The sequence below is a fragment of the Nicotiana tabacum genome, chromosome 22 (assembly GCF_000715075.1).
Source record: "Nicotiana tabacum cultivar K326 chromosome 22, ASM71507v2, whole genome shotgun sequence".
NCBI lineage: Eukaryota > Viridiplantae > Streptophyta > Magnoliopsida > Solanales > Solanaceae > Nicotiana > Nicotiana tabacum.
In genome coordinates, this window is record NC_134101.1 from 66,369,685 (window position 1) to 66,441,773 (window position 72,089).

At 38.6% G+C, this 72,089-nt stretch overlaps 2 protein-coding genes across 3 annotated transcripts; one reads left to right on the forward strand and one right to left on the reverse strand.

The window, feature by feature from the left end:
• Nucleotides 1-34,552: 34,552 nt before the first annotated feature.
• On the reverse strand, nt 34,553-41,633 carry LOC107777969 (uncharacterized). 2 transcript variants are annotated; one of them, XM_016598174.2, is made up of 7 exons: nt 41,398-41,633; nt 40,067-40,526; nt 38,489-38,661; nt 37,903-38,007; nt 36,065-36,321; nt 35,279-35,499; nt 34,553-35,142 (listed from the first exon to the last, which is right to left on the reverse strand). In XM_016598174.2, exons 2-7 carry the CDS (start codon nt 40,415-40,417, stop codon nt 34,777-34,779), a joined length of 1,473 nt encoding a protein of 490 aa, XP_016453660.1. In that variant the 5' UTR covers nt 40,418-40,526; nt 41,398-41,633; the 3' UTR covers nt 34,553-34,776. The 2 variants fall into 2 exon arrangements, with proteins under 2 accessions (XP_016453660.1, XP_075100551.1); XM_075244450.1 differs by lacking the exon at nt 41,398-41,633 and having other exon boundaries at nt 40,067-40,544.
• Nucleotides 41,634-42,552: 919 nt separating this feature from the next.
• On the forward strand, nt 42,553-43,397 carry LOC107777798 (uncharacterized). The gene is made up of 3 exons (XM_016597972.2): nt 42,553-42,726; nt 42,854-43,016; nt 43,150-43,397. The coding sequence occupies exons 1-3, from the start codon at nt 42,602-42,604 to the stop codon at nt 43,276-43,278; spliced, it is 417 nt and encodes a 138-aa protein (XP_016453458.1). The 5' UTR covers nt 42,553-42,601; the 3' UTR covers nt 43,279-43,397.
• Nucleotides 43,398-72,089: the final 28,692 nt, after the last annotated feature.

The window sequence follows — 72,089 nt, forward strand, 5'->3', positions numbered from 1 at the left end:
CAAACTTGGTGCTAAATTGGGAGAAATGCCATTTCATGGTCGAGGAAGGAATTGTCCTTGGCCAAAAGATCTCAAAGAAAGGCATAGAAGTCGACAAGGCAAAGATTGAGGTGATTTCTAAATTTCTACCTCCGACTTCAGTGAAAAGCGTGCGGAGTTTCTTGGGTCACGCGGGGTTATATCGGCGCTTCATAAAGGATTTTTCTAAAGTGGTGAACCCATTGTGAAATCACTTAGAGAAGGATGCTAAATTTCACTTCAATTATGATTGCATGAGAGCCTTTGAATTGCTAAAGTTCAAGTTGACAACCACTCCCATTATCACCACTCTTAATTAGAGTATTCCTAGCGATGTAGCGGTTGAGATTATTTTGGGGCACCATATCAATAAGATTTTTCATCCGGTCTACTATACTAGTAAGACCATGAATAGTGCCCAAGTCAACTACACCGTTACGGAGAAAGAGCTCCTTTCCTTTGTGTTTGCAACTGAGAAGTTCCGCCCGTACTTGATGGGTGCAAAGGTTTTGTTCATACGGATCGTGCGGAACTTCTCTATCTTATGAGCAAGATAGATTCAAAAGCTAGGTTGGTGCGATGGGTGCTATTGTTTCAAGAGTTCGATATTGACATCCAAGATCGAAAAGAGAGTGAAAATCAAGTGGCGGACCACTTGTCTCGTTTGGAGGAGCAGTGTCACGCCCCAAACTCGGGGAGCGCGACCGGCGCTCAACTGAGTGAACCCGACCGAGCAAGCCTATTAGATTTCCTTCTGCCTAAACTCATCCATGAATAAGGATAATACATATTTTCATTAATTAGACAATAGGGAGATCATGTACATAATACTAAATCATTTCATTAGTTACCTCATTTAATAATTCTCAAAACACACACACCCCCCCCCCCCCTTCACGGTTCAAAGTGGAACGAGTGATTTAATCATAACCCAACTTGTTTAACATTCCCAACACCCATATACAACCCACACTTAGTCTACAGAGCCTCTAAAAATACCAAAAAGTACAATAATAGTGCCGGTAACAAGGCTCCGGCTATACCTTAAAACACGATAACTCATACGAAACAAAAAATGCATAACCCCGGAATGAGATGGGGCTCACCAAGTCAGCTGGGAAGAATGAGCACTACTATCATTGGTCAGTATCCTCCGCCGTTGAACCACCTGCATCCATTAAAGATGCAGCGCCCCCGACAAAAAGGACGTTAGTATATGTCGAATAGTACTAGTATGAAAACCAAACACCAATTTAAGAACTCGAAAATACAGTATGAATATGATGAATCAAGGCGACAATAGAATAGCATAAATAGTCATTTAAACCAAAGCAAGCTTATCAAGAGCTGTCATTAACATTTATAGAATTCAAGATGAGATCTTCTATAACCATTTTCACACAAAGCGGCCCCGCCGCCTCACCCCAATGTATGCGGGTAGAGGTGTAAACACAATACCAAAACTCTACTCAAGTGGCCCTGCCGCCTCACCCCAATGTATGCGGGTGGAGGTGTAAACACAATACCTATTTTCACACAAAGCAGCCCCGCCCCTCACCCCAATATATGCGGGTGGAAATGTATCAACGATACCAATACCTACACAAAGCGGCCATGCCGCCTCACCCTAATATATATATGTGGGTGGTGGTGCAACAATAATACCAAAATCATACACAAAGCGGCCCTGCTGCCTCACCCCAATATATGCGGGTGGAGGTGTAACCCCAATCACAATCTCTATACAATTTGGCATAATAGTTTTCCACATCAATCAGGACTTGGAATCATAACACGTAGATACACAATCCATAGTTTAGATCACATCCTCAATTTATAATACAATATCATGAGAGCATTTGAAATACAAATTAAACATATATCTTTGTCACAAAACTTATCCGGAATACTCAGCTTGTAATAAATATCTTGGAACTTACAATGATATTGGGGTTCTAATTTTTAAAGGAAAGTTAGCCAACATACCTCAATGGAGCTTCCTTAAACTCTAAAATGTTCCAAAATTCTTAGCAACTTCAATCTATTTTAGAAATATGACAAATTGAATCAAAATTAGGAAGATGAACATGGTTTTAGCTCATTTGAGCATTTTATCAAACACTAGGTATGCATTAAGGTTTCAAGGTCCTTTTATGGAGGATTCCATCATCCCATAACTCATTCTTTACTATTTTTAGCTCAACAATTTTCATACACCCTTTCATAACACACGCATGTAAAATAAACAACTCTTATGCCCAAATATTATCTTGCTAATTACCCATTTCTAGACAAAATTCAAAATTGAGGGTTGGGGTGTAGAATCTTACCTCTTGGATGAAGACCTAGTGAGTTTTCCTTCTTAATCTTTCAAAATTTGAGCAAGAATTAAAGAACAATTATTGAGGAACACCTTCTCACTCTAGGACATTCTCTCTCACTCTAAAACATCAGATTTTAGCTCAAAAATAGCCCAAAACGTGTATTTAATGAAGTAGGATCGGGTTATAAAAACCCAAAAATGGAGCTCCGGAACAAGGTCTGCGATCACATAATCGATATGCGAACAACATATCGGCCGCATAATTGGTGTCCAAAACTGGCAAAAATCTGCCTGGGTCTGCGGTCACTATGCGGCCCGCAGACCTATTCTGCGATCGCATAATGAACCGCAGAACAGTTCTGCAGTCGCATAGTTGACCGCAGAATAGCATCCAAAACTGCCCCTCCTCTGCGGCCATTAAGAGGTCCGCAGAGTGATTCTGCGGTCGCATAATTGATCGCAAAAATGCATTTCACAGCCAAAAATTTTCCTTTATCCCTCAGTGTATTGTTCAACCCAAAAGGTTCGAGCGAAACACGTAAGAACTAATTTGGCACCATGAAACATTATTTTTCCTTTGTGAAATTTTACGGGAACTTACAAGCAGGGGAGTCCGCATAATGGCCTTGAGATCAATGACTCCTTCCCCGATGAGCAACTCTTGGCTATTTTAATGAAGGAGGTGTCGTGGTTTGCGGATCTAGCAAACTTCCTTGTGTGTGAAATCATCCCGGATGAGTTCTTTTCAAATCAAAGGAAGAAGCTCAAATGAGATTGTCAAGATTATTATTGGGATGAGCCATACCTTTTCCGGATCTGCACGGATGAGGTAATTAGAAGATGTGTACTGGAAGAAGAGCAAAGTGAAATTCTTGGGGCTTGCCATTCTTCGCCTTATGGTGGTCATCATGGCAGAGCAAGAACGGCGGCCAAAGTGCTAACTTGCAGTTTCTATGGGCCCACTCTTTATAAATATGCAAGTGATGTGGTGAAAAGATGTGATGAATGTCAACGGGTTGATGGAATCTCGAAGAAGAATGAAATGCCTCTCAATATCAATTTGGAGATTGATATCTTTGATGTGTGGGGTATTGAATTCATTGGTCCTTTTATGAATTCTTGTGAAAACACCTACATCTTGGTAGCGGTTGATTATGTGTCTAAATGGGTTGAGGCTATTGCTTTACCCAACAATGAAGCGAGAAGTGTGGTGGTGTTATTGAAGAAGAATGTTTTCAAAAGGTTTAGTACTCCGCAGGCTATCATAAGCGATAAGGGGTCGCATTTTTGCAATAAGGTTTTTGACACTTTGCTTAGCAAATATTGTATCACTCATAAAGTTATGACTCCCTATCACCCACAAGCTAGAGGTCAAGTGGAAGTCTCCAACCGGAAGATAAAGAGTATCTTGTCCAAAACAGTGAATGCTAACCAAACGGATTGGTCAAAGAAGCTTGATAATGCATTATGGGCTTATCAGACTACTTTTAAGACACCTATCGGAATGTATCCTTACCGGATGGTATTCGTAAAATCTTGTCATCTTCCGGTGGAACTTGAGCACAAAGCTGAATGGGCTTTAAAGAAATTGAATCTTGATTGGGATGCAATTGCTAACTTGAGGGTTGCACATTTGAATGAATTGGACGAGTTCCGGTACCATGCCTATACAAGTTCATCCTTGTACAAAGAGAAGATGAAGTACCTTCATAAAAAATACATTTGGAACAAAGAGTTCAAGGTGGGCGATCTTGTTTTGTTGTTAAACTCACGGTTGAGGATGTTTCCCGGAAAGCTGAAATCTAAATGGAATGGTCGCTTTGAAATTGTGGGTGTGACGCCTTTTGGTGCATTGGACTTGAAGAATAAAAATAATGAGGTATTCCGAGTCAATGGTCACCGGGTGAAGCACTATTTGGGAAAGGTTGGTGATGGCCACGTTGTGGCAGTAATTCATTTCAAATGATGGTAATCTGCGTTGTGCCGTGAGGATAAATCAGGCGCTTCTTGGGAGGCAACCCATGTTTCTTTTTCTTTTTCTTTTCTTCTTTTGTAGTTAGGTGTTGTTTTCATGCTAACTGGATTTGAAGTGTCTCGCAGAGATGAGTGTGCTTTACAGGAATTGTACCCAAAAATCTGGTTAAGTGTGGAAAGAATTGTGGACCGCAATTATATTGTGCGGACCGCACAATTATAGTTGCTACAACAAAAGGTGCTCTGCAGCCGCACAATTACATTGCCGACCGCACAAGTTGAAGGTGGAAAATGTCAACTCTCTGTAGTTGGCCCATCAGAGAAATGGCCGATCTGCGGCCGCGACAAGAATTTTGCGGTCCGCAACAAATTCTGCGGACCGCAACAACGCAAGGGAAACTGGGCCCTCAGGTAACAGAGTGCGGACCACAATTGGAATTTTGCGACCGCACTCAAGTCCCCTTTACTTGCTAGAAACCGTTCAGTATAAATAGAGGAGCTAGGGCACTGTTCCCCCTTTTCCCTCTCTGAGCTCACAAAGTGCACCAATTTGAAATTTCTTATTAAATTAGCTTCTCACAAGCCTAATAATTGTTGATCACTCATATCTTACATTCATTCATATTTGGTATGTTTCATCATCTTAATTAAGTTCTTTTAATTTTTAGATTTTTAGTGAAATTTTGGACCATTTGTCTTGTTGAATCTATTTGAACAACCATGTGGGGTAAACATGTAGTGGGTAGATTGGAAAATGCTCTAAGGGGATTGGGTAAATAGATTTTCATGCTTAGATGTTGTTTCCATGTCAAAATTATGTAAAAATTGCAAGCCCTAGGTAAACAATTGATCGTCGGTTCGTAATTATTGGAATCTGCGGCCGCACAAAAAATTATATGGTCCGCAGAAGTTAAGGTCTAGGGCACTATAGTAAGGCATGGTTCTGCGGATGCAGAACAACCTAAACTCTGTGATCAGAGAGTTGTCATTTTTGTGACTCTCAAGTGCAATCGCAAGACTATTTATGCGGATTGCAGAAAACTAGTTTCGGCCGCAAAACATCCAACTCTCTGTCATCAGAGAGTTGGCATATTGGTGATTTCTGAATTGCGATCGCAATTAGAAATGTGCAGACCATAATCCAATTCTGCAGCCGTAAAGGAAAATTATGCGGTCCGCAATGCCCATTCTGCGGCCTCAATGACAATTATTTGGACCGCAATTCCCTAACCCTGCAAGCATGTCTCTACTGTGTTTTTCACTGTAATCTCTGGTGTGTCCTTGAATTCATTCTGTGTCTGAACTTGAATTGAAACTAACAATCGCCTTTACTTGATACAGAACATGATTCGATCTAAAGGACGAGGCGACACTTCAAAAGGAATGGGTGACCTTTCTCGGGGACGAGGGAAGAGACCCTTACCCAATGCCCAACAGCCTAAAAGCAGAATATAGTTAGCAGTCGGTAGAGGGAGAGGTGCATACCTCTCGGAGACCAGTTCTTATGTCTCATCTAGGGACGTCTCAGAGGGCGACTCAGCCTCATTACATGAGCAGCTGGCCATACAATCAAGGCCGCCAGGGAGATATCAGCTCAGGGATGAGCCATCATCATCACATAGCACCTCCGAGAGTTCGGAGAGTGCCAGTCAGGCTTCTGAGCCTTCTACTACACCTGTACCCCAGGCACCAGAGACATCAGTTCAGAACATTCCAGATGATGGACGAGGGGGAGATGCTACAGTTGTCGGCCTTGAGCGGTCAAAGAAGAAAGAGGTGTGGGAGGACCGGTTTGTCAGTTTGGCTACCTTTTCTAACTTCCGTGAGTGGTTGCCAGTGAGGTCGCTCACTCTTGAGCGACAGTTCCAGTTGAGAGATCTAGAAAATTACAACCCTGCAGTTTTGAGGCAGTTTCGAAAGCGCAAGGGGTGGATGTGGTTCACCCAGAGCGTAGTGGATGTGAAGGAATACCTTGTCCGGGAGTTCTACGCCAATGTGGCACATATCAAGAAAGGGACAAAGGTGACTAAAGTAAGGAACCTCAAGGTGCGTTTTGACCAGTACACATTAAACACCTATTTGGGGTTTGAGGATGTCGATCCCACAGAGTACTTAGAAAAATTTGCACTTGGGGATGCAGCTCGCCTGTGGCTAGCTGAGATTCTAGCAGCTCCTGGGACACCACCACCATGGATCACGGCAGGGGTGTTTATTCATAGAAACACTCTGAGTTTTGAGGCAAAGGGGTGGCAAACCTTTGTATGCAACCGACTAGACCCATGCCGGAATGAGACATATCTTCTGCTCCCGCGAGCAGTTCTAGTGGCTTCCATCATGGTCGGGTACCCTATCAATGTGGGTGCCGTGATGTCGGCCAGCATATCCGTGGTCGCCAGGCAAGCCGACACATCCTACCCATACCCCAACACTATTATAGAGTATCTTATGGATGTGAGGGTGGAGCCGAGAGATTTTGATACAAAGGTGCGGGCGAAGAAGCCCTTATCATGGTACTCGTTGATGGATGCAGACAACCCTAAGAAAAAGGTTCTACCTCACTATTACAGGTGGTGCATGTCAACTCTATCATGCTTACAGTTCTTCGGGTACTATAAAAACGATTAAGGAATTCCTTCTCAAGTTGCTCCCAAATATCAATGGACTCAGGCTCCAAGTCAATATACCAGTCAAATGCGATCCGTGTCAGCGAATGAACAAACTGCTTTACCAAAAGGTCACCATGCATTCCAGCATTGCTACAAGTCTCGACAAAGTGGGCAATATGTTGCCTTGGGTTTCCTTTGCCATCAAATTGATGCAGCTTTGGTGGTTGATAATTGGTTGGCATAGTTAGACAATCAATCCTCTTAGTATAAGGCTTAGAGTAGTATAATTAACTTTGTGATGGTCCACCATATTGAGCTCTTATGGTGTTTGTTATCATGTTTGCAATTGTTGGACAAATAACGCTGCAAACCGAAGTGGATTGATGTTCCCTCTAAATGCTAAACTTGGCCAGGGATTCCTCAATAGCCGTTTTTTGCGAGGTGAATATAGGTGAACGAGGAGGGACGTGGCTTGACTCTCCAGGTGCATAGGCCTCAAGTTTGTTCACGAGTTGAGCGATTTGAAGGTCTTTGTCTTCAATAGATTTCTTCAAGACTTCTATAGTTTGTTCCATCATTGCAAACTTTTCATCCATGTTAGTTTCGTCGGTTATCAAGGCGTTGACTTTCGTTGAAACTGGAGAATCTACTTAATCCTCAAATCCACCAAGGTTTGGGGCTGTTTGAGAAAGTTCGTCAAATAGCGAGAATGGGGTATTGCCCCCAGAGATTGCGGTTGTGGGCATCATATGAGATCTGCTCTTCTTTGCCATCTCCAAGGAGGCGAAGTATTCGGATCCATCTAAGCCACTAGCATTGAACTTGCTTCGAGTGATTAGGCCTACATGACTGAGCTCAGTGGATGCGACAGCAGTAGTATCTTTGAATGAAACATCACACTTGCGGAAGGCTATTGTAGCAGTAGATCTGAAGTTCGTAGTTTTCAACTTGCAAGAAGGAGAGATGAAGGGCAGAAAGGGTCCCACCAGGCATGCCAAAATTTGTTAGCAACAAATTTTCGTAGTCCAGAAAATAAACTGCAACAAAAATAATATGAAGAAAAAGAGATTTTATTGATAAATATTTGTGAGTACAATTCTATGTATCCCTTGATTCTCCTCTCTAAAATTCTCCATGATTCGAGGGCTTGAGAAGCGTCTTTCTCGAATGTAGGACGATGCAGACCTTCTTGCGATGTGTTTAATCGCCAAGAACGTTGAGTAGCACTTTGTTGTTTCGGGTTGATCTCTGGGAAAAAACTCCGTTGATCACTCATTTGTTGAAGAACTATGCACTTGATGATTGATCTCTCTGTTTGTGGATGCCTTCACCAAATACGGAATGCACTTCTCCAACTCTGGATGTCCCCTAGAGAGTTATGTAACCCCTCTATTTATAGTTATAGAGGATGAACAGTCCAGCTACATATAAACTCTCTTGCTTGATTCGGATTGGACCATGTCATTTTAGCCACTTGGCGACCTGTGGTTGGTTCTTGCTTTTTTTTACTTGGATTGCCACATCATTTAACACGTGGCATCACCTTATTGGCCTAGATTTTGACTGGATATCCATGTCACTTGACACATGGTATGAGTGTGGGCCTTAAGATGAAATGGACCTTGGGCTTAAAAATATTAAAATGGACTTATTTAATTTGTAAAGTCCAAATTAATTATTCAATCCAAAGTAGTTTAGAATTTAATCCAAATTTTGTATAGACTAAATTCAATAATTTTTACATGTCTACACAAGCAAAAACTTAAGTTTGGGGGAGTTGATAAGTGGGGACTTTGAATACTTATTAGTACCTTTTAGCTTTTATTTTAGTCTAAAAGCATTGAATGGTGTTCCCGAAACTGATGAAATGTGCAAAATTGCAAGAATGTTGGAAGTTGGACTCCCGAGACGAAATCCGACTCAAAAAGGAGTAATCTAAACACAAGGCAATAAAAGGCATAGAAACTCACAAAGTGCGGACCGCATAATTCCATATGCGACGCAAACATTGAAGAAAATCCCAACAGGTTTTCTAGAAAACTGTGGACCGCACAGGAATTGTGCAGTCGCAAATGATGAGCTGGAGATCAACTTCAGAGGGAGTGTAAATTTTTAAAGTCCAAGTCCCTCAAAATTGCGGACCGCACAAGAATTGTGCGGCCTCATAAGAAGTACATTGCGGTCGCAGAAGTAAAGAGGACCGCAGAAACATTGCCTCGTGGCCGCAATTGAGAATTATGCGGCCGCAAAATCCCAGCTCCTGCAAGATGAAGAATTCGCACATGGAATTGTGCGGCCGCAGAACCTTCCAAAGGGTATTTTTTTCCGAAATTTTCAGCCTTGTATAAATAGACAAGTTTCACAAAATTAGGTTAACTTTTGACATCAGCAAGTCCTGTAGCCGTTTTTCTTTGCCTCTTTTGGAAGTTTTCTATATTTTGGAGTATTTTACTATAGAATTTATCATTTTAACTTTACAATATGAGTTTAATTAGTATTTCTTCTTCTATTTCTTCAATTTTAAGCATGAGTAGCAAGATTTTTACTAGGGTTGTGACTCAACCCTAGTGTGTAAACCTTATGAGTATCTAATTTAGTACTTGTTTATAATTTAGTGTTTATTATTTGGCCTTGTTTATGCTTTAATTTGTGGAATTAATGGTTGCAAATATTAGTTCATGCCTAATTGACTTAGTCTCTACTTGATAAAGAGAGACTTAGTCTAGGAAAATGTGGCTAACAAGAAATTGGGTCAATCGAGAGATTGATTAACCCAATTAAAGGGCTCAACCTAGAGATAGTAATAACTAAACTTGAGCTCTTATCAACCTTGGACTTGAGAAAGCCAAATTGGGCAAAATAATTCCTTGACCGAGAGGTATTGAGTGGGTAATTGAGAGTTCATAGCTATAATACACTCCGATCAACAAAACAATCATTAAGGTGTATATCCCATTAGGAGAACACCTAGGCGATGGTCATAGTCCTAGACCTTTTTATAAACTTGAAAAATAACAAAAATAATTATCCTAGTCTTATTCCTTTACTTTACAATCTTTAGTTTTAAAAAAGAAATAGAAACAACACCAATTTGTGGAAGTGCAAATTAAGATAGTTCAAATTCACGCACTAGATTATATACTCCTAACTCCCATCTAACTCTCTGTGGATTCGATCCCGACTATTTGTTGGGTTACTATAATTGCAATCGACCGATTCATACCTTGTATTGAGGTGTGCATTGTGCGTGATAGGTCCATTTTTTGGCGCCGTTGCCGGCGAGTTAAATGGTGTTAGCTATATATTTGAGTGTGTTTTTAGAATATCTTCTTTTCCTTCCATGTTACTAACGTGATGGGAAATTATAGGTGCAACCATGGCAAACAATGAGCTCGGAAACATTGCTTTGGGGGATGTGGACATGGAGTATGATCAAATGGATAAGGTTCCTCTTGAACCTCAAGCCAATAGACGAGGCCGAGTGCCTCATGAAAATGTACCTGCTCTACCCCCACCTCCACCACGAGCGACTCCTCACCTGGTATTGCCAAATGAAGGATATGCAAGTGCAATAGTCCCTCCCCATATTAGGGCGGGTAACTTTCAAATAACCAAAGCGATGCTCATATTGCTCGAGCAACAGGGGTTCTTTACTGGTGCTCCGGGTCAAAATGCATACAAACATTTGAAGGGGTTCGTGGATACGTGTTGGGGGAGTAAACAAACAAATGTCTCCGAGGATGCTTTGAGGCTAAGGCTTTTTCCCTTCTCTCTACGGGGGAAAGCTTTAGATTGGTTGGAACGTTTGCCAAACCATTTCATTCATACTTGGGATGAAATGGCGGAGAAATTTATTTCTAAGTACTTCTCTCCCGGGCACATGGCTATACTTCGGGATGAAATTCTGGCATTCAAGCAAGAGCCCAATGAACCACTACACGAGATATGAGAACGATATAGAATAATGGTTAAAGAGTGTCCCAACAATGATATGACAGATAAAATGATTCAACAAACTTTCTATCGGGGGATCAAGTAGTAAATCAACTTGCCGGTGGGAACTTCATGACTACGCCTTATGTGGAGGCGTGTGATATTTTGGATGAAATGGCGGACACTTCTTCGGCATGGCAACCCGAGGCTAATGTTCCACAAGGTGATCCCAATGTAATTCACCTTCACAAAGAGTTGCATGGCCATGGGCAAGCCATAGCCGAAATGACCACCACCACGAACCACCTCATTCCGCTCTACTAATTTTCTAAAGCCAATAAACAATGCAAGAAAACCTTCCAAATTATGCAGCAAGTAGCACATAAGTGAACATGATGGTCTCAAAAAGGATACTTGTCTTATACGGACCCTGCCCCTGTGCCTAGTTTCGCTAAGTCAAATACACATGAGGCAATAAAACGATTCTACTAGGGATAACCAGGCATGCGGCTTGTTCTTCTAGGTTTTATAAATCCTAGGGGATGAGGTGTATTTAGACTGGCCATAAAACGAGCGGACAACTCGAGTTGGGAAGGGGTAGCATACCCGGAGTAATACTTCTCCGGCTTAACTACTGGACCCTTCCCGTTCTTAAACATGGGTGACTAATAATCCTTCAACGGGAGCCCAGACCCATCGGCTTTATCTCAAAAAAGAATGGGGCGCGTATCCGCGATTCCCAAGGTTATATTCAGAAGACTCAGATGCGGTGCGTGAGAAGACAGTTTATATATACAGTTCAACAATATAAAAGCGGTAAAAATTGAACAAGTAGCATATTAGGCCCAAATAAATCACAGTATATACAAAAATTAATAAAGTCAAATAAGGTCAATGTACAAGCTCGAATTCTTAAAGTCCCCAGCAGAGTCGCCAGAGCTGTCACACCCCTTTTCTTCCCCCCAAAAATATATGTTATGGATTATTGTGGGTTAAAGAGTTTTTTCAATTAAAGTGACAAACTTGAGTAGGGAATATTTTATTTACAGAGTCGCCACTTGAAATTGATTTTTTGAGTGTTCCAAGTCACCTTTTATTTGAATCCCTAGTCAAAGGAAGGTTTGACTCTATTATTATTGGTCTACGAAATCAAAGTCCAGGTAAGGAATTCTGTTGACCGGGGAGAAGGTGTAAGGCATTTTTCGAGTCCCGTGGTTCTAGCACGAATGCTTTATTGACTGCATTTGGCTTATATTATTTTTGGATAAACTGTGCTTTATTGGTTCTCATGTTTGCCTATGTCCGCTTTTATTGTTGATGACTTTATTAATCTCAAACTAGGACGAGTATCCCCGATCCCAACTTACACTAACCAAGATGAGTATCCCCGACCTTAGTTCGTGCATCGTACCAAAAATTAGAGCCTACTCGCAGTTAATTAAATAACAAATTTTTATTTATTTGAAAGAATTGAAAACAAGAAGTATCCTCACGACTTTGCCATTTATTTATATCTTTATTCCGAAGCGAGTCTATTCTTTGTTAATTAAATTGCTTTGGAGGTTAGATTGTGGAAATATAATTATTCATCTTTATTGTAAAAGAAAATACCTCTTTATAATTTAATGGTGATAAGACAACATAGAGATATTATTGATATTAGACCTTACTTTTAACTTTATTATCCTAATGTTCATGCCTAAAACAAGCAAATTGCCGACAATTTCATGATTTAACTTTAAGGCCATGTAAAGTCGATAAGAAATGGCAATTAAAAAAAAAAACATGAATTCTAAAAAAAAACTACGGCCAAGAGCCCTTTTAAATTTTAATACCTCAATTAATTCTTTCATTAAACTATGTTTTGAATTACTACACCATGTAACACACCAACACCCCAAATAACAGATGTAATCACATGACAACAAAATTATAAAAAAAACAGTGATATGCCTAAAAAGAAACCTTTTTTGCTCAAATACATAAGCACTGTTCCTCTCTTAAAGCACCATGATGGCTCACTTATTTGATGCCTTGCTAACTTTTGATTTTTTTTTCAGCATATAAAACTACTCTAAGTTAATAACTTTATGCAAATTCTACAATCAAAATCAAAATGCTAGTTTACGGTACATACATCGTAAATACCTAACACAACTTATAGATCTAATAACTTGACAAGGAAATAATGAAACTAGAACTATTACATCACATATATTCAATACATGTATCAAATAGTCAAAAGGAGCACAGCATATTCATGGCATGAAACAGATCATAGAAGCTCGAATTATCTCATTCTCATTCTCATTCATCATTGAATCGAGAATTATAACATCAATTGAGGGAGTTACCTGAAATGTAGAAACACCAAAATACAGCAGAATGAATGAAATTCCAGCACAAATGACAACCAAAAACAGCAACAACCAGCAGCAAATCGGTAACTTTTGACCCGAGAAACAACCCAGAAAAGACCCTTAAACTTAGTAACTTTTAAAGAAGAAGGATCCCAGCAATCAACTACAACACTCTTATACTTTTGAAAGGTCTTGCTCACAGAGAATTCACTCACAAAAGCTCACTACTTTCAGCTTACTACTAAGTATTCAAATGCTATTTTTTACTCTCTAAGTATTTGTGTGTTCATTTAGAGTAAAAGATGTTTTCTAAGTGTGATAGAGTGTGTCTAAAGTGAGGAAATGGCAGCCCTTAAGTAGGCCAAGAAAGTCACTTTTGGACAGATTTTGGTTCACCAAAAGTCTGTTAAAAAAGAACTGACTTTGTGTGCTAAACACTGTTCAAAGGCTGTCCAAAAGGTGAAAGGACAGCCTGAAAATCTGTTACGTCAGAAGCAAGGAAAAAAATATCATTTCGGCCACCCTAATAGTAAAAAGTAAGCCACTAGTACCCTAGGTCATGATCAAACCCATCTAAACTTCAAATTTTAACAACATCAATGCCACCCTATTGATTTTGAACCAAATCAAACTCAAACAACTAAGAATTGACAAAACAGAAACAAAGACTTCAAATGGAACTAAAACTCAAACTAACTAGATTAAAACAAATTGATTTGTACAAACTAAACATAGAACAAACAACTGAATTCACAAACTAATTCTAAAAATAGAACGTGGATCGTTAACAATCAGACGACGACGTACAACAGCTAAACAATTGATTAACTAAGTAAACGATTTAACTAATATACTAAAGATTACGTTTAATTAATAACAGTCTAACAAACAACTAAACTAAATAGATATAACTAATTAAATAAACCTAACTTGAAACTCTAATTAACAACAAACAACCAAAACAAAAAAATTAAAATTCAGAAACTAACCTACTAATAATAAAAAAACCTAGAAATTAATTAAAGACATGACAATTATACCTAACGAGCGTGCTTGATACTGTTCGAGCCATGAGAAGACGCGTGAGATGCCAAGAGGCGGCTGTCCTACCCCGATACACAAATTGGCTTTTAGCAAACACCCAAAATATGTAAGTTTTGGCATCATACTAGAAGGGAACATGAGTCTTTGGGTCGAGTGGGCTAAACAATGAGGTAGTGGTGGCTTTGGGTGGTCGCTGGCCGGCGGAGGACGAGTTTTGGGGGAAAATTAGTGATCTTGGGTCGTGAAATTGAGTAGAGGAGAGTGGGGGTGTAAACGTTTCCGAGTTTGGGGGTGGTGAGCGACAACTAGGGTTTTGGTTAGGCTTAGATTTATAGAGATTGAGAGTGGTTATGGGGATTTGGGGTTAGGATTAGTGTAGAGGATGAAGAGAGGAAGAGAATGGTATAAATTTTGTGGTGTTTGGGCGACGGTCACCGCCAGTGGGCAATTTCCGGCGGCGGAGCTGGCAGAGAGGGGAAAGAGAATAGAGAGGAAGAAGAAAGGGGGAGAGGAAAAGAGAAAATAAGGGGAAAACGGGGGCAAAATTTGGGGGTTTAAAGCTTTAAATACCTGGGTGGAGATTGAATACTAGCCATCGGATTAGATGAGATTGAATGGATGAGATTGAATCTTAGTAAACTAATCAAAATGACGTCGTTTTGAAGTCTTCTAGGCCAAAGCATCTAGACCAGGTCCTGGGGGTGCTCGGCCACCAATTTTGGTCCAATGTTTGGGCCAATTTTGGCTTAAAAAAGAAAAAAACTACCAGCTATGTCCATTTATAAGTAGCTAATTAAAAAAATTGACTAATTCATAAAATATTACTAATATTAGCCAAATATTACTAGTATTAGCCAATTAGCTATTTGCAGCAAAAATAAAAGCTCAAATATTTGCTTTTTTATTTTGAGTGGGTGTTATTAGAATAGATTGGGTACATCTTAAGGAGCTTGAATCTCAGTTTTGGGATGATTTGGTGAAGTTTTGAGGTAGTTTGGATTAAAAATTCGAAGTAAAAACTGAACATGAAAAAAATAATATGTGTATCACACAATGTATCATTTGTGTATCACATATGTATCATATTTGTATCAATTGTGTATCACATGTATACCTGTGTGTGAGATACATGCGTGATACATGTTTAATACATGTGTCGCAGAAGAATTTTTGAACTCGATTTAATTATGAATTTTAATACAAAATCAGTCGAAATCACCTCCAATCTTCCTCAAATTTTGTATATTGACTTATCTATATGTTTTCAATGAATTTCAACTATACCCATTGAAAAAGTTTATTTTTTGCTTAAATTTTTGGAATATTGTATTTTATTTTGTATTTCATCACCTTATTTGCTACCTCATCCATAAAATTTCCTTTCTGTCTTGCATCTAGTGTTGCTAATCACGCTTTAAAATGTGGAATGAGATTTTTGCATATGATTCTTTAAGAGAAAGAACCTTATTTATATGATTTTTTAATTTTTATATGTGCTTGGCTAGTTTTGGTAAGTCTATGACTAATGGCTAGAGGTTGGTAAGTTGAGATTTATTTGGGACATTTGTGTAATTTTTCCTAAAAAAGAGGGATTTTTACCTTCCTATACACTATTTAAAACTTTATTAACCTCCCTACTCAAGTTTCAATTTAATTACATATGTATATACAATTTACCAATTATATACACTTTAGAAATTAAATGAGTATCCCTTTATATTAGGAATTGAATAAGGAATCAATTATTTCTCATCCTTATTCCCTATTCCTCCTGCGCTTTCTCTCTCTCCGTCTCTCTCTGTCTCTCAATCTCTGTGCTTTTCCCAATTTTTCTTCTTCTGATGTCCTCATTTTTTATCCTTTTATGTTGTCTATATTTTTAATGAAATTCATTAATGGATTTCAATCGTTTTACTATAGGGTTTTAACTTAGCAATTTCCTTTCATGTTGCACAATTGGTGTTCAAATTGAAATTGTCAATTAATAAATTTTGAAGGTGTTTGACTCTCCACCATTGACAGCCATTAAAAAGCTTTGAAGCTTTGAATTAGAATTTGGGTTTTTAAAAACCATTATTTATTTGGATTGGGTGTTGTTGCAAACAATTGAGAATATTGTTTGGAGTTTATATCTCAATTTTGAGGGTGTTTGGTGAAGATTACACTTGATTTTGGTTGAGTTTCAGATTGAAACTCGAAGAAGAAGAAGAAGAAGAAGAAGAAGAAGAAGACATGACATACAATATACTTACAAAATTATAGTAAAGTTGTAGTATAATTGTATGTAAATTGTATTCTGTTGTAGTTATATATCTTTTTTATTTGAATGTTATATAAAAGTTGAACAATAGTTGTATAATGTATGAATCGTTGTATAAAATTTGTATTTAAGTTATTAATACAATTTTTTTATATAAAGTTATTGATATGTATCAAAAATTTATTAAGAGAGTAAGTTTTGATTAGAATTTTAGAGAGGAAGAAGCACACACCACAGACAAAATATATACAAATCAGATACAAAATATATACAAAGTCATATTGTATAAAATTTTTATAAAAATTATATTTAAGTTGTATGATATTATAGTTGTATATAATTGGGTAGAAATAATGTATGAAAGTTGTTGATAAGTTGTAAATAAGTTGTATAATATATAATTAGTTGTATGAAATTTATTTTTACTATGTATAAACCAGATACAAAATATACAAAAGACATATTGTATAAAATTTGTATAAAAGTTTTATTTAAATTGTATCATAAGCGTAGACAATGTGGTCACGGAAAAATATGGCCAAGATAAAGCATCTACATAGATTCCACCAAAAGTAAGACTCTTTTGTAGAGTATAAAATTGTTCGTGAAATTGAACAGTACGAATTCATGTTGTTTTGCCTCTTAGACGTGGCATGGATTTGGCAATCCAAAAAGGGAGGAGGATCTCGCCCCTTCCAAAGCTTCTGATAAATTTGGAACGAGTAGAGAAGCGAAAATTAGTTTTTTATTTCAATTACACATGCTAGTGATGATTTCCGTTTTAATTTATACATTGTCTCAATGGGATTTTCTCGTTCCCAGGTTCGAGTGTTAATAGTTCCAGTAAAAAGTCATTTCACATTTAGTTTCAGCTTTGTATCTGATGAGTTTGTTAGAGAAAACCTAAGAAAATTTTTGAAATATGTCGATTATAATATAGTTTTTTAAGGATAAAAAAAAAAAGACCGAAACAATTAGCAAACAGAAATCCCTAAATATAAGTTCGATCCGTAGAGAAGAGGGGAGAGGGGAGAGAAAAAAAGGAAAAGAGTATAACTAAATCCCTTGATTGAAGGCACTAATAATGGATTGAGAGCCTTTTAAGGTGAATTATATATATTTTGTAGCTAAAATGTATTTAGGTCGGGTTAATACAAAAACTTGGACATTTTTCGTAATATGGTTTCAAATAATGTAAAGAAACGAAAAAATCCCTAAAAAAAGACAATACTCATTCCCTAACTCCCTTAACACACTATTTAATTATCTAATTCTAAAATCTACAAATATATACTTAATAAACCTAAACAAATATAATGTAGGAGAAGTAGAAAGAGTAAAAATTAAATATTTACAGTCGTCACGCTCAAGAAAATGGCAAGACGCATATTAATATTCAGGGCATTATGAAACATAATACCTATTTGTACAAATAGTAGAAAATATTTTCAATAGTTACAACTCACAAGACATTAATTACAAATCTAATTAAAATGTGTAATTCTATTGAAGTGCATTCTATGCCGCCTACCGTAGCAATACAAGCTCCGGTACATATATTGTGTATAAATATATTTTTAAAAAGTGAAAAATAAATACAATAAATTTTTTTAAAAAAGATACAATATATTCACTGAATATAATTAAGTTAGGAGTAAATGTGCATTGTTAACTAAAATGAAGTAAGAAAAAATACATAATTGTAACAAATAAATCATTGTATATGACTATGTAATAATTAACAGTTGAAAAATAAATACTTTATTTAAAAGTTATTTTTCATTTTTTCCTTTCCTCACCCACCTAAAGTTGAATGTATGCATGCTCTTTGTCACGTTAACATCATGGGGTAATTAAATAATAACAAATAAAAAGACAACATAAAATCTATGTCTACAATGAATAAAAGTATCAAGTTAATTTAAGGGATTTTTAAGCATTCTATCTTTCAACAAATGACTCCCTATCATTTTATATATTGTTTACCCGAAAAATCGGATAACGTTAGATTTAGATATGATTCTAAGGTTATGCAAATTTTCTTGATACAAAATGACGATACATGTATTTTTTTGCTATGAAATGGGAAAATAATGGACGGGAAGACTGAAAAATATTAGAAGAACAAGCACAATGAAATCTTAATCTCCTTGCCCTATTGCAGTCTATCTCCCTTTTTATAGTAGATGGTCACTACTTTATTTGTAACAACCTAAAATAATACATATAGTGGAGAACCCATGATAGTTTGTCTCTCCCTTGATTCTCGCCAAGATTCTCTCCCTTGGTGCGGTTGTAACGGCTCTTGTCTGCGAGCTTGGCACTGACTCGAGCTTGGTGCTAGATCGAATCCCCAGTCTTAGTTCGAGCTCGGTTCTGCCTTGGAGCATCGATATTCGGGGCCTGTGTCGGTCGTCGTTACCCCGTAGTCCGATTCGGACGCGGGCTCGATAATGATATCGAGTTTTGCGGTTGATTGGTCTTATAGCTCGAAGCTCGACGTCTCTACTTCGGAATTCGTCCGAGCTCGTCATGCGGATACCCTTCGATTGAAACGTCATTGTCTCGACCGGTCTTTATGATTGAGAATTGGTTTTGACCGTATACAAATACAAGAAACATGTCATTTGACAAAGTGTTAATGATTGAAATACTTATTTTGAGTGGAAGAGATAATCTCAAAATGATGAAATAAAATTCAAGGAAGAGACAAAATCTCAAAATAATGAAATGATATTCAATAATGAGAAGAGCTGTCAAGAATTATAAATAACAAAATTCTTATCTTGAAAAGACTATCTAACTTAGGTAAGATGACTTTCCTAATATTCTACAACTACTTTTTTATATACACAAATAGTTATTGAGAGAAAGCTCATAAGGTCTTTCAAGTTACTTAATATATATGTGTACGGTCAAAACCGATCCTCAGTCATAAAGACCGGTCGAGACAATGACGTTTCAATCGAAGGGTATCCGCATGGCGAGCTCGGACGAATTCCGAAGTAGAGACGTCGAGCTTCGAGCTATAAGACCAATCAACCGCAAAACTCGATATCATTATCGAGCCCGCATCCGAATCGGACTACGGGGTAACGACGATCGACACAGGCCCCGAATATCGATGCTCCAAGGCAGAACCGAGCTCGAACTAAGACTGGGATTCGATCTAGCACCAAGCTCGAGTCAGTGCCAAGCTCGCAGACAAGAGTCGTTACAACCGCACCAAGGGAGAGAATCTTGGCGCGAATCAAGGGAGAGACAAACCATCATAGGTTTTTCACTATATGTATTATTTTAGGTTGTTACAAATAAAGTAGTGACCCTCTACTATAAAAAGGGAGATAGACTGCAATAGGGCAAGGAGATTAAGATTTCATTGTGTTTGTTCTTTTAATATTTTTCAGTCTTCCCGTGTATCATTTTCTCATTTCTTAGCAAAAAATACTTGTATCGTCATTTTTTATCAAAGAAATTTGCATACTCTTAGAACCATATCTAAATCTAACGTTATCCGATTTTTCGGGTAAACAGTTTGGCGCCCACCGTGGGGCTAAGGGTAACGGTGATTGTTTGATATAAATCTACAGTACACTCCAGCTTACAACTTCGAATCACCCATGGCTCTACCTATCGACCTCGAAGCCGGCCTTCAAGATGAAACTAACAACTTGGTGCCCGGGCCGGAAGGCTACCTGACAACTGCAACGAGGCTCGAATCGAAGAGACCGAAATTCGAGCCGAAGTACAACTGGATATCAATTCGCAAATAGCTCTAAAAGCGAATCAGCATTCTGAACCGGAGAGGAGCGTTCAGGGCGGTGCTCGATCCATAGCCCGAGACACTTACAACACGGGGGAAATCGGGGTCAGCTTGCGTATGATTTTTGAAATGTTGCAAGCCCAACAAGCAGCGATAGCTCAGTTGCAGAGCCGAACTCATACACAAAGCGGGCCGAACTCCAATCTGCTTCTTCGAGAAGTCACCCCCAGAACGGAACCCGCCGTAGTGAAATCAAACGAGCAGGAATCGGGGATTGCTCCTGAAATTGCTAAATTGCTCGAGGAACTCACAAAGCGAGTCGAAGCCAACGACAAAAAAGTGGAAACGTATAACGCTAGGGTCGATCATATTCCGGGGGCTCCGCCAATGATAAAAGGGCTCGATTTGAAAAAATTCATACAAAAGCCTTTTCCCTCGAGCGTGGCCCCAAAACCAATCCCCAAAAAATTCAGTATACCCGAAATTCCCAAATATAACGGTATGACCGATCCTAACGAACATGTCACCTCCTACACATGCGCCATCAAAGGCAACGATTTGGAGGATGATGAAATCGAATCCGTGTTGTTGAAAAAGTTCGGAGAGACCCTCGCAGAAGGAGCGATGATCTGGTATCACAACTTACCACCGAATTCCATTGATTCTTTCGCCATGTTAGCAGACTCGTTCGTAAAAGCACATGCTGGTGCCATAAAGGTTGCAACAAGGAAATCGGACCTCTTCAAAGTAAAGCAAAGGGTAACGAGATGCTGAGGGAATTCGTATCCCGATTTCAAATAAAGTGTATGGACTTGCCACCGGTCACAGACGATTGGGCCGTATAAGCTTTCACCCAAGGACTGAACAGGCTAAGCTCGACAGCGTCACGTCGGCTGAAACAAAATTTGATCGAGTACCCAGCAATAACTTGGGCAGATGTACACAACCGGTACCAATCAAAAATTAGGGTCGAAGATGATCAATTGGGAGCTCCGTATGGGCCCGTACGTCATAACCACACAACCACTAAAAATCAAAGGGAAACCAACAGAGAACGAAGGTCGAACAGAGATCGATACCAACCGTACGACACAGATCGGATGAACAACGGTTCAGCACGTGACACGGTTCGAAACAACCGAAGGATTGATCGGGGGAAAAATTCTTGGGGACTTATGAGCAAGAGCGGGTTTGGTAAATATACAGATCCTATAGAAATCTCTCGACTATCGGAGTATAACTTCAACATTGGTACATCTGCCATCGTATCGGCCATAGGACGCATCAAAGATACCAGATGACCTCGACCCATGCAAACCGATCCTGCCCAAAGGAATCCTAATCAAATGTGCGAATATCATGGCACCCATGGTCACAAGACGGAAGATTGCAGGCAACTAAGAGAGGAAGTGGCCCGCTTATTTAACAAAGGGCACCTTCGGGAATTTCTGAGCAATAAGGCAAAGAACCATTTTAGAGACAAGGAATTCGGTAAGCGAAACGAGCCAGAAGAACCGCAACACGTCATTCACATGATCGTCGATGCCCCCCAGGGACCGATGCTTAAACACGCTTAAACGTCGATTGTGAAGCGATCTCGAATTCAAGATCATACACCCACAGGGACTTTATCCTTCAGTGATGAAGATACAGAGGGAATCATCCAACCCCATAACGACGCACTGGTAATATCCGTACTCATGAATAAAACTAAGATTAAGCGTGTGTTAATTGACCCAGGTAGCTCGGCCAATATCATCATATCGAGGGTCGTAGAACAGCTCGGCCTGCAGGATCAGGTTGTACCCGCAACTCTGGTTCTAAACGGATTTAATATGGCATGTGACGCCACTAAAGGCGAGATTACCCTACCGATAAACGTGGCCCGGACCATCCAACAAACAAAGTTTCACGTGATCGAAGGTGATATGAGATATAATGCCCTCTTCGGAAGGCCGTGGATCCACAACATGAGAGTCGTACCCTCGACCCTACACCAGGTCCTCAAATTCCTAACATCGGGAGGTGTCAAAATAGTGTACGGAGAACAACCGGCCGCAAAGGAAATGTTCTTCGTCGAAGAAGCAAAATTAGTATCCTCACCTTCACCAATAAAAGGATCAGGTTCAAAGCAGAGCGCCAAATAGCAATCACAGACATCGGCTTAGACCCGGCCAGGTAAGAAAAACATTGAAGAAGACGATGATGATCGATGGATCCCTCGATCCTTCGTAACCCCTGATGATTTCGATGCCACCAAATCAACAATTGAGAAACTGGAGCAAATCGTACTGATCGAACACTAGCCCGAACAAAAAGTATACCTGGGAACGAGTTTGAGCCCTGAACTCAGGAAGAAACTCATTCAATTTCTTATCAATAACATCAATTGTTTTGCCTGGTCCCATCTAGATATAACAAGGATCCCGCCGGGCATAACGGCGCACCAGTTAAGCTTGAACCCTATGTTCAGACCGGTGAAGTAAAAAAGAAGGCCCCAGTCCGAGGAAAAGCACACATTCATAAAGGACGAGGTAACCAAACTTCTCAATATAGGGTCCATTCGGGAAGTAAAATACACCGAATGGTTAGCCAATGTGGTTGTTGTACCTAAAAAAGGAAACAAACTTAGAATGTGTGTGGACTATAAGGATTTGAACAAAGCATGCCCCAAAGATTCCTTTCCACTGCCCAACATCGATCGTATGATCGATGCCACAGCCGTCCACGAGATTCTCACCTTTCTCGATGCCTATTCCGGGTATAATCAAATTCAGATAAACCCGGACGACCGGGAAAAGACTTCATTTGTGACCCGATATGGAACATATTGTTATAACGTAATGCCCTTCGGGCTAAAAAATACAGGAGCTACTTAGCAACACCTAGTAAACAGAATGTTCGAAGAACAAATAGGTAAAACGATGGAAGTCTATATTGATGACATGCTAGTTAAGTCCCTGCGCGCAGAGGACCATTTGGCCCATTTGCAGGAAACGTTCAAGATTTTGAGGAAATTCAACATGAAGCTCAACCCCGAAAAATGTGCTTTCGGGGGCGGTTCGGGCAAGTTCCTCGGCTTCATGGTCTCAAATCGGGGAATTGAGATCAACCCCGACAAAATCAAGGCCATCGAAGACATCACCATCGTGGACAGCGTGAAAGCTGTACAAAGATTAACGGGAAGAATTGCAGCCTTAGGCCGGTTCATTTCAAGATCATCGGATCGAAGTCACAAATTTTTCTCCTTACTCAAAAAGAAGAACGACTTCGCCTGGATGCCGGAATGCCAAAAAGCGTTACAGGAATTGAAACGATACCTCTCGATCCCGCCACTGCTTCATACTCCGAAAGCGAACGAGCAGCTCTACCTGTACTTGGCGGTATCGGAAGTAGCCGTAAGCAGTGTCCTAGTTCGAGAAGAGCAAGATACGCAATTTCCCGTTTATTACGTGAGTCGGACCTTAGGAGAAGCGGAAACTAGGTATCCGTACTTAGAAAAATTGGCACTTGCCCTGGTAAGCGCATCTAGAAAGTTAAGGCCGTATTTCCAATGTCACCCCATAGGCGTATTAACCACCTGCCCACTCCGAAATATTTTACATAGGCCCGAACTATCAGGCCGATTGGCCAAATGGGCCATCGAACTCAGTGGGTACGATATCGAATATAAACCCTGCACGGCCATCAAGTCTCAAATTTTGGCAGATTTCGTGGCCGACTTCACGCCAACCCTCATACCCGAAGTCGAAAGGGAACTCCTTTTGAAATCAGGTATATCGACCAGCGTATGGATCCTTTTTACGGACGGTGCTTCGAATATAAAGCGGTCCGGGTTAGGCATAGTTTTAAAAACCCCCACGGGTGACATTATTAGGCAAGCTATTAAAACTATCAGGTTAACTAATAACGAGGCCGAGTATGAAGCCATGATTGCAGGTCTCGAACTAGCTAGAAACTTGGGAGGAGAAGTAATTGAGGCGCACTGTGACTCTTTGCTGGTGGTGAGTCAAGTAAACAAAACCTTCGAATTCCGAGAAGGTAGGATGCAAAGGTATCTGGACAAACTGCTTATCACCTTACACCATTTCAAACAATGGACCCTACGACATGTCCCACGAGAACGGAATAATGAGGCCGATGCTCTAGCAAATTTGGGATCGTCGGTCGAGGTAGGTGATTTGAGCTCGGGGAATGTCGTCCAACTTTCAAGATCGGTAATTGAAGAAGGGCACGCCGAAATAAATTCTACTAGCTTAACCTGGGATTGGAGAAACAAGTATATTGCGTACTTAAAAAACAGAAAGCTCCCTTCAGACCCTAAAGATTCCAGGGCCCTACGGACTAAAGCTGCTCGATTTACGTTGGCTGCGGACGGAACACTATATCGAAGAACATTCGATGGACCAATGGCGGTGTGTGTGGGTCCGGGAGATACCAATTATATCCTCCAGGAAGTACACGAGGGCACTTGTGGCAATCACTCCGGCGGAGTCCGAAAAGTGATCAGAGCGGGGTTTTATTGGATCGATATGGGCAAAGATGCGAAAGAATTTGTTCATAAATGTGATAAATGTCAGAGGTTTGCGCCAATGATCCATCAAGCCGGGGAGCAACTTCACTCGGTCCTATCCCCGTGGCCATTCATGAAATGAGGGATGGACATCATCGGCCCTCTGCCGTCGATCCCAGGTAAAGCCAAATTTATTTTATTTATGACTGACTATTTTTCTAAGTGGGTTGAAGAGCAGGCGTTCGAGAAAATAAGAGAGAAAGAAGTCATAAACTTTATTTGGGATCATATCATATGCCGATTCGGGATACCCGCCGAAATAGTATGCGACAATGGGAAGCAATTTGTTGGCAGCAAAATCACAAAATTCCTCGAAGATCACAAAATAAGAAGGATATTATCAACACCATACCACCCCAGTGGGAACGGTCAAGTCGAATCAACGAACAAGACTATTCTTCAAAACCTGAAGAAGAGATTGAACGACGCGAAAGGAAAATGGAGAGAAATCCTGCCCGAAGTCCTTTGGGCATACCGAACAACGTCAAAATCCAGTACGGGGGTGACCCCGTTCTCCTTAGTATATGGTTCCGAAGCATTGATACCAGTCGAAGTCGGTGAACCTAGTCCCAGATTTTGATTCATGACGAAAGAATCAAATAACGAGGCCATGAACACCAGCCTTGAATTATCGGACGAAAGACGAGAAGCTGCCCCCATCCGACTGGCCGCCCAAAAGCAACGAATCGAAAGGTACTATAATCGAAGAACTAAACTCCACCATTTCAAGCCCGGGGACTTAGTGTTAAAAAAGGTCACTATCAATACTCGGAATCCAAACGAAGGAAAATTGGGAAGGACCATACCAGGTGCTCGAGAACGTTGGAAAAGGATCATATAGGCTCGGCATCATAAACGGCAAACAGCTATCAAGCAGTTGGAATGTATCACATCTAAAACGGTACTATTGCTAAGGCACGACCTTTCCATATTCATCTAACTAACCCATGCAGAAGTCCGAACAAGAGCTAAAAAAGATCTTCCGATCAAGAGCACGCGTTGCACTCTTTTTCCCTTAGACCGGTTTTCTCCCAAATGGGTTTTTCGGCAAGGTTTTTAATGAGACAACCATCGATCGTGCTGCACTTTCAACAATATCCGAGGGCTCTTTCTGACAGACCTCGAATACCGGGGGAGCATCAGGGCCCTCAAATACATCGAGTTCAGATGCAAGATAGTCATCTCACAACAAGGTTCCAACAGAAAAAATTGTAAGAGCCAAATGGTCAAAATGAACCATGCTCATATAGATCGGCCCAAACATGAACACATGTGCAATGACTTGAGATTTATTATGGAACCAGAATTAAGATTCACTCGACTATTAATCCTACGGGCTATATTATTCTGAGTTTGAGCGAAGCACTCACTCTACCATTTAAGCCTACGGGCTACTTACATTTCGAGTTCGAAACATTCACTTGACTATTAAGCCTACGGGCTACTATTATTCTGAGTTCGAGCGAAGCACTCACTCTACCATTTAAGCCTACGGGCTACTTACATTTCGAGTTCGAAATATTCACTCGACTATTAAGCCTACGGGCTACTATTATTCTGAGTTCGAGTGAAGCACTCACTCTACCATTTAAGCCTACGGGCTACTTACATTTCGAGTTCGAAACATTCACTCGACTATTAATCCTACGGGCTACTATTATTCTGAGTTCGAGCGAAGCACTCAATCTACCATTTAAGCCTACGGGCTACTTACATTTCGAGTTCGAAACATTCACTCGACTATTAAGCATACGGGCTACTATTATTCTGAGTTCGAGCGAAGCACTCACTCTACCATTTAAGCCTACGGGCTACTTACATTTTGAGTTCGAAACATTCACTAGACTATTAAGCCTACGGGCTACTTACATTTCAAGTTCGAAACATTCACTCGACTAAGCCTACGGGCTACTGTTATTCTGAGTTTGAGCAAAGCACTCACTCTACCATTTAAGCCTATGGGCCACTTAAATTTCGAGTTCGAAACATTCACTCGACTATTAAGTCTACGGGCTACTATTATTCTGAGTTCGAGCAAGCACGCACTCGACCATTACGCCTACGGGCTACAATATTTCAAGTTCCAAACATTCATTCGACGGCTAATAAGCTACTTTTTACATCTACGAATTATGTTCCTTCAAAGTGTGAATCATCGACTCAACAAGCAAACTCATGGGCTACAAACCTGATCGATCAGAGAGACTACAAGGTCAATATTCGATTAAAAGTCTTAATGGTCAACATTAGATTAAAAGTCTTAGTGTTAAGAAAGGTCACCGTCAATACTCGGAATCCAAACGAAGGAAAATTGGGAAGGACCATACCAGGTGCTCGAGAACGTTGGAAAAGGATCATACATGCTCGGCATCATAAACGGCAAACAGCTATCAAGCAGTTGGAATGTATCACATCTAAAACGGTACTACTGCTAAGGCACGACCATTCCATATTCATCTAACTAACCCATGCAGAAGTCCGAACAAGAGCTAAAAAAGATCTTCCGATCAAGAGCACGCGTTGCACTCTTTTTCCCTTAGACCGGTTTTCTCCCAAATGGGTTTTTCGGCAAGGTTTTTAATGAGGCAATCATCGATCGTGCTGCACTTTCAACAATATCTGAGGGCTCTTTCTGACAGACCTCGAATACCGGGGGAGCATCAGGGCCCACAAATACATCCAGTTCAGACGCAAGATAGTCATCTCACAACAAGGTTCCAACAGAAAAAATTGTAAGAGCCAAATGGTCAAAATGAACCATGCTCATATAGATCGGCCCAAACATGAACACATGTGCTATGACTTGAGATTTATTGTGGAACCAGAATTAAGATTCACTCGACTATTAATCCTACGGGCTAAATTATTCTGAGTTTGAGCGAAGCACTCACTCTACCATTTAAGCCTACGGGCTACTTACATTTCGAGTTCGAAACATTCACTCGACTATTAAGCCTACGGGCTACTATTATTCTAACTTCGAGCGAAGCACTCACTCTACCATTTAAGCCTATGGGCTACTTACATTTCGAGTTCAAAACATTCACTCGACTATTAAGCCTACGGGCTACTATTATTCTGAGTTCGAGCGAAGCACTCACTCTACCATTTAATCCTACGGGCTACTTACATTTCGAGTTCGAAACATTCACTCGACTATTAATCCTACGGGCTACTATTATTCTGAGTTCGAGCGAAGCACTCACTCTACTATTTAAGCCTACGGGCTACTTACATTTCGAGTTCGAAACATTCACTCGACTATTAAGCCTACGGGCTACTATTATTCTGAGTTCGAGCGAAGCACTCACTCTACCATTTAAGCCTACGGGCTACTTACATTTTGAGTTCGAAACATTCACTCGACTATTAAGCCTACGGGCTACTATTATTCTTAGTTCGAGCGAAGCACTCACTCTACCATTTAAGCCTACGGGCTACTTACATTTCGAGTTCGAAACATTCACTCGACTAAGCCTACGGGCTACTGTTATTCTGAGTTTGGACAAAGCACTCACTCTAGCATTTAAGCCTATAGGCCACTTAAATTTCGAGTTTGAAACATTCACTCGACTATTAAGCCTATGGGCTACTATTATTCTGAGTTCGAGCAAGCACGCACTCGACCATTGCGCCTATGGGCTACAATATTTCAAGTTCCAAACATTCACTCGACGGCTAATAAGCAACTTTTTATATCTATGAATTATGTTCCTTCAAAGTGTGAATCATCGACTCAACAAGCAAACTCATGGGCTACAAACCTGATCGATCAGAGAGACTACAAGGTCAACATTCGATTAAAAGTCTTAATGGTTAACATTCGATTAAAAGTCTTAGTGTTAAGGAAGGTCACTGTCAATACTCGGAATCCAAACGAAGGAAAATTGGGAAGGACCATACCAGGTGCTCGAGCACGTTGGAAAAGGATCATACAAGCTTGGCATCATAAACGGCAAATAGCTATCAAGCAGTTGGAATGTATCACATCTAAAACGGTACTAATGCTATGGCACGACCTTTCCATATTCATCTAACTAACCCATGCAGAAGTCCGAACAAGAGCTAAAAAAGATCTTCCGATCAAGAGCACGCGTTGCACTCTTTTTCCCTTAGACCGGTTTTCTCCCAAATGGGTTTTTCGGCAAGGTTTTTAATGAGGCAACCATCGATCGTGCTGCACTTTCAACAATATCCGAGGGCTCTTTCTGACAGACCTCGAATACCGGGGGAGCATCAGGGCCCTCAAATACATCGAGTTCAGATGCAAGATAGTCATCTCACAACAAGGTTCCAACAGAAAAAATTGTAAGAGCCAAATGGTCAAAATGAACCATGCTCATATAGATCGGCCCAAACATGAACACATGTGCAATGAATTGAGATTTATTGTGGAACCAGAATTAAGATTCACTCGACTATTAATCCTACGGGCTACTATTATTCTGAGTTTGAGCGAAGCACTCACTCTACCATTTAAGCCTACGGGCTACTTACATTTCGAGTTCGAAACATTCACTCGACTATTAAGCCTACGGGCTACTATTATTCTGAGTTCGAGCGAAGCACTCACTCTACCATTTAAGCCTTCGGGCTACTTATATTTCGAGTTCGAAACATTCACTCGACTATTAAGCCTACGGGCTACTATTATTCTGAGTTCGAACGAAGCACTCACTCTACCATTTAATCCTACGGGCTACTTGGAACCAGAATTAAGATTCACTCGACTATTAAGCCTACGGGCTACTATTATTCTGAGTTCGAGCAAAGCACTCACTCTACCATTTAAGCCTACGGGCTACTTACATTTCGAGTTCGAAACATTCACTCGACTATTAAGCCTACGGGCTACTATTATTCTGAGTTCGAGCGAAGCACTCACTCTACCATTTAAGCCTACGGGCTACTTACATTTCGAGTTCGAAACATTCACTTGACTATTAAGCCTACGGGCTACTATTATTCTGAGTTCGAGCGAAGCACTCACTCTACCATTTAAGCCTACGGGCTACTTACATTTCGAGTTCGAAATATTCACTCGACTATTAAGCCTACGGGCTACTATTATTCTGAGTTCGAGCGAAGCACTCACTCTACCATTTAAGCCTACGGGCTACTTACATTTTGAGTTCGAAACATTCACTCGACTATTAAGCCTACGGGCTACTATTATTCTGAGTTCGAGCGAAGCACTCACTCTACCATTTAAGCCTACGGGCTACTTACATTTTGAGTTCGAAACATTCACTCGACTAAGCCTACGGGCTACTGTTATTCTGAGTTCGAGCAAAGCACTCACTCTACCATTTAAGCCTACGGGCCACTTAAATTTCGAGTTCAAAACATTCACTCGACTATTAAGCCTATGGGCTACTATTATTCTGAGTTCGAGCAAGCACGCACTCGACCATTATGCCTACGGGCTACAATATTTCAAGTTCCAAACATTCACTCGATGGCTAATAAGCTACTTTTTACATCTACAGATTATGTTTCCTCAAAGTGTGAATCATCGACTTAACAAGCAAACTCATGGGCTACAAACCTGATCGATCAGAGAGACTACAAGGTCAACATTCGATTAAAAGTTTTCACAGAACAAAATCAAGTCGACCTGATTATACATATATATACGAAAATTGCATACCAGATTAATGTACAAACATGAAGAATTCGAAACTAAGCTTCCTGGTCGAGCTCTTCCCTGTCCTCAGATCCGCATTCATCATTATCGTCATCAGAAGCCAAGGCTTCAGCTTCCGCTTCGAGCTGTTTTGCCTTTTTCACCTCTTCGGTAAGGTCGAAACCTCGAGCGTCTATCTTCTCGAGGGTCTCCCTCCGAGACCTACACTTAGCAAGTTCGGCAACCCAATGAGCTCGAGTATCAGCGACCTTCGTCGCTGCCCGGGCCTCCATCTGAGCAGCCTCAGCATTAGCCCGATATACAGCAATGGACTTATCCACCAAGACTTTCGACGGCTCAACCTCTGCCTTAGCCTCATCAAGTCGTATTTCAAGCTCCTCAATCTTCTTAGCTTGAACCGACCCCTTTTGCTTGACACTTCGAAGTTGAACGTCAGCCGATAATAATTTTGTCAAAATGGTCTCTTTTTCCGCTGCCAGGCGGTCGAGGGTCTCCTTCCACCGATTGCATTCAGCTCGGATTTGATCGACTTCTTCTTGAAGTAACCCGATCTTTTCGATCTTCTGCTGCAACTGAGACAACGAAGGGTTAACTTCCATGGTTGAGTCAGACCCATACTTTAACAGAATGAGGCTCACCTTCTTATCGAGCTCGACCCCTTCTTCACGGACCTTAGCCAAATCCGCTTGGAGGTCCTTTATAGCCTCGTCCTTTTGGCTGCAAAGAAGCCGCAGGGCATCTCTCTCACCTGAGACCTTCCGGAGCTCGGCCTCACACTGGCTAAGATCGACTCGAAACCTACTAATGGCCTGCACAGTAAGAAACACGAGTCAAGTATGGAAAAGAACAAATAAACGAAGTATGGAAGAATCATTACCCGAGTAATGAAACGCTGAGCCTCCTCCAATAAAAGAGAAGCGTCACCGATATTGGAGCCATCGTCGACTCCAGTAAAATAATCCCTGAAAGGATCCCCTAAACCAAAGCCTACGCCGATATCGGGAGTCTTCAATTCTCGAGCTTCCTTCAGCGCCTCCTCAGAAAAAGGTGGAAGAGAAGGTGAATCACCCATTGTCATAGCCCCGAGCAAATCGCTCGGAGTACTCCGGTCGAGATTCTGGTCTTCGGGAACAACCCCGACAGGTACAATCGCCATCGGCTCGGGAGCTCTGGCAACCTCGATGGCCTCCGTAGATCGAACTACCAAAGCCGAGGAGCTATTTTCTTCTTCTTCTTCTCTCAGTCGTTGGACCAAGTCAATCGAAAGGGCAATTGTTTTTCTCTTCACCCTGCGAGTTTTGGGCTTGGGGTCCTCTGACCGAGAGGAAGCTTTTCGCTTCTTATCCTCCCCCTGTTTAGGGACCAGGAACTTATTTTTTTCCTCGCCGCTCGAAGGCCTCAAAGCGGCATCCCTGGTTACACCTACATAAGAGGAAATCGGTAACAAATAGAATGGAAAAAATACTTCGAAGAAAATAAGAAGCAAACATCACCATGGTTCTTGGCCTCTCATCTGCCTTTTGCCAAATCACGCCAAGCGCGCTCGGCGTAAGAGGAGGTCGAGGCCAACTTTCGAACCCAGTCCTCGAGGTCGGACACCGCTTGTGGCATCCAAGGGGTAGCTGAACATCAGGGAAGGACATCAGAAAAAATCAGGAAAGCACCTGAAAAGTGAACAAAAAAATCACTTACGGTCAAAATTTCATTCTTCAGGGAACGACATCTTCTCCTCCGGAATGAGATCACGGGTCCTCACTTAGATATAATGATCTATCCAACCTCGATCCTTGTCTTCATCGATGCTCAACATCAATGCCTTCGATGCCCGACGATGAAGTCTGATTAGTCCTCGAAAGATCTGAGGCCGATACAGTCGAATGAGATGGTTCAGAGAAAAATCCAACCCTCCGGCTTTAATAGAGAAGAAGCGCAATAAGATCACTATATGCCATAAAGAGGGATGGATTTGGCCAAGGGTGACTTGATACCTTTTGCAGAAATCAATAATTACCGAGTAGACGGGTCCCAGTATGAAGGAATAAGTATAAACACTTAAAAATCCCTCCACGTAAGTGGTAACATCCTCATCGGAAGACGGAATTTGCAGCAGGACCTCGGAACCCTAGTTGCAGTCTTTTCGGACGGCCTCGAGGTGATCCTCCGTTATAGAGCATGTATACATCGATACGTGTTCACATTGACCCGGAACGGAGGAAGGGTTCTCCACCTTAAAATCGGTTTTCAAAATGCATGGGCCAGGAACATAGTCATGAACTGACGGCTCCACCGGCGCCTTATCATCAGACGGCCGTGAGGAAGAGGCTTTTTCCTTCTGAGGTACAGTTTTGGAAGTTTTCGCCATTGATATGAAAGGAAAGAGTGCAAAGGAAGAAATAGGCAGCACCAAAATTCTGGCATGAACGGCTCCGTAGCAGCAAAGTAGAGAGGATAAATAGGAAAGTCTGGAAGAAGAGAAGGCGCAAAAATGGTAAAAGTTGTGTGGAAAGATTATTTATAGACTAAGGCCTGACGGTTCGGTATCAGCGGTGGCCGACCACCGTCTGACACACATTAAATGCCTCGGTAAAACCGAGCTGATGGGACAGCCATCACATACGTCGAGATCGGGTTCGATAGAAACGTCGGCATAAATTTGATCGAGCCGTAGAGAAATCATTTCGTTCCTCGCCACATCCTTTCCGAGAAATGAGGGGACTATCCGTGTACGGTCAAAATCGATTCTCAGTCATAAAGACCGGTCGAGACAATGGCGTTTCAATCGAAGGGTATCCGTATGGCGAGCTCGGACGAATTTCGAAGTAGAGACGTCGAGCTTCGAGCTATAAGACCAATCAACCGCAAAACTCGATATCATTATCGAGCCCGCGTCCGAATCGGACTACGGGGTAACGACGACCGACACAGGACCCGAATATCGATGCTCCAAGGCGGAACCGAGCTCGAACTAAGACTGGGGATTCGATCTAGCACCAAGCTTGAGTTAGTGCCAAGCTCGCAGTCAAGAGTCGTTACAATCGCACCAAGGGAGAGAATCTTGGCGCGAATCAAGGGAGAGACAAACCATCATGGGTTCTCCACTATATGTATTATTTTAGGTTGTTACAAATAAAGTAGTGACCCTCTACTATAAAAAGGGAGATAGACTGCAATAGGGCAGGGAGATTAAGATTTCATTGTGCTTGTTCTTTTAATATTTTTCAGTCTTCCCGTCCATCATTTTCCCATTTCATAGCAAAAAATACATGTATCGTCATTTTGTATCAAAGAAATTTGCATACCCTTAGAACCATATCTAAATCTAACGTTATCCGATTTTTCGGGTAAACAGTATTCAATATTTACAATTGTTAATTGTTGTTAATTTCTTTTGATTTTTCGGGAATTTCTTTTCAACTTGACCAGTTCTAATTATTCAGTTGTGCAATTTACACAATAAACCGGAAAACAATACTATCAACTATAAATTTTCTGTTTGAATTTAAACACCGTGAATCCTTATATAAATTTTATTTGGAATGACAAGAACTTAAAAGATAAAAGAATAGAGCTAAATGACGAAAGATAGGAACTTATTTGATAAAATTAAATAATAGGAGCAAACTAGGCGAAGAACCATTGGAGTAAATTCAAATTTCTAAACATGACCAACATTTATCAATTTATCAATTTCCTTTTTGTTATTTTATTTTATAATTCAATCACATCTTTTGAGTATTATTGATTATTATTTTCAAAAAGTTCGTTCTTATTGATACGGGACTAGTACTTTAAATGCCGCTTTGAATTTCTTTGGCAATAGTATATATCGTGTATTTCTCATAAAATAGCCTATCAATATATTTTTATAGGTAGGAAACAAATTCTCTAAATCAGGTTATTCATAGATTTATGATGCTACTTTCAAGAGGGAAAATGATTAGACTATATAAATTGTGTGAGCTTACGTAAAAGACGCGTGCCCTCCACTTCAACATATCATCCATGCGCAGCTAATTCAAACAAATGATGGAACTATCGTGTATAGAAAATCTAGCCAAATGACTCATCCCAGCAAACTTGGCAATGCTTAAACCAAGTGAACTATGAGACGTATAAGAATATTGCACTGAACAAGAACCAAAACATCCCATTCCAGTACACAACTCTACTAGATATGTTGACAGGTAATTGCCACAACACTGTCGCCAATACTCTATTTTCAAGAAGAAATGATTTGCAATGACAAGTACAAGAATGTAATATAGCTCAAGGAGGTCAAATGGGACGACTTTCTGGATCATATACTCCAGCAATTAAAGCAACAAAAACCCAGAATAAAAGGACACCTACCACAGCCTTTCTTAAGACCTGGTCACAGGTATAATTCGACGGAATTTCAGTCCGTTCACCTGAATTAGGTAATGTTAAATCCAGAGGATCGTTAATAGATTCTGTTGTCACCATTCCTTGATGGTCATAAATGCGAGTCTTACGCATCTCGCTAACGCTAAAGCTACCACATCTTGAGCATGTGCACTGCCCACCAAGATAAGACGGAAGTGTTTGCAGAAACTCGGAAAGAACCCTTTGGTACATTCCCCCTTCAAATCTCAGTTTTTGCCGAGTGACCGGTTTGAAAACCTGTTTGTTTGCGCAAGAGTAGTTACATTAGAGTTTCCAGAAAAGGAGTTCTATCATCTATGCAGATCAAGTTGGCCTGAGTTCCAATAGTGAAGCAGGAAAGTGAACAAAATAATAATTAGAGTGTAAAGCTTACTTGCACAAAAGTTTGTGCCACAACTCGAACAATGGGTGGAAGGCGTATAATGAATAAGCAGCCTAGACGGTTGGGGAAGTGATCTTGCAAAAGAGTAGAACAGGATCTCAGCATTTGCATGGGAAGTCTCAATGGAGATAGTCCTTCACAGTCTACCAAAACAGTAATTTGAGAATTTTGAGGGTTCACCAAATGAACCACCCCATGCTCCACCTGAGACACTTCATAAAGAAAATATCCGTTGTTTAATAATTTGCCTATTTAGAGAAATTTTTGACAAGACCTTAAATCAGTTTAGCTATGAACTAGCTGAGTAGAGGAGCCAACATTTTAAGTTGAATGATTAAAAGCCTAAACTTTTATCCAACTTGATAGGTGTAACTCCTACTTTGCCTGACTATTTTTGTCATGATTTATTTATAGCAGAAGATAACCGTCATGAACTTCTTGGTTTAAGTTCTTACAATGGAGTTTATTATTTTGACAAACATGTGCTAAGTACTGCAGCCCCCAGTCTTGAGCAGTAATAGATGAAAAGTACCTCCATTATTGTTTTGTTTCCAACTGACGTAAATATGCAAAAGGAATGCGTATATTCAACATAAACAGCTGACAGAGGAACATCAAAGTTATTCAACTGCTGAAAACAAAGTGACATTTTCCTATTCTTAGGTTGATAAATGGAAATCAGAATGGAAACTTCAAAAAGTTATACATCTAACTAAAGTAAAAAGGGAATCATTAAAAACTTTGTCAGATACTAACTGTACAAGTGGAAGAGCATACCAACTGCTTGAGCAAAACAAGGTCTGTCACGAGATGGCAAGCTGATGCATGCTAAGCCAAGACGGACAATGAGGCAGGGCCGATGCTGCATATCAAATCCATGCCAAAAGACCATATTTGACCACACTTCAAGTTCTTGTCTGGAAAGAATTCTGTAAGTCTCCCTCCAGCGAATTGTCTTCTTCACTGAAGAAAGTAAGCGAGTAAAATCTCCATCTGCAGCCGTAAAAAATCGGTGGAGTTCCTCTTCATCAACTCTGCATAAATACTATTGTGTCATGTTCACTGCAAGAAGAGAAACCAATAAATTTGAAACATATCTATGTGCGGCAAATTTTTAGTGGCATGTATATGCACCGCTTGAGAAGTTTTTGAATGAAACAAAAGCATCAGGAGCTTTTGGATCAACCCGACAATTGAAGGGAATGAGAAATAAAAGCTCATATCATATGAGGACAAAGAAGACGACAAGTAAACCTGCAGAATGAAACAAAATCATGATAGAACACTAGTCAATAACTGTTCTTCACAACAATTCAAGTACCTTGCGGGAGTAAAACAAAAGTTAAACTGCCATCGGGATTCATTGTCTACACAACTACATCAAATTTCTACCTTTATTTGATTTTAATCAGAAAAAGATCGAAGCTTAAACTCTATGTCATGGTGGTTGGCATTTGGGATCAAGCTGAATGGACGAAAAAAGTGATTGCAAAGCATTTTCTGCGCTATGAACTGTCCAAAAAATGTGTGCGCTACAGCTGCAGAAATAAAACATGTTTGGGTGACATAGGCTGAAACTAATATTCCAAAGCAGGTAGTTAAGGCCTGTCCAGATCCAAATTATCTTTTCTTGAACTTACTGGAGGCCATAAAAAATAGTAAGATCCAGATTATGTACGAGTCAGAATTGGAGGCAGCAGAATCTTCTACAACGGCACAATTTTAGAACCCTTTCAGGGCCATTTCTTCTAGTAAACTATTAGCAGCAAGATATCAGTAGTTAGTGGTAATAAGGATGTTAAAGAAGAGATACTCAAATGTTCTTCAATTCTTGACTTCTTTGACACAAGGCATATTCAACATAAAAGTGCCCATCTGTGATGACATCATGACAATAATGACATACCTGGTACAGTGAAACTACATAGATAATGACAAGATGTGTGTAGTATCCATGTTTGATCGGTGATCAACCGGTTTTTAGCAAACAGGTTATCCAATGAAATGCTGTCAAACATGAAGGTTAAAATAATTTGAGGTAGGTGTCATTTCAATGTCTATGCATTTGGCAACAAAACAAACAATGTGATCACAGGTTCAAGTAGGCTAGTATATCTCGGCAAAAGAACTGTGTCCAGTGAGAGAAAGCTATTTCAGAAACAGTATACCGTAAACCATGCAGAAAGATCTATGCACTAGTGAGAGAGCTACTTTAGAAAAAGTAAACCAGAAGCATACAGAAGGATCTATGCACTAGGGAGAGAAAGCTGTTCAATCGTCTGTATGAAAGTTGATCTTAGGCAAACCTAACTAGCAAAAAAATAAATAATAACGGGTATAGGTTGGACATCAAGAGAGACCAAGTAGTCACTCTTGGGTTGGATGCTTTATCACTAGAACCGGTATAGACAATCATGCTCAACAAATATCTAGAGAAGCTTGAGCAGAAACTCTCTCCATTTTCTGATACGTCTTAAGACATCTTTACAGTTAAACTGGTAGCCTCTACATTAATTTAAGACTAGTTATGGAGTGGCACAATTCTTGTACTTGCACATCCAACTCACAATATTCAAAAAAAGTTCTCTTGTAGTTTGATTTTGTCAAAAAGATACCTCTCTGGCAAACGAATTCCTTGCTTTTCCAGATCTTTGTAAAGCAGAAGCAACCAGCTTGCAGAACTTGTGGAAGACGGACTTTGAGAAACTTCATTGCCAACCCTGCAAAAGCATGGAAGTCGTATAACTCATCAATCACCAATTCAGTCTCAAAACCTTGCTCTGAGCTGGCTTAGATGTACAGGGATAAATCCAACAATGATTTACCATTTAGGAAATAAATCCAGATGCAATTGAAGAGGAAGCAAGTAATTTGAGACATCACATGCTAAATCTCAAGTTACAGCCTAAAAGTTGGAATGAAGTTCTAGCACATTATATGAATACACCTTGTATATCATTAACATATGAGAGCTACCTTCTATTTCCAACATAAGAAAGCAAGAAAAAGATGGCCTGTGTATATGTATTAGTTATCACAATGATTTCTATCGTGCTACAATTACAGTTCAGCATTTGTTTACTGGATTGGCCAGATCCTGCTTCAGGTTTGATTATATCTTTTGCATATATAGATTGAGACATAACCGGTAGTAATTGTTCATTACTTCATTACACTTAGAGCAGTATATCAAGGTTGCACCTTTCACTTGGGATAGATTGCTCAGACGAGAATTCTAGCTGAGATTCTGAATCAGAATGCACAGCATTGGTGTCCCGGGAAACTTGAGTGTTATCTGAGGTATCATTATTGAATTCTGAATGATCAGAAAAAGCTGTAGCGATAGAGAGCACCAGCAGTGGCCGCGATAGCATCTAACCACAAAGACATACTGTAAGTCTGTAATTGTGCAACATCCAATGCATGATATCTCAAAGGCATACGTCTAGAGCATGTAACAATGACAGTCACATTCCCAAATTGAGCAGGAAAATCACAGACGCAAAACACATGAAATTACAACAACAACCCAGTAAATCCCACAAGTGGGGTCTGGGGAGGGTAGAGTGTACGCAGACCTTACCCCTACCCCGGAGGGGTAGAGAGGCTATTTCCGAAAGACCCTCGGCTCAAGACTCTTTAAGTTACAATGGATGGATAACTATAAGAACCATGTTAATTTCAGGATATGCTATTTATTCTGTTTTATTTTCGTAGCATATTTTCTTGTATAAATTAAATCAGATAGCATATAGCGAAAGAAACTACACATAGATGTAGTCATTGGTTTGACGAGGTAGAGAGCTACAGAGGGCCAAACTGCAAAACTAAAAGTGTTCTGTAGGCTTCACATGAGCATAAGGACTTCCTCTTGATATTATTTTAAAAAAGGGAAAATAAAAATAAACAAAAACTTAGACAAGCTTGTGAGGCTACATAAAGATATTCCTTCTGCTTGCAAATAAGCTGTTACATAATAAATGCAGGTACGCTATATGCTCATGCTCTGATTATATAAGCATTAAGTGGGGCTTTTTTTTTTTTTGGGGGGGGGGGGGGGGGGCTTGTAGTTCAACTTCACATGGAAGAGGATTGCTGTGCAATGGGTTCATGGATTCAATAACAAGGGAAGAAGCCCTTGTTCGTGACATTGAACTTTCTAAGGAAATGGAAAACTTGATTCTTAAAAACATAAAAGGGCCTCAAAGGGCATTTTTTAAGTGCTAAATTAGCATTCCAATTGGCTACTGTATTACGTCATATAAAGACTACTGCTACCTGCAATTCGCTACAGTTAACATTCCATCGTAAAATACATCCATGCTTGGTTAGTCCTTGTTTTCCAGCAAATAAAACATATACAATAGACCAACAAATATCTATAGAATAGTCCAGTTCATAAGAGAATTAATCGTTGATTTTAATTATAATTCAAAAGGATTTAATATGTTTTACAAGCATAAATCTGATACACATATAACTCTATTGTTTCTTAGGTTCTTTCTCCTTGACTTGGTGTATAATCCCACAAATGAAAATCAGCACTAGACATGCCCCTTATATCAGGTATATCGGATCATATACTTCTTTTGTAGTTATGCAAAAACGATGCGCCTATTGATGTTCAAGACAACATTTTCCAAAAGCAGCTGGTCCTTAAGATATAGATAAAAGTATATTATTCAAAAAAAATATGCCTGCGATTAATGACTGAATGCACCTAGAGGAGTTCACGAGACACAATATTAGTTCTTCTGAATTGGATAACTGCATACAAACCTGCATGCCTTCAACCAGAACCCTAAAAGGATTCCACCTTTGCATCCACTTAAGTGGGGGGTAGCACACAACTTGCAGAGCTTGCAGGCCAGACCATACGAATGGACATTTGGACCGCGAGATCCTCCGCACAGTCTCCAAAGCAGCAACTTTAACCAGAAAGAAAACTAACTGATTGCCACTCCCCCTTCTCTGCTTCCCATATTTTATCAGATCAATCTGTCTTATATTTGCAAAAGACTTTGAGCCAGAAGCAGTGGAGTGCCATTTAGATTCATTTTTAGTGACAGCAGCTGTCACTGCAGACTTTGTCCCATTTCCAGGAGTGGGATTATAGAAGGAGTCTTCCATAAGCACTTGATGAGAGATGGCACACCAGCTGGAGGCCCAAATGCTAAATATTGGAAAATAACGTTGCTTAAACTTATTAAATAGAGCCCATCTGTTATCCAATGCAGCCCTGTAATGAAACACAAATGGATGACAAAGTTAGCCAAGAATATCACAGTGGTGAGAATTCTAAATCCATACCAAGATCACCAATACAACAGCTAATGTCCTACTAACAAGTAATTTATAAGTAATAACTACAGTGAACTTCCCTTTTGGTAAGCGTCAAAAGTGCATAAAATGGAAAGACCACTTCAGTTCTGGTTTAAAGATTTTCCAACAGTTTTGTTCAGCTCATAAAACTTTTTGGAAATAGACCATCCTGTTAATGTAAAGGAAATTTTGCTAGTGCTTCATGTCCAATCAATCAATCTATGAAGCAACTAAGCCTCAATCCAAACTAGTTCGGATCACTTATATGAATCCTTTCTCTATATTTATTTTTTATGATGCGGGTGTGCGGGCCAGTGTGACTATTCCACCTGGTCCGGCAACCTCCCACCAGCACAGGTACTGGATAACTGTTCCCACCATATGAAATATGAATCCTCTCTATTTAAGCTCATTTCACACTAGTTCTAGCTGTTATGATCACAAAATCACTAATATTACTGCAATCCAGTTTCCAGCAGCTCACGGTCAAAGAGTCCCTTCACTTTCTGATAAATTACAATGTAGTTGTACAAAATCAAATGAAGGCAAATTCACATATGAAGTTTATGGCAGATGCAGCTGATTGCACGTCAAATTATCTATAACTCGATCTTCTTATGCCCATAATCAAGTTGACAAGCATGAGATGAGACAATGTTCAAACATCATATTCACGTCACCGACTAATTCGTTAACTGAGAGATCAAAATCATTTCATTGGAGACAGGATTAAAAGCAGAACAAATTATCGAGTATAATTGATTCGATCGCACTACAAGAACCATTACCTCTAAGACATAGGCAGAGAATTCGATATCTGGATCTCAATTTTGACGATCGTTTAGAGAAAATCAATTTTCCGCTTCTCCGTTCAGTTTCCCCTCAGTTCATAAAATAGGGGAGACAAAAAAAAAAATAAAGAGCTTTTTCCGGGAGTGTTTGACTATTTTGATGTTCTTTTTATATATTCGATTCGTCTTTGCTGTTATTTTTGGGAGTAAATGGGACTAATAAAAAGACAACAGAAAATTGGAAAAAGAGACTGACAGTAGGTTACTGCAGTGATAGGAGTCCCGACTCCCGACCACGTGAAGTTCATTAAATCTTATGGTTGTAGAGTTTGCGAATCGGTTTGTGTCGATTTTTTGTTTTATGAAAACATCTCTTAAATTTATAGTTTGTTAAATATATAATAATTTTATTAAAAAATTTCTGATTATTTTTTATTTTTCTTTGGTTAATCATATTTTTCTTTATTTTTCCAACGGTTAATCATATATCGAGTAGTCTCAAAATGAATTTGTATATTTTCTGGTGCCTTAATCAAGGCAATTAATGGTTACGTTCTTTAAGATGTACTAAGCATTAACCAAAAGCATGATATGCCACGTTACACGGTGTGGAAACTGAAGGGCTTGGATTTGGCTATTTGGCCCAAACTGGACAGCCGTCTCAAACAAGATCTGTTAGCCAGTTTGAGCTTAATCAAACAAACGATTTAACTTTTAAACATATTAACTGTCTAAATATTTGTTGACGTAACTAATGTAGTTCAATAAGTGATAACAGGTTCCTTATAATAAATTAATATGATTTAAATTATATCACAAAATTTACAATAATTTATTTTATAAGTGACATCTAAATATTTTTCAGAAGTTAGGGGTATAGAATCTAGACTCTGAACATCTCATTATCTGTTACTAATTTATATTGATTTAATTTAATTGAATAAATAATTTTTACGCTGACCACAGATAATGACGAAATTAATCAGCAATTCATGGGGGAGATGAGATCACAGAAGAGTGACGTGGTCAACACATAGCCTGTTCAACTCATGCATAATGTACACGTGTGCTGCGCCTTTGAGCTCCAATTACACGTGTGTTGTATCATATGTTGTTTTGGCAACATATAAATGCAGCCAATAACGGATCTACTTCTAAAAAGAAGGTAATTAAAAGTGAGGAAAAAAGAAAGAAAGAAAGAATGGCATCAAACTTGGGGCCAGCATATGCATATACAGTGGTGTATGTTAAAGACGTTGCAAAATCTGTCGCTTTTTATGCTAAAGCCTTTGGCTACAACGTTCGCCGCTTAGACGATAATCGCAAGTACGTTGTCAATCTCTATATATCCTCCGTTTGTTTTATTTTTAAATAAATTTCTAAGGTGTATACAGTGTCGTGGTAATTAAAGAGTACTTATTTATGTTATCTTTGTAATTTGACTAATTTGTAGATGGGGAGAATTGGAGAGTGGAGCTACCACAATAGCATTCACGCCTATCCATCAGCACGAGACAGATGACTTAACGGGTCAGGTCCAGACTCCTCATTCCAGGGACGATAGACAACCCGTTGAACTTTGCTTTGATTATGTAGACATCGATGCTGCCTACAAGGTACTCATATAGCTACTCACCAATTTCTCTTTTTCACCTTTCAATATGATAGCTCCAATCAAGTAAACTTGTAATTGGGACCGTTGATTTAATTTTACGTGTTGTTTTTGTGGATTAATTAATGTCAATCCAGAGGGCAGTGGAAAATGGGGCAGTTGCGGTGAGCGAGCCTGAGGAGAAGAAATGGGGACAGAAAGTTGGATATGTACGAGATCTTGATGGTAACATCGTTAGAATGGGAAGCCACGTCGATCCTAAATAGTCGCATTTCTGCTCATCAACGATATTAGGAATACTTTTAGCCGTGTTAATTTAGTTGTGGAATAAATTGTATCCTCACTGTGTAGTGAATACGGAATAAACAGATTTTTTATGTTGTTCCATAGTTTTTCTCCTTTTGTTAAAACTTTAAAAGGCATCCCCTTTACCACTGGAGGCTTAGGTGCGGTCATTATTTTTTTCTGTTCAAGAATTATCAGTTGCAATGCTTGGTCGTGCCTTTGAACTTCAAGGCCGAAGGTGTCCTAATATCTACAGATTTAAGATTAAGGGATAAAGTTCTCCTTGGGTCTCTAATCCAATGTGCTTGCACATGAAAGTGGTGTTCAAATTACCTCCTGAACCCCAGCTTCGGAGTAGAACTTATAAATCTTTAAGAACTCCAAATCCGAGCTTAGTCATAGATAGTTGATTTAAAATGGTGATATTTGCATAATTTGATGGACAAACTAAAGTTGAATTTAAAATTCAAGAAACCTTTAGAAATTATAAGTCGCGTGCGACGTCAATTATATATATTGAATTTGCAGACCTGCACCAAAACGAGACGATCTTTTTAATTTTCATGATGAATTACTTTGGTACTCCGATTATATAACTAAACTCCGTTATTTTTAGTGCCTCGGGAAGAATATATATTGCCCTTTTCCATCAATTAGAAGCCTGCTTTTTCCATCAATTAATTAAACTTGTGGGACGCAATGTCAAAATTTTCTGAACCAACCTTCAAAGCATGAAAGCTAGTTAAAAAAAATGGGAAATGGCTAATTTAAAAGCTCTTTCTTGTTTATAATGCGAATAACCAATCTAAAAGCTTTTCCTTTCCTTATATCTTTTCTGGCGTTATGAGCTTCTTCTCCCTACTACCGAAAGACATGAAAAGAGACAAATGTGGAGCATCTTTTACGAATTTGCAATATGACTGAAAGTTCAATTTATTATAATGACAAGGTGTAAAAGATAATAGTCTAGAATAAGAATAAATGATAAATTTACTTGTAAGATAATATATATATATATATATATATATATATATATATATATATATGCATAACCCACTACATGGGTAACGCGTTTAAAAAAGAACAATCAACTTAATAAGAGGCTAGCCATTTCTCAAGTCTGAGTATCATTGCATCAGTATATATATCAAGTGACTGACTTCTGATGTATTCAACGTTAGAATGCAATTTTTCAGTCAATCTTGTATGCTTTTAACTACTTATCGCCGGGTGAAATCTACAGGATTGCATCAACTCAAACAGGAAACGTTGACGTGAGGCTTTCCTATCTAATTCGGATAAATTGGGTCTTAAAATTGCTTCGAAATAGATACGCTTCAAAATGGATACCAAAATCAGGTGGAAAACAACAAAAAAAAATTGCAAAACAGAAAGAATTGCAAATATATTAAATACTCAACAAATAGGTGGAAAGAAAAGGTATCATGTTCTCTCACATTTGGAATATTATGTCAGGTGCTTGCCTAGTAGGGCCGCTTATCGGGCGGATTGGGCGGTTATTTACTCTTAACGGTTTGGCTTATCGGTTATCGGCTTTTAAATGTATAATCCGCTAGCCACCCGATAAGATATCGGGCGGATTGATATCGGTTTAGCTCTTATCGGACAGTTATCGGGCGGTTTATCGGATTGTTTGCTGACCGCTGTGACTCAAAATAAAATTTCTATGCTCAGCAGACTACATTCCAGTCTATAGAATATGTCACCTAAGAAGAGAGCTAAATAGAAGAAATATAGAGCTACATTCCAGCGTATTTCCCAGTAGAATCATCTCTAGGGATGAGCCTATTAACAACTTATAACTATCAGAAGAAATGGAAGAGAATACTGGGTATAACACATGACATCAAAATTATCTAATAGTAACTAACTGGAATAGTAAATTATAACTAAATGTCTAATAGTAAATTAGTAATAGATAGAGTACTGGAGGTGGAAGAAGGGTTTTTGATTATTTAATATATATATATATGGATAAAATAAAATTTTTTATATATATATATATATATATATATATATATATATATATTTTCTTAACGGGTTAACGGATTATCCATTAAGAAAATTAAAATAATCCGCCCCCAAGCCGATAAGCCGTTAATAAAAAAAATTTAATCCGTTCCCCGTCCGTTAAACCGTTAAACCGACACCAATAAGCCATTAAACTTCGGTTTCGATTTCGGTTCAGTTTTCGATTTCGGTTCGGTTTTGAACACCCCTATTGCCTAGTATCAAATGGGACCATGTTACTGAAGAATTGCAATATTAAAGGCAGGGGCCAATGATATTTGGGGCCTAAAACCATACTTCAACAAGGGGCCTTAGATTTTCGGTATTAAAAAAAATAATTTAGTAAAATTTTATTTAAAATTTATTTTTCTTGTTTTTTGAGATACAAAATTATTAATATTTTATTTATAATCGATCTTTTTACTAGGATCATATATGTTCTAAGATATTATTCCATTCTCTTAGAATTTCCTAATTTTCTGAAAGATTTATGATAGATTTTTCACCAACTTCTTTTTCTTCTTGGATTTCATTATCGTCTAGCTCAATTTTGTTAGTGATTTGTTCACCTATCATAAATTCTTCCATATTTTCTGATTCAAAATTTTTATAGTTCGCTAAAAAATTATCAATAGCTCCTTTTTGGGATAGTATTAAAGTTTTAACTCTTCCCTTTTTTGGTGTTTTAAATACGCGAATTCATATTTTTCTTGTTGATATATTAAAATTCTAATAAATAAATAAAAAGACAATATATACTTAAGAACAAAAGATGTAACATGGGGAAAGCTTGAAAAAAAAAGTGTTGGCAATTGCTTTCTGCTCTCTTATTTGAGAGAATGATTTACGAGACAATAAACTTGTGAGTGTAGAGAGGCCAAAAGGAATATAAAAGATTGAAGTAAAATAATGTTTGAAGAGAGAGTAATAAAGTGATAAAAGCAATGCAGGCTATGTGATAATGGTGATGGTGTATAATTGAGGTAAGAATACACACGTAAAATTTAGGGCCTTTAGGGTGAATTCCAAAAGTAACTATTCTTATTCCCAATATCTCTAGCGGTCCCAAATTATTTTTTTCATGAAAAAATATATTTTTTCTTTGATATACTAAATATTTTTAAATAAAAAATTATTACATATAATTATTTAATATTAAAAATTTCGGCTGCTTTACTATTGGGCCGCCCCTGATTAAAGGCATGCAGTCCGTGAGCAGAAATCACGCTTTTGCAAAATATGAACAGTCGAATTGAATGTTTTTTGTAAATACAATTAAGTCATTTTAATCTAATTAATAACAGATATATTATTTTTTATCACTATCAACGCTTCCATCCAAACATATAATAACTTAATTATAAAATCAGTTTTAACGCATAAATGTATTTTTCTGATGCTTAGTAGCTAAGTACTTTTAATCAGCTAACACAAATGGATTCTAAGTTCTATGCAGCAAAATCTTTTACATTATTCCATTTGGTTCCATTTAAGTACCTGTTTAACCTTTTAAAACAAGCTAAGAATGCATTAATTATCTAATTTTCAAATCTGCCCGTACTTTAATAAATAATTTGTACAACTATTCACAAAGCCTGGGCTATTTGTACATCATGCTCCTTTACAATTTTAAAATTAAGAAAATGACCTTTTTAGATCTCTTATGTATAAAAAAAATAGATCTCTTACGTGTAAAATTAAATCTTTCATGTGTAAAAAAGAAGAAGATAGAGTCATAAAATTAAAAACAAGTTTATAAAGAGCCACAAAACCAATTGACCAAAGAGCCTTTCCATGCACGAGGAGAGATTATAGGTAATTCATTCAAATAATCCTTATATACATTTAGATAATTATGTTGTTAGCTGATTTGATTGATGCAACTATAACAAACCCAATGTAATCTCATAAGTGAGGTCTGAAAAGAGTGGTGTGTATGCAGACCTTACCGTTATTGACGAGCGCAAAACACAGCACAAAATTAATGCTCGTAGTCAAAGATAGTATAGTAAAATATCGTCACAACAGGGATTGAATTTAGACAATATTCGAGTAATTTCTGGCTTATTTGTTATTCAGGATGATCAACACTTGATTTGGGGTGATTACTACTATAATTAACTACTAAATTAAGATTACTAATAATTAGACTTGATCACAGAGAATGAGAGTTGAGCTAAAACGGTTTGTAAACAATATGAGAAATAAGGGTTGCGGCAGGATAGGATATCTATTCGGGATCTAATTCTGGTTGAGTTCACTTCTAATAATTCTCACGAATTCACTCGATAATTAGTTTAAACGTAAGGTCAATATTCCTCTTTCGATTAAATCTAGACTCTACAGAATAACCCAATATGAAGCACTGTGATAATATGCAAGAACACGTTAATGGCGTAGTCTTAGGAAAATGTCTCTCGAATATTCTCCTAAATTAGTTTAATCAACAATTCAGAAAGCTCTTTCCATTATTTAGACAAATCACCAAATTGAACTAACACAAATAATTCACCTTTGTATCCTCACTGTGTAGTGAATACGGAATAAACAGATTTTTTATGTTGTTCCATAGTTTTTCTCCTTTTGTTAAAACTTTAAAAGGCATCCCCTTTACCACTGGAGGCTTAGGTGCGGTCATTATTTTTTTCTGTTCAAGAATTATCAGTTGCAATGCTTGGTCGTGCCTTTGAACTTCAAGGCCGAAGGTGTCCTAATATCTACAGATTTAAGATTAAGGGATAAAGTTCTCCTTGGGTCTCTAATCCAATGTGCTTGCACATGAAAGTGGTGTTCAAATTACCTCCTGAACCCCAGCTTCGGAGTAGAACTTATAAATCTTTAAGAACTCCAAATCCGAGCTTAGTCATAGATAGTTGATTTAAAATGGTGATATTTGCATAATTTGATGGACAAACTAAAGTTGAATTTAAAATTCAAGAAACCTTTAGAAATTATAAGTCGCGTGCGACGTCAATTATATATATTGAATTTGCAGACCTGCACCTTCCAAAACGGGACGACCTCTTTAATTTCCCTGATGAATTACTTTGGTACTCCGATTATATAAGTAAACTCCGTTGTTTTTAGTGCCTCGGGAAGAATATATATTGCCCTTTTCCATCAATTAGAAGCTTGCTTTTTCCATCAATTAATTAAACTTGTGGGACGCAATGTCAAAATTTTCTGAACCAACCTTCAAAGCATGAAAGCTAGTTAAAAAAAATGGGAATGGCTAATTTAAAAGCTCTTTCTTGTTTATAATGCGAATAACCAATCTAAAAGCTTTTCCTTTCCTTATATCTTTTCTGGCGTTATGAGCTTCTTCTCCCTACTACCGAAAGACATGAAAAGAGACAAATGTGGAGCATCTTTTACGAATTTGCAATATGACTGAAGTTCAATTTATTATAATGACAAGGTGTAAAAGATAATAGTCTAGAATAAATGATAAATTTCCATGAGGATAATATATATATATATATATATATATATATATATATATGCATAACCCACTACATGGGTAACGCGTTTAAAAAAGAACAATCAACTTAATAAGAGGCTAGCCATTTCTCAAGTCTGAGCATCATTGCATCAGTATATATATCAAGTGACTGACTTCTGATGTATTCAACGTTAGAATGCAATTTTTCAGTCAATCTTGTATGCTTTTAACTACTTATCGCCCGGTGAAATCTACAGGATTGCATCAACTCAAACAAGAAACGTTGACGTGAGGCTTTCCTATCTAATTCGGATAAATTGGGTCTTAAAATTGCTTCGAAATAGATAGGCTTCAAAATGGATACCAAAATCAGGTGGAAAACAAAAAGAAAATTGCAAAACAGAAAAAATTGCAAATATATTAAATACTCAACAAATAGGTGGAAAGAAAAGGTATCATGTTCTCTCACATTTTGGAATATTATATCAGGTGCTTGCCTAGTATCAAATGGGACCATGTTACTGAAGAATTGCAATATTAAAGGAAGGGGCCAAATGATATTTGGGGCCTAAAGCCATACTTCAACAAGGGGCCTTAGTAAAATTTTATTTATTTTATTTTTTTTGTTTTTTAAGATACAAAATTATTAATATTTTATTTATAATCAATCTTTTTACTAGGATCATATATGTTCTAGGATATTATTTCATTCTCTTAGAATTTCCTAATTTTCTGAAAGATTTATGATAGATTTTTCACCAACTTCTTTTTCTTCTTGGATTTCATTATCGTCTAGCTCAATTTTGTTAGTGATTTGTTCACCTACCATAAATTCTTCCATATTTTCTGATTCAAAATTTTTATAGTTCGCTAAAAATTTATCAATAGCTCCTTTTTGGGATAGTATTAAAGTTTTAACTCTTTCCTTTTTCGGTATCTTAAATACGCGAATTCATATTTTTCTTGTTGATATATTAAAATTCTAATAAATACATAAAAAGACAATATATACTTAAGAACAAAAGATGTAACATGGAGAAAGCTTGAAAAAAAAAGTGTTGGCAATTGATTTCTGCTCTCTTATTTGAGAGAATGATTTACGAGACAATGAACTTGTGAGTGTAGAGAGGCCAAAAGGAATATAAAAGATTGAAGTAAAATAATGTTTGAAGAGAAAGTAATAAAGTGATAAAAGCAATGTAGGCTATGTGATAATGGTGATGGTGTATAAATTAGGTAAGAATACACACGTAAAGTTTAGGGCCTTTAGGCCTTTAGGGTGAATTACAAAAGTAACTATTCCTATTCCCAATATCTCTAGCGGTCCCAAATTATTTTTTTCATGAAAAGATATGTTTTTCCTTTGATATACTAAATATTTTTAAATGAAAAATTATTACATACAATTATTTAATATTAGAAATTTCGGCCCCCACAAATGTGGGGCCTCAAGCAATTGCTTGACTTGTTTTACCATTGGGCCGCCCGGATTAAAGGCATGCAGTCCGTGAGCAGAAATCATGCTTCTGCAAAATATAAACAGTTGAATTGAACGTTTTTTGTAAATACAATTAAGTCATTTTAATCTAATTAATAGCAGATATATTATTTTTTATCACTATCAACACTTCCATCCAAACATATAATAACTTAATTATAAAATCAGTTTTAACATAAATGTATTTTTCTGATGCTTAGTAGCTAACTACTTTTAATCAGCTAACACAAATGGTTCTAAGTTCTATGCAGCAAAATCTTTTACATTATTCCATCTGGTTCCATTTAAGTACCTGTTTAACCTTTTAAAACAAGCTAAGAATGCATTAATTATCTAATTTTCAAATCTGGCCGTACTTTAATAAATAATTTGTACAACTATCCACAAAGCCTGAGCTATTGGTACATCATGCTCCTTTACAATTTTAAAATTAAGAAAATAACCTTTTTAGATCTCTTATGTATAAACAAACAGATCTCTTACGTGTAAAAGTAAATCTTTCATGTGTAAAAAAGAAGAAGATAGAGTCATAAAATTAAAAAGAAGTTTATAAAGAGCCACAAAACCAATTGACCAAAAGAGCCTTTCCATGCACGAGGAGAGATTATAGGTAATTCATTCAAATAATCCTTATATACATTTAGATAATTATGTTGTTAGCTGATTTGATTGATGCAAATATAACAAACCCAATGTAATCTCATAAGTGAGGTCTGGAAAGGGTAGTGTGTATGCAGACCTTATCCTTACCGACGAGCGCAAAACACAACACAAAATTAATGCTCGTAGTCAAAGATAGTATAGTAAAATATCGTCACAACAAGGATTGAATTTAGACAATATTCGAGTAATTTCTAGCTTATTTGTTATTCAGGATGATCAACACTTGATTTGGAGTGATTACTACTATAATTAACTACTAAATTAAGATTACTAATAATTAGACTTGATCACAGAGAATGAGAGTTGAGCTAAAACGGTTTGTAAACAATATGAGAAATAAGGGTTGCGGCAGGATAGGATATCTATTCAGGATCTAATTCTGGTTGAGTTCACTTCTAATGATTCTCACGAATTCACTCGATAATTAATTTAAACGTAAGGTCAATATTCCTCTTTCGATTAAATCTAGACTCTACAGAATAACCCAATATGAAGCACTGTGATGATATGCAAGAACACGTTAATGGCTTAGTCTTAGAAAAATGTCTCTCGAATATTCTCCTAAATTAGTTTAATTAACAATTCAGAAAGCTCTTTCCATTTCTTAGACAAATCACCAAATTTAACCAACCCAAATAATTCAAACATAACCACCAAATTATTCCTCTTTGATTAAATAAACTGGTGAATAAAGTTGCAACAATTCAAAGCTCCATCAACATATTCATACAATTGAACCAAAGTTAAAACTACAAATATCAATCAAACACCATACCCGTCAAACCCTATAGTAAACTACTCCATAACAATGAAAAAAATCATCTAAAAAGGTTAAAGACATAGGCAACATCAATGTTAATAATTCAAAATAAACTCTCATATTGCAACAATTGTTGGTTGAAATCTTGATGAAATCTTGTGTCTTCTTGCGTTAGTTACTCCTCCAATCATTCGTAAGTCAAAAAGTCCCCTCAAAATCGTAATTTTGGTGTATTTATACCATGTAAAGGAGGTCCGGATGAAACTACCATTTTCAAGTTGAAGTGAGAAAATACTCTAATGAAATTGCACAGGCACAACTAGTGGAGAAATTCAGAGAGCAGATTTTTGTCAGGCAGGCTCCATTGCATTGCCGCACCGCGCCTCGCGACGCCCCACACGGTGCGGTAGTGCAAAATTCTCAGATTGAAAGTTTCTTCTCACTTTTTGATATTCAGACTTAGTCCTCAACTCCCGAACGCGATCTCAGTTTAATTCCTTAGGTTTTTACTCAGACTTCAAAGCTCCAGATTATTCAATTTAGCTCCAGAATATCTTCTTAACTCGGAATCATCTCCTACAAGGCATAAAACACGTAATAAGTTCAAACCATCAAATTTAAGCTCAAATACGAATAAAGTGCAATAATTAGAGTGTAAAATATGATCAAAACGCGGGTTTCTAGCCTACCATCAACACCCCACACTGAAACCATTGCCCGTCCTCTAGCAATCAAACTACACTTCACATAAAGATGATTGTTTCATCAAATAACTTCCCTAACTCATCATGCCAAGAATATCTAAAGTATATTAAATACCATACCATAACCACTTAGCCTCAAGACTCAACTCACAAGCACCAAATATTTATTTTTTAAAAACTTGCTCACTTACTCTAACACCGAGACCAAAGACTCTTTCCTTAGCAAATCATGTGCCCTCACACCAAAGATAGAGAGTAGTTTCACACACAATAAAATTCAAGAACAAAAACTTAAGATAGAAAGAATTCACTCACTCTTAGAAATAAAATTCATATGCCACAGATGACGTGCCATAGGCTTGTTCATAGTGTAATACTCTATTAATTTGAGCTTATTTAGTCAAAGATCAAGTAGGACTTTATTTGGTTGTAATGTAGGCTGCGGGACGAGTAGGATGCAATTTGAATAAGAGTGACTACACCTCTCTGAGTACTTTAATACATACAATTCACAATCTAAACCCTACACATGTGTTGAACCACTCCCCAACCTTCACAAAATAGTACCAAACTCCCAATTTCTTTAATCAGAAATAAGAAGAGAACTACCACTAGTAAGGAATTGATTTTTTTTCTTTCTAATACATAGACAAACTCTTTTTTTTTTCTTTCAAAGTTCTGCTTTTATTCCAAGTAAATTCATTTTTTCTTTTTCAATTCCTTACAAGTGTCTAGCTCTCACAAGTTTTAAAATATTGTACCTTTCTCTATTTTTCTCGGTTCTACTCAAAAAGCCCACCATACCTCCACTTAACTTTTAATGAGGTCATAATAATTTCAAGTGCTCAAGAGAGGTAAAAGGTTCAAACAGATAATCAATTCAAACAAAGGGGTCAGGCTTATAGTGTGGTTGTCAAAGAAATAGGATTACATGCTCAAATGAGCTAAATAAGATATACACACTAATTAGGTGAGTAAAAGCATATATCTAGCTCAACAAAGAACGCCTCTCTCACTTCCTAAACCGAATAAGACTATTATTTTTGCTTTGCACACACACTGAAAATGTTCTAGACATCAATTGGCAAACACATAACATCAACAAAAACCCTCACACACATTGACACATTACTCACTTAGGACCGGATCTATCCTAATTTTCTAGTCAAAGCAGTTAAGTAAAGTTAAAATTAAATAATTTAAGACACTTATACACAAGTCAAGAACTGAGCCTAAGCGTCACGCTAAGGCACTTACTGATCTCAAGGAACAACAAGTTAAGACAAGTTATCTCTATTTAGCACCATAGCACGAAACTTCTTTATTCCTATTAAAAGAAAAACTAACTATACCCGGTTCAAGAAAAATTCTTAAAAAATAATCGCGGCACAAAGAAAAACCAAGGAGGAATTGTTACACTATCTAGAAAAAAATAAAATAAAAGACATATTTTTGAATTTTTTCTTTTGTATTTTTCATTCGACTTCAAGTCCCTTAAGAAGACTGTCGAGGAAATCTATCGTTGGGGAGAGTCAGAACTAAACAATTACAATTACTAACTATTACATGCTGACTAGAACTAGAGTTTAAATTATTACAGGCCAAATATTGTCTAATGAAAGCAAGAAATAGATCAAAATAATACCAAGTGGCAAAAGTTTACAAACAAGTACATACAAATGAGAGCACCCCACCCCATACTTAAGAAATTGCATTGTTCCCAATGCAAAATAATAGAAACAAGGGTGAAAAAGGTGACTCTCTAAGGCCCTTGGCCTAATCATCAGCACCCTCGAAGGTGCGCAAATACTCCTCGTCATCAGACAACACAAAGTTCACATTATCGTCAGGTGGCAGTCCAACTCCCTCAGCCAGACCCAACTACTGCTCTGTGATTGCAGAGATCTGATGATCCTACTGCAACTCAGCCAAGTCAACCTCCCCCCTCTAAGCGCGAAGGCGCATATCAGCAAACATCATCCGCAATGTCTCATCAACACGAACCATCCTCTGGTCCATAATAGCAACAACAACAGCAGGGGATCTATCACGAACGTATCATCAAAGGCCTTAATAGGCCGCGACATCAAAATCCTCCGATCATAGTGAGGCTCATCCTCCACATGATGCGTCTTCAGCAGCTGAGTGATCATACTCGGGTAAAACAAGTGGCGGGCCCCAAAATGTTACACTCTAGTCATGTGCTCAAGCATGATCTTCCCGAGGTCAAACTTCATCCGGGTCAGGAAGGCATAAATCAGACAAATCCTTACCCTCAATACATTAGTCTCACTCTGAGTCGGCATCATCTTACGTTGATCAAACGCAGAAGAACTTTGATTGGACACTTGAATGTGCCTTTCTTCATGTCCTTGTGACATTCATTGGTATCCCTCATCCAAGTAGAAACATAGTTAGGTCCACACAACCGGCGATATATATCTAGATAATCAGGGCGATGAAGAAACCTCTAGAACAACATGTGAGGGTGCTCTGTGAATCCCATAACCTAGTTGATCACTCGAGAAGAAAAAAAGGGATCATTTTTCCTCACACCTGCACCTGATACACAACATCCAAACTAGCCTCGAGCTGCCAGTTGGCATAGAGCTCCTTAACCAAGTTCACGTTCACCGCATCACCGGAACGGAACAAACTCTCAAATCCTAGATCTCGGATATTATTGTAGATCAAAGAGTACTTCCGGTACAACTTCCCGTCATCAATTTCAACCTCGGGATCCGGGTTCACAACAGGGACAAAGGTCCTAAACCACTGTCTAGCATGAGCTAAGACATTTCAAATGCCAAACTTACACTCAGGGACCACATCAACATCAGAGTCAATTTGCTCTATCTCCTCTTCCACTGGGGCATAAGTTCTGCCCACCTACCTCCTCTCCTATTACTCAAGGCAACTCTAGAAGAACCAGTATTGACACGCTTACTTGGACGACGAGATATTGTACCTGCACAAGACAAACATTAGTAGCCATAACACTTAGAACAAAATACAAGACCACAAAGGTAATCACCCCACACTTATGTCATTGGTATGTTCACAAGTATAATGTATACCGGGGACTCAGACTACCCATCATTAGTACTTTACAAGTCATCACCAACCCACCCAACTACCTAAATGCTACTACAACAATAACATAATGACTATACACTACGATGATAAAGTACAAACCTAAGAAACTAAACTAGAAACTAAAAAAATAAAATCAAAAAGTTATACCAATCAACCACTAACAAAATAAGAAGTTACACTATAAAATTACACAAGTATATGGCATGAATCGGACAACTCAAATTGCAATTAGTACACAATAATATGGGGTAGACCAATTGATCAGTACTCAGGATTAACACTTCACAATTTCACAAAATAAGAACATAACTGCCCACCCACACCCATCATCTATCATCACTTCAGTACAAATCAACTACCCTCCAAATTAGTAACAAAATACATATTTTATGTTATTTGGGCATTTTATCATGCACATAGTAGGCATTACTTTCAACATAAAATTCTAACTCAAAGTGGGCTAGAACCACCACAAAAATACACCAATCACACCATCCAGCACAACCACATCTTAGCAATAGCACAAAGTGCACAAAATTTATCCCAAAAAGCCTCCAATTTTCGGCAAAAATACAACCCCCACCAAAGCTCATCACAAAATTCTCCCAACATTATCAACACATAACAAATATCATTCATAATCATAAGAACTAAGCACCCTCACACTTACACATTGCAAAATTCGGCCTAATTACGAAAAATAACTTTAAAAATGATCAAAAATAAAATTACGGTTAGAGAAAATTAACTAAAAGTAACTAAATACTATCAAGAATTACTAAGAGAAAGAGAAGAGTGAAAAGAAGAATACTTACCTCAATGAGGGATGTAGATGAGAAGGATTGAAGCTCGAAGAAATTAGGAAGAAAGTATGGGATTTATCGGTGAGTTAGAATGGGGAAAGTTTAGAGAGGAGAGAAAAATAATGGGAGAAAGGTGAAAAGGGGTCGGGTTTAGACAGAAAAGGGGTTGGGGGGGGGGGGGTGGTTCTTCAAATTAGGCCGAAAAATTACACCACTGTGCCGTGGGGTGCGGCTCCCTGCGCGCCGAAGTTGTGGAGAAGTTCAAAGTGCTCATTCTCTATCAGAGTTACCTATTTGGGCTAGCGCGGCGCCGGACGCGGCACAACACCCCATGCGGCGCGCTAGTCCATTTTTACCAGAGTACTGCTCTGTTTTACTTTTTCGCTACTAGGCCCCCCGACTCTGGTTTGTACCTTTTTGTTCATCCAATTTATGTCATAACCTGTCCCTATAATTACAAAATCTCCTAAAAACCATTAGTTCTAATCTAAAACCAATTAAACTACTCTACAAAAATAAGAAAAAGGGTTAGAAGTAGTTCTGAGTTATAGTCGTCGACTTGACTCTATATTTTAGGTTCATCTGATCACAATGCTAGAGGATTGCTTGTCAAATCCTCCAAATAATACGGTTTTAGTATTGCTTGTCAAATCCTCTAAAAAATACGGTTTTAATCTGTGCCCATACATTTTAAAGCTCTCTGTCCCTTCCTCATCTTGAATTCTAATGGCGCCATCGGTGAGCCATGTTTCACCACGTACAGACCTGTCCATCTTGACTTGAATTTTTTAGGGAACAACCTAAGTCTACTATTGTATAGTAAGACTTTGTCCCCTTCATGAAACTCCTTTGTATTAATCAAACGATCATGTTACACCTCTTTGTCTTTTCCTTTAAAGTTTTCACATTTTCATACGCGTCTAGTCTAAATTCCTCCAGCTCATTCATCTGTGATAGCATGTGTTCACCTGCAAGACTAAGATTAAGTAAATTAATTGCCATATAAGCTTTATGTTCTATATCAACAGGTATGTGACACAATTTTTCATACACTAATTTAAAAGGTGAACACCCTATGGTTGTCTTGAATACAGTTCTGTACTCCCATAAAGCTTCATCTAGCTTTACAGACCAATCTTTGCGAGAAGCGCTAACCGTCTTTACAAGAATTTATTTAAGCTATTGGTTATCCACTTCAAATTGCCCACTAGTTTGGGAATGGTACGGGGTTCCTTTTTATGTGTTACCCATACTTGGTCAGCAATGCAGCAAACTGCTTGTTCATAAAATGCGACCCATTATCATTGATAATCACTCGAGGGGTCCCAAAGCGGGTAAAGATATTCTTCGATAAGAACTCTCACACCACCCGAGCATCATGGTCCTAGTAGGGATTGCTTCGACCCATTTAGAGATGTAGTCAACGGCTACTAGGATATACTCATAAGAATGAGATGATGGAATGGCCCCTTGAAGTCAATTCCCTAAACATAAATAATTAAACATACCAGAATAGAGTTTAAAGGTATCTCATCCCTCTTGCTAATGTTACCTGCCTTTTGACATTTGTCTCATGCAGCTACATACACCCATGCGTCTTTGTACAAAGTGGGCTTATAAAAACCGGCTTCTATGACCTTTACTGCAGTGCGATTTCCACCATAGTGTCCTCCAGCTTCTCCATAGTGTCAATGCAATAAGATACGTGCCATTTTTGCTTCAAGTACACATCTACAAATCACACAATATACATACAATTTAAATAAGAAGGGTTCATTCCAAAAATAATTGTTTACCTCACCTTGAAGCTTCCTTTTGACCACGAGAGAGGTCACGAGGTAAACATTCACTAGCCAAAAAGTTGGCTACATCAGCATACCAAGGCGGGCTTTCAGACCGCATCAATAGAGAACATCTTCTCATCGAGAAACTCTTATCTTATTTCCACTGTCTCTACATGAGGTCTCTCAAGTCGAGATAGATGATTTGCGACTTGATTTTCAGTGTCCTTCCTATCCTTGATCTCGAGGTCAAATTCTTGGAGCAACAACACCCACTGCATCAGAAGCGACTTGGACTACTTCTTACTCAGCAAATATTTCAAATCTGAGTGATTAGTATGCACAATCACCTTACTCCCCACAAGATATTATCTAAACTTGTCAAAAGAAAGGATCACAACAAAGAACTCTTTCTCAGTAGTAGCATAGTTCACTTGCGCATCATTCAATGTTCTACTTGCATAGTAGATGGGCCTAAACAACTTATATTTCTTTTGCCCCAGAACTGCTCCCACAACTACATCACTAGCATCACACATTATTTCAAATGGCTGGCTCCAATCGGACGTCACCATAATAGGAGCACTAACAAGTTTTTCTTTTATCAATTCGAATGCCCTTAGGCATTCCACCGTGAACACAAACTTGACATCCTTCACTAGCAATGCAGTCAATGTCTTGTTAGTACTAGAAAAGTTCTTGATGAACCTTCTATAGAACCCAACATGCCCCAAGAAACTCCTTATTTCCTTTACAGAAGTCGGTGGAGGAAGTCTAGTAATTACATCAACCTTTGCTCTATCAACTTTAATGTGATGTGCAGTTTCTTTGTGGTCCAAAATGTTCCCTCTTTTACCACTAAGTGACACTTCTCCTAGTTAAGAACCAAGTGAGTGGCTTTGCAACGTCTAAGCACAAGCTCCAAGTTTTTCAAGCAATCATCAAAATTATCACCAAACAGAGTGAAGTCATCCATGAATACCTCCAGACACTTTCCATTCAGATATGAAAAGATAGACATCATACACCTCTGAAAAATAGCCAGTGCATTACACAACCCAAATGGCATCCTCCTGTAAGCAAAAATACCTGCATGGCAAGTGAAAGTGGTCTTCTCAACATCTTCAGGAGCAATGGGTATCTAATATAACCCAAGTACCCATCCAAGAAACAGTAACAACCATTTCTACTTTCTCGAGCATCTGATCAATAAAGGGAAGTGGGAAGTGATCTTTCCTTATTGAATCATAGCCTCCTATAATCAATGCACATTAGCCACCCCGTGACTGTTCTTGCTAGGATCAATTCATTGTCTTCATTCTTCACCAATGTCATGCCCCCTTCTTAGGTACAACTTGCACATGACTAATCCATTTGCTAACAGATATGGGGAAAACCACTCCCGCATCTAATAATTTGATAATCTCCTTGTGCACTACCTCCTGTAGATTATTATTTAGCTTGTGTTGGGGTTGAACCACCGGCTTGCTATTTTCTTCCATCAAATATTTGTGCATGCTAATGGCTGGACTTATTCCTTGAATGTCAGCTATGGTCCAACCAACGACTTTTTGATACTTCCTCAGCATATCCACCAGCTTTTGTTCTTGTGTACCTGTCAAGTAAGAAGAAATAATCACAGAAAAATTGTTAGTCTCAAGAAAAGCATACTTCAAGTGAGTAAGGAAGACTTTCTATTCCACACTAAGCTTATTTGTTTCCCTTTAGAGTTCCTCCTCATCAACTACTTGATTCTCAGTCTCAAGAGATTCATCCTCTTTCTTGATTTCAGGATCTTCATCCTCCACTATGTTAGATTGATTAATACACCTCTCTAGAGCTCTCTAGAGAGTCCCCTACAAGCTTATCAAACTTATATTTTTATGTAACTCCCCAACAATATCCAGCTTAAAACACTAGTAGGCATATGCCTCATCACTGGGATATTACATCATTCTCTTCATCTAGAATACCTCTTTCTTGTTACCCACTCTGAGCATAAGCTTCCCCTCGTAGATATCAATAATTGATCTACTGTACATAGAAAAGGCCTCCCTAGAATTAGGGCACCTCCTTGTTCACTTTCATGTCCACCACAATACAAATCTATGGGGTACACAAACTTGTCCACCCATACTAGAATATCTTTAATAATTCCTTCAAGCAAGATGGTGGTCTAGTCAGCTAGTTGTATGGACACTTGTATTGATTTGATCACTCCAAGCTCACCTTCCACTTTCCTTAACACAGACAAAGGCATTAGATTTATAGAAGCACCAGAATCATAGAGAGCCTTGTCGAATTTCTCACTCCCCAACGAGCATGGTATGGTGAAGCTTTCTGGGTCCCCACATTTTTGGGGAATTTTATTTGGCAATATGGCATTGCAGTGGGCATTCAGCTTGACCACTGTTGTCTCCTCTAACTTCTTCTTTCTGTACAAGATTTCCTTCAAGAACTTATCATGAGCAGGCATCTAAGTGAGAACTTTTGTGAAGGGACTGTTCACATATAGTTGCTTGAGCATCTCCAAGAACCACCCAAAATACTTGTCTAGTTTTTCACGCTTCATATTTTGAGGGAATGGTAGAGTTGGCATGGGTCTGCTCTCTTCAATCTCCTTTTGTAACACACTACTCTCACCTTTCAATTCTTCACTCTTTTTCTCTTCCAATGTGTCAGCCTACTTGCTCACCACCTCGGGTCTAGTTTTCACAATTGGATCAACCAATGTTTTGCCACTTCTCAAAGATACAGCCTTGATCATTTCTTTTGGGTTCTTTTCTGTGTCATAGGGAAGAGTCTCAGGAGCCCTCTTATGTTAGCAATTTGACCCACTTGTCTTTCTAGATTTCGAATAGCAGAACTGTTACTATCGAACCACTTTTCAGACTTGCTGATGAAAGCCTTCATGAGATCTTCCATACTATACTAATTTGACGGTTATGGATGGTGTTGTTGGTATTTATACCTCGGCTGGTTCTGAAAAATTGGAGGTCCTTGACCTTGGGGTATAGGATTATTTTGCTTCCACGAGTTTAAACTCCCACTAGGTGAAATCCATGAAAAACCTGGATGTCTTTGATCCATAGCATTGAAGTTGTTTCCACCTTGGTAGTTTCCTCTATTATAGTTCCCCACATTATTAACTTCCTCAGTTGAAGCTTGACAATCATGAGTAGGTTGTCCCATTCCACAAATATCACATGTTGCTTGCAGCTCACTCTATACCTTGGCTAAGGTTAACTTCTTGATATCTTTAGCCATAGCTGCTATCCGGGCCTGCGTTGCAACAGACTATTCTACTTGGTGCACACCTGCTAACCTTTTTCGTTCACCTTGATCAGTAGGCCATTGATCCGCATCTTCAGATAGTTCATTTACAAGATTGACAATTTCTTCTGGAGGTTTCTTCATCAGCGGACCTCCCACTGCACTATTTAGTACCCTTCTTGATGCATGTGTTAAGCCATCCCAGAAATCTTGGAGTTGCATCCATTGTTCCATTCCATTGTATGTGAATCTTCTTAATAGCTCCTTAAGCCGTTCCTATGCTTCAAACATGGTTTCTACCTTACCTTGACTGAAGTTATGAATCTCCTTTCCCATTTTCCCTATCTTAGCAACAGAGAAGTACTTGTCTAGAAACTTTGTTGTCATCTCTTCCCATGTAACCACTAGGTAGACTTCGTAGCCATAATTTTTCATCATCTTTCAATGAGAAAGGAAATGATCTGTGATAGATATCATTGTAGGATGCTCCATTATAACGAAGAGTGTTCATGATCTCATCATAGTCTATCAGATGACTGTTAGGATCTTCGTTGGGTTTGCCTCTGAAGACGCAATTGTTCTGAATGGTCTGGATGACTCCCTGCTTAAGTTCAAAATTATTAATATCAATGAATCATTGTCTCACACTCGACTATCATTGGTTGTAAATCAACATGTCATAGTCTCCCAGCGATCTCCCAAGCCTAGGGACTACATTTTCAAACTCGTCCTCAACCAGGGGTCCATTTAGATTGAATCTTGGACCCCTATCCCCTTCGACAGTCTCATCAGCAACTCTAAGGGCTGCTTCAGTCGCTACCCGTGCAACTACTTCTATCTGTTATGCTACTACTCTTGCAGCTAAGTCCACCCCCTAATCTTCATAGGGCACCATGCTTTCTTGAGTCGAAGTATGATCCAAGAATAATCCGCTTAATTCTTTGTCCTTTCTTAACTGTCACAGGTGCTTAACCAATTCAAGGTCGTATGGAACAAATTCCTTGGAGGAGGATCGAGTCATACACCACCGAACTTAACATGTTGCCTGCACACATATGCAAGAACGTGAAAAAAGAAATAATAAAATTAGTTTCTGAATTAGCACCAAAAACTATTTTAAACACTATTAATTGCCAATTCCCGAAAACGACACCAAAATTTGACGAGCGTAAAATACAACACAAAATTAATGCTCGCTAGTCAAAGATAGTATAATAAATATCATCTCTACAAGGAATGAATTTAAACAATATTCAAGTAATTTCTAGCTTATTTGCTATTCAGGATGATCAACACTTGGTTTGGAGTGATTATTAAAATAATTAACTACTAAATTAAGATTGCTAATAATTAGACTTGATCATAGAAAATGAGAGTTGAGTTAAAACAATTTGTAAACAATATGAAAAATAAGGGTTGCGACAGGATAGGTGTAGGATAGCTATTCGGGATCTAACTCTGGTTGAGTTCACTTCTAAGGTTCTAATAATTCTCACGAATTCACTCGATAATTAGCTTAAACATAAGGTCAAGATTCCTCTTTCGAATAAATCTAGACTCTACCGAATAACTCAATATGAAGCACTGTAAAGATATGTAAGAACACGTTAATGGTGTAGTCTTAGAAAAATGTCTTTCGAATATTCTCCTAAATGGGTTTAATCAACAACTCAGAAAAGCTCTTTCGATTACTTAGACGAATTACCAAATTTAACCAACCCAAATAATTCAAACATTACCACCAAATTATTCCTCTTTTGATTAAATAAACCGGTGAATAAAGTTGAAACAATTCAAAGATCCATCAACGTATTCATACAATTGAACTAGAGTTAAAACTGCAAATATCAATCAAACACTATATCCGTCAAACCCTATAGTAAAATACCTCAAAACAATGGAAACAATCATCTAAAAAAGGTTAAAGACATAGGCAACATCACCGTTAATGATTCAAAATTAACTCTCATATTGCACCAATTATTGGTTGAAATCTTGATGAAATCTTGTATCTTCTTGCCTTAGTTACTCCTCAAATCATTCGTAAGTCAAAAAGTCCCCTCAAAATCATAATTTTGGTGTATTTATACCATATAAAAGTGGCTCCGGACGAAACTACCCTTTCTAAGTTGAAGTGGAAAAATACTCTAATGAAATTGCACATGCGTAGTGCGCGCCCTGCGGTGCATCATGTCCCGCGCCAGTGGAGAAATTCAGAGAGCAAATGTTTATCAGACAGGCTCCATTGCACTGCCGCATCGTGCCTCTCGGTGCCCCACACGATGCGGTAGTGCAAAATTCTCATAGTGAAATTTTCTGCTCACTTTTTGATATTCAGACTTGGTCCTCAACCCCCGAATGCGATCTTAGTTTAATTCCTTGGGTTTTTACTCAGACTTCAAAGCTTGAAATTATTCAATTTAGCTCCAGAATATCTTCTTTCCTCGGAATCATCTCCTACAATGCATAAAATATGTAATAAGTTCAAATCATCATATTTAAGCTCAAATACAAATAAGGTGCATTAATTAGAGTACAAAATACGGCCAAAATGTGGGTTTTTAGCCTATCATCAACACCCCATACTAAAATCATTGCCCGTCCTCGAGCAATCAAACTACACTTTACATAAAGATGACTTTTTCATCAAATAACTTCCCTAACTCATCATGTCAAGAATATTTAAAGTAGATTAAACACCATACCACAACCAATTAGCCTCAAGACTCAACTCACAAGCACCACGTATTTTGTTTTTAAAAACCTGCTCACTTACTCTAACACCGAGGCCAAAGACTTTTTCCTTCGCAAATCATGTGCCCTCATACCAAAGATAGAGAGTAGTTCCATACACAATAAAATTCAAGAACAAAAACTCAAGATAGAAAGAATTCACTCACTCTTAGAAATAAAATTCATATGCCACAGATGACATACCATAGGCTTGCCCGTAGTGTAATACTCTACTAATTTGAGCTCATTCAGTCAAAGATCAAGTGGGACTTTATTTGGTTGTAATGTAGGCTGCGGGACGAGTAGGATACAATTTGAATAATAGTGACTACACCTCTCTGAGCACTTTAATACATACAATTCACAATCTAAACCCCATACTTGTGTTGAACCACTCCCCAACCTTCACAAAATAGCACCAAACTCCCAATTTCTTTATTCAGAAACAAGAAGAGAACTGCCACTAGTAAGGAATTAATTGTTTTTCTTTCTAATACATAGACAAACTCTCTCTTTTTTTTCTTTCAAAGTTCTAATTTTATTCCAAGTAAATTCACTTTTTTTTTCAATTCCTTACAAGTGGGTAGCTCTCACAAATTATAAAAGATTGTACCTTTCTCTATTTTTCCCAGTTCCACTCTAAAACCTAACCATACCTCCACTTAGCCTTTAACATGCTCATAACAATTTCAAGTGCTCAAAAGATGTGAAAGGTTCAAAAAGATAATCAATTCAAACAAAGAGGTTAGACTTGTAGTGTCATTGCCAAAGAAATAGGATTACATGCTGAAAGGAGCTAACTAAGATATAGGCATTAATTAGGTGTCTAAAAGCATATATCTAGCTCAACAAAGAATGCATCTATCACTTGCTAAACCGAATAAGACCACTGCTCTGTGATAGCAGAGATGTGATGATCCTGCTGCAGCTCAGCCAAGTCAACCTCTCCCTTCTTAGCGCAAAGGCACATATCAGCAAATCCCGTTTTGCACCAATTGTTGGTTGAGATCTTGTGTATTCTTGCCTTAGTTGCTCTTCAAATCTTTCGTTGGTCAAACAGTGCCCTCAAAATTGTATTTTTGGTGTATTTATACCATGTAGAAATGGTTCCGGATGGAATTACCCTTTCCAAGCCGAAGTGGGAAAATACTCTAACTAAATTGCACAAGTGCGGCAAGCTAGTGGAGAAACTCAGAGAGAAGATTTTTGTCAGCAGGCTCCATTGCACTACCGCACCGCGCCTCGCGGTTTCCTATGCGGCGCGATAGTGTAAAATTCTCAGAGTGAAATTTTTTTCTCACCTTTTGATATCTAGACTTGGTCCTCGATCCCCCAACATGATCCCGATTTAATTACTTGATATTTTACTCAGACTTCAACGTTCAAAATTATTCAATTTAGCTCTAGAATATCTTCTTAACTTGGAATTACTAGTACAAATCATCGTCATTATCATGTAAGCTCAAATACGAATAAAGTGAAGTAATTAGATTGTAAAATACATATTTCTAACCTACCATCACCTACCTATAGAAAGGCAGAGAGATTATTTCCGATAGTCCCTCATCTCATAAAAGATAAAAAAAAAGAAGCAACAACAAGAAAACCAATCAGAAAACCGAAGCGAAAATACAAGACTAACACTAAGTGGTGAAATAAAAACTCTAAGTGAAAGAAATAACAAGTAATAAGAGAAATCTAAAGAATAAGAAAATGCAAGATTAACACTGGGTAATGCATTAAAGCTACTTGAACTGTAATGACATGATCGGTCGTTTTGAGCTCTACCATGTCGTTTAGTAGTTTGAGGCCTTGAGTAGCTTCAATTCATGTATTACGACTTGTACGTGTGGTCGAAATTAAATTTCGGGAAGTTCAGAGTTGATTTGGATGGAAATTCTAATTTCGGAAGCTTTAAGTTGGATGAATTGACTAAGGTTTGAATTTTGAGCAAACAACCTCGGAATCGGAATTTGAAGGTTCCAATAGATTTGTATGATAATTTCAGACTTGGGCGTATGTTCGGTTTGAGTATCGGGTGGTCCGGAAAAATTTCAGCGCTTATTATGGAAGGTTGGTATTTTGAAGGTTTAAGAATTTTATGAGTTGGTTTGAAGTGAATTTTAATGTTATCGATATCCATTTGGGGTTCCGAGCCTTGGAATTGGTTCGTGTCATAATTTATGGCTTGTACATAAAGTTTGGCGTCATTCCGGAATGTTTTGATATGATATCGGACGCGTTCGTCGAAGTTTGGAAGTTTGAAAGTTTAAAGAAGGATTTTGATCGTCGATTCATAGTTTTGATGTTGTTTGATGTGATTTGAGGCCCCGAGCAGGTTCATTTCATGTGTTGGGATGTGTCGGTATGTTTGGATGGGGTCCCGGGGGCCTCGGGTTTGAAACAGATTGAAATTGGATTGAAATTTGGATTCGAAGAAATGCTGAAGACTGCTAAAGTATGGTGTCATCGCACTTGCAGTAGTTTGGTCACAGGTGCGGACACGCAGGTGCGAGGGAAGTAGTCGTAGAAGCGGAGAAGGTCATCCAAGGGAAGGGCCGCAGGTGCAGAGCTTTGGTCGCATCTGCGCAAGCGCAGAAGCGAAGGTGTTGCGCACAGAAGCAAGAGAAGGCACATGAGCAGAAGAGGCTCGCACCTGCGATGTCGCAGAAGCAGGGAATATTTCCGTAGGTGTGAAGCATCGTGTTTGGGTGATTTTCCACAGAAGCAGAGGAGTGGTTACAAAAGCAATGCCGCAGATGCGGCATTTTGGCCGCAGGTGCGAGATTATCTATGGGCATAATGGTTCTTAAAATCGAGACTTAGCTCTCATGTCTCTCATTTCCACTTGAATGGCCGAATTTGGGGAACTAATTTGAGGGATGTTTCATCGAGCAACTCGAGGTAAGTGATTTCTTCCTATTTCAAGTTAAATACATAGATTTTACAAGGATTTAAACATGGAAACTAGTAGAAATTTGTGAGATTTTGAAAGAAAACTAGAAATTGGTATTTTGGACTTTTTCCATAAAATTGGTCATGGAATTAGGAATAAATTATATATTTGAGTTCGTGGTGTTATGGGTAATGATTATCTTCGAAAATATTCGGAATTCGGGCACATGAGTCTGAGGGTTGACTATTATTGACTTTTTGAGCGGAGTTGGGAGTCATTATAAATTGTTAAACTTTAAGAATTTGAGTATATTTTGATTGATTTATACATTTTTCGACTAGTTCGGGACATTTGGCTTTGAATTGAGGTGTTAGAGAGGCGTTAGAGCCGGTTATGGGACTTCAGAGCGAGGTAAGTCTCCTGTTTAACTTTATGAGGGGGAAACTACCCCTAGGTGATGTAATTGTTATATGCTAATAGTTGTGGGTACTATGTACGCACGAGGTGACGAGAGTTCATAAGTAGCTAAAGCATGTTTATGTACAGGTAGACTTAGGACTTTACTATGTAATACTTGAAATATTTGAATTCATTCTGCTGGCTTAATTAATTGAATTTATAATTGAAATTGATTTAGAAATACATGTATATATATTGGGCGGAGACTAATCATCTTGAGTTGTCGGTAAGCTATTTGAGAAACGGTAAAGCTTATATTCACTTTGTGCTCATGTATTGTTTTGTAAGCACGTGTCTCGTAATTTGATGATTTCCTTCCTTTCTTATGGAGCGAGCCGAACGCCTCGGCAGTATAATAGATGCATCTATGGTTCGTGTTGTTCGACTCTCGACAGTCTATATATTATTCTGGATCGAGCCGAATGACCTCGGCATAATCGTGAGTTATATCGCTAGCAGTCCGAATATTTACGAGATTATCCTTTCACTGATGCCTGGCATTTTATATTGTATTCCTGATTCAATTGATACTGACACTTGATATATTTCGAGTTGTTGAGATAGGATACGAGATTGAGAAGTCTATATCATAAAAAAAAAATTGAATGAATATGTTGGCTACCGTTTCATCCAATTATTATTGTTATGTTTTCATATCTGCTTATGATTCATCATATTTCTTTATCATACCTCTAGTAAGTAACGATGTCGACCCCTCGTTACTACTTCTTCGGGGTTAGGCTAGCTACTTACTGGGTACGCGTTGATTTACATACTCATGCTGCACTTCTGCACTAAATGTGCATGATCTGACATGTTCATATAATGGTCATCTTAGCGCGTAGGTGCAGCTACGAGGAGGCTTTATGGTGAACTGCATTCCAGACTACGCATCGTAACCCACAGAGTCTTCATCGTACTATTTACTTTATCCTGTCTTATTTATATTTCGGACAAATGTTGTACTATATTGTATTCCTTAGGAAATGCTCATGCACTTGTGATATCGGGTTTTGGGAGTGTTCTAGAATTGTTATGGATTGTTTTACACTGATTTACTTTCACTTATTATTTTAACAAAACTGTACGTAACTACGATTTATTATAATGCACTCACCTCGTTATCTAAGAAAGATTTATGATTTTAAAAATGATAAAATGAATAATTAAGTGTTGGCCTTCCTGACGGCGGCGTTAGGCACCATCATGACCTGTGGTCGATTTTGGGTTGTGACAACTTGGTATCAGAGACTTAGGTTCACTAAGGTTCACTTAGGTCTCACGAGTCATGATCAAGTCTAGTAGAGTCTTGCGGATCGGTATGGAGACGTCTGTACTTATCTTCGAGAGGCTATAGGGTTGTTAGGAGCACTCCCCTTCTTGATTCCTCATCGTGCAGTTTGATTCCTTTGAGGCTTATGCCTTTATTTACTTCCTACTCAATCTACAAATTGAGGATCCTTTCTTCTCATTTAGTAGTATCCACAATGTAGCCATAAGAGTTTGAGAGTCTTGTTTATGGGGAGAAATTTTTGAACAAGTGTTAGATTGTGTAGTTTGTGTGCCTATTTGTGAGGTTGTTCCCTGTATCAGTATTGCCTATGGTTTTGAGGCTACACACAGATTGCTATGATGTTCATGCATTAGGACCTGCAGGTAGGGCTGGCATGTGGGCCGGTCCGGGCCCTAAACGGGCCAGTGAGTTGGTCTTATTGGCAGCGATCCCGGTCCCGGGCCGGTCCTTAAATAAACACTTAGCGGTCCCGGGCTAAATGATATTTTTGTAGGAACCAGATCGGGACTGCAAACTCATGGTCCCAGGCTAAACGGGCCAGGCCCGCAGGCTAAGTGGGCTAAGTGGTCCCAACGGCTAAAAATTAAATTTTTTTAAAAAAACTAAATAGTAGCAATTGTTTTACAAATTGTAACAACCTCAATATTTGTTTTTACTATTTTTTGGAATAAAGTAAGTAATAGTAGCAAGTACAGAAGAAAATTAGAGAGATATTGTGATAGACTGATATTGATTTTGTAAGAAAAATAAAAGAAGGAGGGGATATATATAGTTAAAAATATGAAAAAAGTGTAATAATAAAAAGTTTGGGGTTAAAACAAAGTTGGGGGGTTAAATGGCTATTTTTTAAATAGCCAACGACTATTTTTTAAAGCGCAACGACCGTTTTTTTAAATTGCCAATCGGCTACCTTTTTAAAAAACAAATTACCGTTAGGCCTGTTTGGCCCCCCAAGGTCCCGGTCCCTTGGCGGGCCAAACGGTCCAGGTCCTAACGGTTCAAAGGCAAGAACCGGCCCACAAGACTGGCCCAAGCCCACCTCTAGCGGTCCTACCGGTTCCGACCTACTTAGCCCACTTGGCCCGCGGTCCCGGGCCGGTCCCGGGTCCGGACCGACCCAATTGCCACCCTTATCGCGCAATGTGGGTATAATGGTAGGGTGCTTGTCTATGTGTTATGACAGTGAATGACTCGAAAGGAGGATTTCTCAGTGCATGGTTTAGGGGTTCGATATTTAATTCTAGCGGAGGAAAGGCAATCAGACTATGGATGTTCAGGCTTTGGTTGATGGAGTAACGAGACCTGATATTTTCGAGCATGGTAAAATTTTTATTTGTGATGTGATGTCGTCGTCCTTGTTTGGAAGCATTAAGGTTCGCCGGTGTTATGGTCTTCTTTGATTTGCCTTCGGGGCAGGGCGTGGTGAAATAGTATCTAAGAAGCGGTTGTCAGAAATGGTGGTGTGTAACGGTTTTAGAATCGAATCGGTGTTTCGAATGCTGATGTATCGAGAAAGATGATCTTCGAGGAGGCTTAGAGTTGGTAGCAATTTATTAGTTGAGGTGCTACAGACATGGATTTTGATTTGATGCAACATTTAGGTAGCGAATGATGAGGAAGGACATGGCGGTAGGTGTCTCGTGGTGGTTGAATTGCTAGCAGGTCAAGTATGAGAAACAGAGGTTGAGAAGTTGCTTAAGGGAGATGGTCTAATTGAAGCGGGAGTAGCAGAGTAGCATATGCATTTTGTGGTAGGATAGCCACATGCCTTGAAAAACGTTTATAGCAATTTGGGAATCATGGTGGACAGTGACTAGGTCTACGGATTTTATTTGGAATGGTCGCTACTATGCTAAGGAAAGTTGAATATGACAGAAGGAAGTTTGCTTGTAGTGTTTAGGGGTGTAAGAGCTTGATTATCGTTATGGGATACGACGTGACTTCGAGTTTGGAATGTATTGTCAAACTTCCAGTTGATGTCAATGGGGAATGAACAGACTTTTACAGCTGGTGGACGAGCATGGGCTCGGGAGGGTTTACTAATTTTGTAGTAGTGGTACCCAGTGCAGTGTCTTTGGAAGATGTTGGTATGGAATTTCACAGGTAGGCTATCTCCTGTGGGAAGGTTAGTGGATTGCGTGATTTTGATGAAGTTTCTACGAAGAGTTCTACTTACTACTCGACATAAGGCCAAATATGCGATTGTGCCTGATAATTCGGAATGTTTATTAAAAGTTTAACAAGGGATTTCGAGAAATTTGGTAGGTTAACAGTGTGAGATCATGGTAAATTGAGAAGGAGGAATCTTTATAGGTTGTAGGTTTATGTGATTGTAGCTTAAAGTTAAGTGGGGAAGCCCACCGCCTACGATTGGATCGTGTGGTTGTCTACTTATGCGGTTTCTGGTTATCGGTGCATTGGCGGGTCATTTTGACTATGAAAAGAGGATATCAGGGGTAATTCGAGCAAAGAACTTGATGAATGTGTGCTATATTTCGCCTTATAGATTCACGGATAGGTTTTGGGAAGACTCAGAGTTTATGTACAAGGAAAAGAATTAATCTGGTTGCTTCTCTGGAAGTGTTCATGGGCTAACAGAGCGATGGAGTTTGATTATATTCAGGACTAGGTAAGAGTGGGTGACTCTTAATAGTGGTTCTAATATGTTAAAGGATGTGAGCGCGATGTTTAAGGATTTGGGGTTCGTTGTGTGGCTGAAGATCAGAATTTTGCAGCAGAGTGTGAAAATTACTTGGGGAATTTCCTATGTTATCATCTAGTCTGCGGGGCAGTATTAGAGAAATGGAAGAAATAATTTCGGATTTGCGGAAGGTCTTTCAGAATGGGTGTACCAGTTTGAGATGCTATTGTGCACATAATGAGGGTATGAGATGGTTCATGGGTACTGAGACGATGTGGTCTCATGATTTGGGTCACTCGGGATGAGTGCTGATTGAGTCTGCTATGTTTTTGAATGGGGCTATTATTGTCTCTAAGGTAAGTCAATAATATATTGGAAGAAGTTGGGTCGGTTAGTAATGGTTTGAATTAGCATGATTGTGGCGATGATCAGTTCCTTCAGGGTGTTATGTTATACAAGTGGCTTATGGTTGTACATGCGGGCTTGACAACCACCATAATTTGATTGATTTCGGAGGCGTTTGATTAAAATGGCCTTGTTATGTGTAAATGGATCCCGAAAGAATTATGGCGGTTTAGACCACAACGTGAGGTTTGTATTGACTGCGGTTATGGGAATTCAGTTGCGTATTGCAATGGTTCTTCTGAAATGAGTTAAGTGAGAAGTTTATAGCCAATGAAGTGTTTATTCTACTAGTAGTTCAGGGGATTATGATGAA

Excerpts from the sequence above, each read along its gene's own strand:
- LOC107777969 (XM_016598174.2), bottom strand. The coding sequence starts at position 40,417 with ATGGAAGACTCCTTCTATAATCCCACTCCTGGAAATGGGACAAAGTCT. Across the intron at positions 38,662-40,066 it reads TTCTGGTTGAAGGCATGCAG|ATGCTATCGCGGCCACTGCT; the intron begins GTTTGTATGCAG and ends CTTTGTGGTTAG. Across the intron at positions 38,008-38,488 it reads CAATCTATCCCAAGTGAAAG|GGTTGGCAATGAAGTTTCTC; the intron begins GTGCAACCTTGA and ends ATGCTTTTGCAG.
- LOC107777798 (XM_016597972.2), top strand. The coding sequence starts at position 42,602 with ATGGCATCAAACTTGGGGCCAGCATATGCATATACAGTGGTGTATGTT. Across the intron at positions 42,727-42,853 it reads CGCTTAGACGATAATCGCAA|ATGGGGAGAATTGGAGAGTG; the intron begins GTACGTTGTCAA and ends ACTAATTTGTAG. Across the intron at positions 43,017-43,149 it reads ACATCGATGCTGCCTACAAG|AGGGCAGTGGAAAATGGGGC; the intron begins GTACTCATATAG and ends ATGTCAATCCAG.